At 37.6% G+C, this 71,520-nt stretch overlaps 6 protein-coding genes and 1 long non-coding RNA gene across 8 annotated transcripts; 2 read left to right on the forward strand and 5 right to left on the reverse strand.

Moving 5' to 3' along the window:
- Positions 1-7,972: 7,972 nt before the first annotated feature.
- On the forward strand, positions 7,973-15,367 carry LOC110927371 (3-ketoacyl-CoA thiolase 2, peroxisomal). Its single transcript, XM_022171049.2, has 14 exons — positions 7,973-8,269; positions 9,130-9,206; positions 9,318-9,402; positions 10,280-10,406; positions 10,482-10,580; positions 11,389-11,456; positions 11,547-11,654; positions 11,748-11,825; positions 12,338-12,470; positions 12,570-12,666; positions 13,522-13,645; positions 13,738-13,846; positions 14,935-15,018; positions 15,107-15,367. Exons 1-14 carry the CDS (start codon positions 8,186-8,188, stop codon positions 15,181-15,183), a joined length of 1,350 nt encoding a protein of 449 aa, XP_022026741.1. The 5' UTR covers positions 7,973-8,185; the 3' UTR covers positions 15,184-15,367.
- A 3,741-nt stretch (positions 15,368-19,108) lies between these two features.
- LOC110927370 (dihydroxy-acid dehydratase, chloroplastic) lies at positions 19,109-28,475 on the reverse strand. Its single transcript, XM_022171048.2, has 14 exons — positions 27,863-28,475; positions 26,563-26,634; positions 26,289-26,336; positions 25,314-25,468; positions 25,038-25,232; positions 23,909-24,020; positions 23,717-23,786; positions 23,046-23,104; positions 22,409-22,532; positions 21,948-22,018; positions 21,221-21,322; positions 20,137-20,217; positions 19,890-20,048; positions 19,109-19,395 (listed from the first exon to the last, which is right to left on the reverse strand). Exons 1-14 carry the CDS (start codon positions 28,388-28,390, stop codon positions 19,342-19,344), a joined length of 1,830 nt encoding a protein of 609 aa, XP_022026740.1. The 5' UTR covers positions 28,391-28,475; the 3' UTR covers positions 19,109-19,341.
- A 7,000-nt stretch (positions 28,476-35,475) lies between these two features.
- LOC110927368 lies at positions 35,476-38,491 on the forward strand. 2 transcript variants are annotated; one of them, XM_035986072.1, is made up of 3 exons: positions 35,476-35,924; positions 36,076-37,756; positions 37,854-38,491. In XM_035986072.1, exons 2-3 carry the CDS (start codon positions 36,089-36,091, stop codon positions 38,223-38,225), a joined length of 2,040 nt encoding a protein of 679 aa, XP_035841965.1. In that variant the 5' UTR covers positions 35,476-35,924; positions 36,076-36,088; the 3' UTR covers positions 38,226-38,491. The 2 variants fall into 2 exon arrangements, with proteins under 2 accessions (XP_035841965.1, XP_022026738.1); XM_022171046.2 differs by having other exon boundaries at positions 36,082-37,756.
- A 2-nt stretch (positions 38,492-38,493) lies between these two features.
- Positions 38,494-39,306, reverse strand: LOC110927369. The gene is made up of 2 exons (XM_022171047.2): positions 38,903-39,306; positions 38,494-38,786 (listed from the first exon to the last, which is right to left on the reverse strand). Exons 1-2 carry the CDS (start codon positions 39,241-39,243, stop codon positions 38,726-38,728), a joined length of 402 nt encoding a protein of 133 aa, XP_022026739.1. The 5' UTR covers positions 39,244-39,306; the 3' UTR covers positions 38,494-38,725.
- A 2,983-nt stretch (positions 39,307-42,289) lies between these two features.
- Positions 42,290-48,995, reverse strand: LOC110927367 (cellulose synthase-like protein D1). The gene is made up of 6 exons (XM_022171045.2): positions 48,709-48,995; positions 47,261-47,672; positions 45,929-46,309; positions 44,797-45,172; positions 44,271-44,694; positions 42,290-43,404 (listed from the first exon to the last, which is right to left on the reverse strand). The coding sequence occupies exons 1-6, from the start codon at positions 48,978-48,980 to the stop codon at positions 42,465-42,467; spliced, it is 2,805 nt and encodes a 934-aa protein (XP_022026737.1). The 5' UTR covers positions 48,981-48,995; the 3' UTR covers positions 42,290-42,464.
- A 5,561-nt stretch (positions 48,996-54,556) lies between these two features.
- Positions 54,557-56,055, reverse strand: LOC110908148. The gene is made up of 3 exons (XR_002574220.2): positions 55,633-56,055; positions 55,156-55,238; positions 54,557-55,037 (listed from the first exon to the last, which is right to left on the reverse strand). It is a non-coding gene; the product is annotated as an uncharacterized LOC110908148 (long non-coding RNA).
- A 1,093-nt stretch (positions 56,056-57,148) lies between these two features.
- On the reverse strand, positions 57,149-58,927 carry LOC110927366 (9-cis-epoxycarotenoid dioxygenase NCED6, chloroplastic). Its single transcript, XM_022171044.2, has one exon. It carries the CDS (start codon positions 58,925-58,927, stop codon positions 57,173-57,175), a length of 1,755 nt encoding a protein of 584 aa, XP_022026736.1. The 3' UTR covers positions 57,149-57,172.
- Positions 58,928-71,520: the final 12,593 nt, after the last annotated feature.

Here is a 71,520-nt window from a genome sequence, read left to right on the forward strand (position 1 = left end):
TTCAAAGGTAACATATCATTTTATAAAAGCGTACATACAAAAGGGTTTGACTTTGACTTTTGTCTTTAACATATCGTTTTACCCAGTTGTGACTAAAAATACAGTCTCAAATAGCTAGTTTTAATAAATGTTTTGTATTAGCATGTGAAAATCATGTGTAATCGTTACCACTCATATTTTTTGGGCCCGATGTCTAGCCACCTTGTTCCGCTTTTTCATCTAGAAGCGCTTGTTACACATTAACATCATTGTTGTTTTTAAATTAGTGTGTATATATATATCAATATAACCGACCAAACTTGAGTTTGGATGATAGTATTGAGTTTTTCATCATTTCAATGATAGGTTTACGTATTTTGGGTGCTCTTACTTAAATTGTATGCTTATATATTGGCCATTTCAATGATAAGTTTTGCAAGGCTATTTATTGTTGTTTTATGTCACATAAATCCAAATTGCATAAATACAATAATACAGTGATTTATAACAGAAAACATTATGCCACCCGTAGTGGGGCTTGATATCACGCCAAAAGCTAGCATCACGCCCCATACCGCCGCCAACACCATTACGGCGGGCGCTATGGGGAGGTTTTTCTTCTCCGGCGCTATATCCTTCGCGGCGTGATGTTCTCCAACACAAATCCCCCCACTCACACACATATATATACATACATATGTATGTATAATTGAAGGGCTTTATATACCCCCTTTACCACTACACCATATTTTGATATAACGCCCCATAAAGCCCCTCTCTTACGCATTTCTCCACGTGTCGTATAACGCTCCCAAATGGGTTTTATGACTACACATGATCTTAGTTAACAAATAATGGACATAGGCTTTTGCCTTATTACATAAATACAATACAATGGTTTTTGTATAGTTGTGAGATGTTAGCAACACCAGTGTTTTAAAAACTGGCCGGTAATATCGGTTGAACCGGTTACCATTTATTGTTCTGGTACGGTTGAGCTGGTATAAATAGGGTTCCGGTTCATACCAGCCTACCGGTTTAAGCCCATATTAAAATTTTGATTTTAATTGAGTGGCCCATCCAAATTACCGTGAAAGACCCAATTATATGTTATTTATCTTGCGTTATTTTAGTATTTTGTGATTATTAGTAATTAAAGCTTCTTATTTTATATGGTATGAAACAAAAATAGTTATGCTCTAGTTGATGAGGATGTCGATGATAGAATTTCATCTTTTAAGTGATTGTGAACTTGATGCATTCAACACTCTAAGTCCCTCCATAGTGGCAAGGGATATGGCGCCTAAGGGGGATATGGCGCCCCATGACGCCTTGCTACACCGAAACAGAGGGTGTTATGCCCCTTCCTCCCCCATTTCCAGCGAAAAGTGTAACGCTATGCCCCTTCCTCCCCCTAGTGGTGCACAAATCGGGTTTTTTTAAAAACCGGGTTGGGCCCGGTCCGGGTTTTCTACCAAAAATGTATACCCTATATACTCGGTTTCGGGTAGGGTTCGGGTCGGGTTTTATAAAACCCGGGTATTATAATACCCTATTTTCGGGTTCGGGTATTAATCGGGTAGGGTTCGGGTATGCATCGGGTTGGGAAAAAACCCGCACCGGGTATTAAAAAAACCCGACCGGAACTATGCTTATAAAATGTATCAAACATAACTCACACATAGACATCAAATCTATTGATAAACAGAGGCACAATTTATAAACAGAGGCACAATTTATAGTTTTTCATGTGGTTATTCTTGAACTTTATAAACAGAGGCACAATTTATTAAATACAAAAACTAATAATGATATTAAACAAACAAAGAAAATAGAAGGGCCAACATATATTGGCATATTTGTTTCCACTTGTAATGAAATATACTAAATAATTAAGTAGCGGTGGCAAATATCATTAGAAACCTAATAATTAAACAAGATTACATCAAAGTGCATACATAATTTTGTTAAATCATAAGAACTAGAAGTCTTAATGCATACATAATTAAACAAGATTACATCAAAATCGGGTTTTTTTAAAACCGGTTCCGGGTATTTATAAAACCCGGTTCCGGGTTCGGGTTCGGGTTCGGGTATTTATAAAACCGGGTTTCGGGTATAAACCGGGTATAAAAAAACCGGTTCCGGGTTCGGGTTTTAAATCAAATATGCATACCTGGTCCCTACCCTACGGGTAGGGTCGGGTTCGGGTTCGGGTATAAAAAACCCGGGTTTTATAATACCCGGTTCCGAGTTTTTTTTCGGGTCCGGGTCCGGATTCGCGTTTTTTGTGCACCACTACCTCCCCCACATATATTTACATACCACTTGTCACATAACCCCTCATATGGGGCCTTATGGGCTTGACCATTACTCATGGCCTAATGACACAAACCCATTACCCATTGTAGACTTCTATTTAAAAGTGTAATTTTGTTGGAAATTTGATTATTTTATGAAATTACGTTGTTTGGATTATTTTTTGAATTAAAGTTGTAGTTTTATGGAATTATAGGGTCAACTACTCAACTCGGTTAAACCGTCTAGTACAACAAGTTGAGCCGTTTTCGAGCCAAACGTGGTACGATTTAAAAGCTGGAAACGTGATACGATTTAAAAAAAAAAAAAAAAAAAAAAAAAAAAAAAAAAAAAAAAAACTGGTTTTTAAAACATTGACCAGCACTCAAAAAAAAAACAAAAAAAACTTCATATAAACTCTTTTAAGCAATCCATATAATTTCACAAAACGTCCTTACAACTTTATACCATCATCTATTTTATATATTTCCCATAACAATTTTTAATAACTAATTTGGTTTATATATACAGTTTATATTTTATTAAAGAAAGAATGAATAAATTGAATGGGGCCACTCTTTTCAGCAGTGGCGGAGGTTGATCAAAAGTAACGAGGGGCGGAAAATCATGGGACCCAATTTATATATTGTATAAATAATTAGGCAAAATAAGTGGGGGGACAATCCTATATAATTTTAAAATTTTCGGACGAAAAATAGAAAATTTTACACTTCTAACTGAAACATTGGAGGGTGGGCGGGTGGACCCCCCACTTCACACTAAACTACGCCTCTGCTTTTTAGATTTTTAGAAAGGTGCTACTAAATACACCTCATATTTACTATTACACCTGTCTCTCCTCACAAACTTGGGTGTGGGACTCATATTTTTCCTCTCACAAGGGTGTAACAAATAATTAGGAGAGTGTATTTAGACACACCCTTCTAAAATTCTTGATTCTTCTAAGCTATGCAGCCGGAGATCCTTAGATATTCTTGTTATTGACAGCCACAAAAACGTCCTTGTGTTCAAAGACTCTATCGGTGATGGTATAAAAATGTTTATACATTTGTATTATACATATATCATAAATACACTAATCATGTTTTTGTTAGACTTAAACCTACTACCTCTTAATTGTTGGGTCACCTATATATCGTTAGGTCATATTAAATGTGTTTTCATTATCACTAAAAATGAGTAATGCCATATATGTGCAATAAATAAATCAATTTTCGTCACATATTTTAATTACTTTCTTTTTTTTTCTTTTTTAATCATGTCATAAATCATAATATCATTTTCTAGACATGTTACAAGACACCTTTTTCATGTTTGAAAAATCGTTTTGCTTAAGAAATATAGCGTTGTATACAACTTCTCATATGTGTTACCCATTTCTTGCTTAGTAGCAATCATCTAGTCACGTATATGGGCTAAACAAATAAACTCCTAAATATTATTGAGAGAGAAGTGGTTCGCAGCTAAAAAACAAAAGTGTGTTAGGTTCCATAAAGCATTTCCTATACTACATTTACCATCTGAGGGAATAGTGCTAGGCAGCTGTCTGGCACTCCCCCATTGGACCAACCAGTTTACTATATTATATCCATTTTAAATTACGTTTTTTCTCATGTTTAAAATTATCGTTTTGCCCCCAGCTCAAAATAAAATTACGCCTTTATCCCCACCTCAAAATTACGATTTTGCCCTTAACTAAAAATTACGATACATTTACCAACTGGGGGAATAGTGTCAGGCGCCTGGCACTCCCCCATTGGACCAACCAGTTTACTATATTATATCCATTTTAAATTACGTTTTTGCTCATGTTTAAAATTATCGTTTTGCCCCCAGCTCAAAATAAAATTACGCCTTTATCCCCACCTCAAAATCACGATTTTGCCCTTAATTAAAAATTACGATTTTGCATGGCACTCTCCTATTGGACCAACCAGTTTATTATTTTATATCCATTTTAAAATTACGTTTTCCCCATATTTAAAATTACGGTTATGCCCCCAGCTCAAAATAAAATTACGCTTTTGTCCCAGCTCAAAATTACGCTTTTTCCCTCGATTCAAAATAAAATTGTGGTTTTGCCCTCAGCTCAGAATTACCTTTTCGCCCCCAGTTCAAAATAAAATTTTGTTTTTGCCCCTCAGCTAAAAATTACGATTTTGTCCTCTGTTAAAAAATGTGACTTTTCCCCATTTAAAAAATTATGATTTCGTACTCAGTTTAAAATTACGTTTTTTTGCAGTTCAAAATAAAATTATGCTTTTGCCCCCAACTCAAAATTACAATTTTGCCCTCGGTTCAAAATAAAATTGTGATTTTGCCTCCAGCTTAAAATTACGATTGTGTCCTTAGTTCAAATTTATATTAACCCCAAGTTCAAAATTACGAATTTGACCATGTGAAAATTTACAACTTTACCCCTGGTTCAAATTTACAATACTACCATCACTTTAGCTTTTGGCAAATTACGATTTTACCCCAGTAAAAAAATACAACTTTCCCTCAGTTAAAAATTACAATATTGTCATTGTTTTAGTTTTTTTAATCAAAACTATAAAAGTGTTTTGTTTTAATTGATTGACTCGATTTAATTGTTTTTCGTGTCAATGAGCTGCCTAACACTCGCTCATTGTTCGGTCATCGCCCCGCAACGCGGGCGGGGTATTAACTAGTTTAGTAACAAAAAGTAACCTTTTAAATAAAAGAAAGAACTATTACTATTACTGTTTCTTTTAAAGTATGAGATAGTTACAAGTTTAAACAGACTATATATTCTAGTTTAAGTTTATAAATCATTTTGCTTGGAAAAATAGAGTTAAATACTATTAATCGATCACATATGTTATATATTGTTAATGGTGTGATGGTCCACTGGCAAAGGCAAAACCTTTAAAACACCTAGGTTGGGAAGGGGAATGTCTTGGGTTCGAGTTTCACAGACGACATGGATTAAAGAAATTAACCGTTCAAAAAATAACATATGTTACCTATTTCTCGTTTAGACCATTCGGTGTGGGAGGGCATGAAGAGAGGGCGTTAAGCGCCATGTGGCTGCCACGTAAACAAGAGAGTGTGGTAAAAAAGCACGGGGTGGTGTTGGACGTGGAAAGGACCCCATCTAGTGTTTAAAAAAACTAACCAATCACATACCTCCTACCACAAACCACCAATCAACTCGCGCCACATTATCAACCAAATTGCCTCCCATGCCGGTGAAGAATCCCCTCCCCCCACAACGTTGTAGAAAACGCCAAGCACGGGGTGATTTTGTGGACGTGGACGGACTGGCCTCCACGTCAGATTTCTACACCCACACCGTATGTTCTTAGTAGCAAACATATATGAGTGTATGAAATACCAAACAAATTAATGAATTATTGGGTTTGGTTTTGTTGGGCAGTATAAAATATCTCTTACGAGATTAGCAATGGACAATGGTAGTATATCTTATAATACATTATGCATTCGATTCCTTTATGATATCCAAAGATCCAACATCATAGTATAAAAACTTTATTTAAAAACATCAAATTTTTTATAGCTAAAAAGTTGTTTACTACTTTTCAAAAGCTCGTGTAAACCAATCCAATTATAGTTTATTATATTAGATTTCTAATCAATAAATCACAAAAGAATACCGAGAGAGAGGTAGTTGATAACTAAAAAACAAAAGAATGTTAGGTCCCATGTAATCATTTTAGCTTTTCGAGGTAACATTATAAATAAAAAAAACGTTATCATTTTCTTATAAATTATTATGAGCATGTTACCAAATGGAAATGTGGTAAGTTATATATAGGAAGGTGGTTCGACTTTCCAACTACGTCCAAAACATTGTCTGGATTTCCTTATTTGCCAAATGAACTAAAAGTATTACTATTACTCTTGGTTATAGAAATGTATCAAGTGATAATTGTGGCTATCTTATGGTCCGTTCTCAAATCCCTCAACCTCGAAATAACTTGGTGTAAAGACCGATTGGCTTCACCCACACATTAATGAATTTTTTTTAAAACAAAATTTTCAAACAATACGGTTCCTAGTTGCATCTTTTCGAAACGTTAATCCAAGAGCTAACATCACCTAGTGGTAAAATGGCATACCCTCCCTAGTGTAAATGCATGTTCGATTCTCGCTTGGCCATTTTCGAGAGACATATGAGTAAAGGGATGAATCTGGGCTTTAATCCAGGGTTCGAACCTGACATGGGACGAGAATTTGCGGATTCTATCCGGTTCCCGCGCATCTGGGGGGCATGGTCTTATAGCGGTGGAGTAGTCGACTTTGAACATAACCCTATATAGGATAAATTTACACGTGAGATTATTTGCTCCTAAAAAAAGCTGAGATCACCTTATTTATCACCTTATTTATGTTATTTCCTTTACGAAAGATTTTCACAAAAGTGTTCATTATTCTCCTTGTCTTTTCCGCATCAAATTAGTATTATTCCATATATAAATAAGCAAACTTTTTGTGCATAACAACTTGTAACATGTGCTTTGTGAGTTTTTCAAAAAAAAACTTCCTTTTTTAATTTTAATCCAAATGTTTTTAACTTTTACAATTTTAACCCTACATAATTTGTTTTTTTAACTTTAACCCAAACTTTTCATTATTTTTAACCTAAAAGTTTTTACCTTTTGCAATTTTAACCCTACATAATTTGTTTTTTTAACTTTAACCCAAAACTTTTCATTATTTGCAATTTAACTTCACAACTTTTGTCACTTATACTTTTCATCTTTGGCAAATTTTCGTTTTACTTATAGGTCTTAATTTTTCGAGTTAATACGACGCAACGTACAAGTGTGGTTCAACTTTTTTATGTTTTGTTTCAAATTTTGCAAGTTAATACGACGCAACGTACATGTGTGGTTCAACGTTTTTACCTCTATTTTTCCATGTTTGACAGGTTCGTCGCAACACGCAAACCCTAGGTCGAGTCAGTGTTGGTGGTCGATAACGGTTGTGTGACATTAGTACTATTTGACACCGTTTTACACCCCGTCGCAACACGGCGTGTGCTTTGGGGGTTTTCCAAAGAAAAAATCGTTATGCATCTGGTTATCGTAACCTTGGCTTTGGGGGTTTCCAAAAAAAATTGATTTTTTTACTTTTCACCCAAAAGTATTTTATAAATTACTTTTAACCTGAAACTATTTGTTTTTTTTTACTTTTAACCCAAAACTTTTTATCCTTTGCAATCTATCCTCACAAATTTTTTTACTTTCAACTTTGGTCCTTTACAGTTTTCATTTCCACAAATTTTTCGCTTTATGCTTGGTTCTAAATTTTGTGCCTTAACACATCGCAACGTGCGTCTTTTGTTTAACTTTTTTACGTTTCGTTCTAAATTTTGCGAGTTAACATGACGCAACATGCGTGTGTGGGTGAATGTTTTTACATCGTCTATTTTTCCTGTTTGACAGGTTTAACATAACGTGCGAGTCCTAGATTGACTTAGTCATAGCTAAAGAAACCCCGTCGCATTGCGATGGGTCTCAATTCTAGTTTTCTAATGATACAGAAATAATTTAATCACCTTTTTTCATATAATAAGCATAAACTTAAAGAATATCTTCGTAGATGGTTTTATTTTAATATAAAAAATCTAGAAGGATAAATAAATAAAATTATATATTACTCACAAGATAGAAATAATGGTCAAAATGATTACAGATGGGGTATATGACGTGACGCCAAAGATGATAAGTATCACACATCCCTATGTCCAACCTTTCTTTACTCAATCTTTCTTTCTTTCTCCCTCCCTCTATATATACCAACAACATCTTTGATTACACACACTGTTAAACAAATTCACACGCAAAAGCAATCACAATCCCCCCCCCCCCCCCCCCTTGATTTTAGCCCAGAGGAAAAAATGGAAAGAGCAATCGAGAGGCAAAGAGTCCTGTTAGAGCACCTTCGTCCCTCTTCTACTTCTTCATCCTTGGAAAATCTCTCCGTAAGTTCAATTTCTATTCTAATCGATAAATACGTGACTTCACTTTAGGTTTTCTGACTCTTTCAACTTGATTTGATGTTTAATTAATTGGAGTTTTGATCTGTATTGATGGATTGATTGATCTAAGGACTTGTTGTTTCTTTTGCTCCGTAACGTATAGACCTAATACTACTTATATGAATCAAGTTAAGCAAATAAAATATATATATAGCTTTAGGCAGGCAGTGATAACATAGGGGCTTCTGGAAGTATGCTTTTCATCAGATTCGGTTGACCTCTTAACAACAATTCCATTGACTTTTACCTCCTTTTATTGATTTTTATATGTTCTTCATTTTTTGTAAGCATCAGATTCAAGGTTTGAAATCTAAATTGGTGCTTTCCTATGCGGTTAATGTCCGTGATATATCGGTTATATCGGTCAAGGACCGATATTTGAGATATAGGTTATCTCGGTGGGATATCGGTAATTTTAATATAATGCAGAATTTATATATATACCAATTTAACACCAATATTCAGTGATATATTAGTGATATATCGGTCCCCTGGTAAAATATCGGTACCGATATTATCGGCAATATTGACCGATATATCACTGATATATCATGAACTATTGGTGTTAAATTGCTATATATATAAATCCTGCTTTATATTAAAATTACCGATATCTCACCGAGATAACCTACATCTCAAATATCGGTTCTTGGCCGATATCCGATATTTTACCGTATTCACTGCATAGGTGCTTTCAACAACATGCTAGCTACTTCAATGGCATATCGGATTGAAATATTCAACTGAGTGTGTGTTCTTTGTCAATATAGTTGTTAATAATGTTTTCAACTTTGAATCTGCAGGCGTCGGTCTGTGCAGCTGGTGATAGTGCTGCTTACCAAAGGAACTCTGTTTTTGGGGATGATGTAGTCATTGTAGCGTAAGCCCTTATTTTTTAGCATTTTATTTTTGAAATTGTCTTACTGTAAGTTTTTTTTTTTTTTTTTTTTTTTTTTCCGATTGACTAAGTTTACGTATCGTTTTTATGCAGTGCCTACCGGTCTCCACTCTGCAAAGCAAAGAGAGGTGGGCTTAAGGATACATATCCTGATGATATCCTTGCACCCGTTTTGAAGGTATGCAATTCAAACATCTATTTTAGGCTTTTACCTAGTTTTTATTTAATTTTAACTCTTTATATAATCAATTAGGGCTGTAACAAACCTAATGTTCAGCGGGAAGTTGTTTATGTTCGTTCGTTTAATAAAATGAACGAACACAAACAAGATATCGCGTTTGTTAACTTAAATGAACGAGCATGAACAGAGGTTGCGATCGTTCTTTTATGTTCCGTAATGTGTTCATTTCCTTGTACGTACCCCGATATTCTAACCAATATTTTGCAGCGATATCTCATCAGAGGACCGATATATCGGTGATATATCGCAATATTAACTACATATATGAAAGGATTTTATATGTTGAATTACTATTTTCTTGTTTTTAGTTTTAAAAAAATTGAAACCCTAGTTATACAATAACCATCTCCATAGTTGTTAGTAGCGGCTATAGCGACCGCTATAGCGCGCTATGTAGCCATGCGACGTAGTGTCGCAATATGGGTCATAGCGATGATAGTGATTGTTTTTTTTTTTGGATGTAAATAGCAATTAGATATGGCTATAAAATAGCTGGATTTATAGGTTTTTGTTAAATATACATGTAAAAAAGCATATATACAAGGGTATTTTGATGTTAATATACATATAAAAATTTTCAAAATTCTTTTTCTAGTGTAATCGCTATTTATAAAATAGCTGTCGCTATTCGCTACGTAGCCTAGAGGTGCCTTGTCGCTATTTGTCGCTATTCGCTATCGACAACTATGTACATCTCCCACCATCCCTCATTTGACCATTTTAGCTTGACAAACTTCCAATTTTCGTGTTAATCATGTTTCTGATAATTATGTCAACTGTGTTCGGATAATCGAACTTTCTTGTACTTGATCAGGCATTAATAGAGAAAACAAATATTAATCCAGCTGAAGTTGGAGACATTGTTGTCGGGTCAGTTTTGGGAGCAGGCTCCCAAAGAGCAAGTGAGTGCAGGATGGCTGCTTTCTATGCTGGATTTCCTGGTATGTGTTTCTCAATAGCGCATTACGTATTTACTGTTAATCATTTATTAAATATATAATTTACCTGTTTCTCAGAAACGGTGCCAGTTAGGACCGTCAACAGACAGTGTTCCTCAGGTCTTCAGGCAGTTGCTGATGTAGCTGCAGCTATTAAAGCTGGATTTTATGATATTGGTATGCCATTTCCCCTTTTCTTTTAGCACAACTTGAGGCGCGTCTTTTTGGTGAAAATCCAACTCGGCGCCCGCCTTATGTACATACCATAATTTTGTGCAGCAGATTGTGGTACATCATGCTTTTTAGGTTGTACATGTGTGTATATTATAGTATATATTATATTATATATTATATATTATATATATACTACAATTACCAACTTTTGTGAACAGTGCATTTAAGTTTTTTGTGTATAAGTACCAACTTTTGTGAACAGTGTATTTGAGTTTTTTTTTGTCTCGTGTTCGACTTTCAACATTGACACAACCCCTTAACTTTCGAAAGACTTTGTAATCGAGTTTTACGTGTTTAGAATTATGTACGTGTGGGTATAAATTCAAGTTGATTTACGTTTCGACGTAAATTTTCCCCAGAAATGAGTCGGGTCAAATATAGATTCATGTACGTTTTCGGTTGGTCTGCATTTTGACGTAATTTCTTTTTGTTTTTTTTCCAGAAATGTGTCGGGTCAAATATGATACGTTTTCGTGCTTGTTTTTTTTGTACGTTTTCAATTGATTTACGGCGTAAATTCTTTTTGGAAAGCCGTGGCAACGCGCGGGGCAATTTATTTGTGTCTAAACATTGGGTAAATGATCCTAGAAACTTATAGAATATATAAAAAATTATATGATCGCCTTGTGTCTCGTGTACGAAAAACCCGTCGCTTTCTAGGTTTTAGACCTCATCGCTTTTGTGTGCTTCGAGCTTTTTAAAACCGAGATCTTTGCTTACTTTCTGAACGACTTCGATTGTTTATGAATAGGTATTGGTGCTGGGTTGGAATCTATGACCGCCAATCCTATGGCTTGGGAAGGATCAGTGAACCCCAAAGTACTCTCCCTCTCTCTCTCTCTATATATATATACACACACACATATATGCCTTATGTGATTATATCTAACTATCAATTGTTTGCTTCAGGTGAAAACTATGGCACAGGCTCAAGATTGTCTACTTCCGATGGGCATTACATCGGAAAATGTTGCGCAAAAGTTCAGCATAACAAGGCAGGAACAAGATCAGGCTGCAGTGAGTTGAACTTGAATTGAACTTGATTTACCGCGATTTTGTTTTCTTCAAATGTATGTTTTTGTTGTGTTTAATTGTGTTATTGTTGCATAGGTTGAGTCCCATAGGAAGGCTGCTGCTGCAACTGCTGCTGGTAGATTCAAGGATGAAATCATTCCAATCAAAACTAAGGTAAAAATGTCTTTTTTCATGATTTTTCATATTTTTTTATAGGGATAATGTATACAAAGTCCATCCAAGTATATATATTATATATATACATAGAGAGAGAGGCCGGTTAACGTACCAGACCACCTTATCGTGCGATGCGTACGCGAGCATCTCAACTGCACATCTGATCTAATCTAGGCCTTCAATTGAACGCGGTGGCACAATAGTAAATAACTTTGCATCATTACGCATGTTGTTTGCATAATTACGGATGGGTTGGGTTAAAGCCTATTACGTACGTATTTTTGCATAAGTGTGCACCTTATATTGGTGGTCGCGTACCGTCCCACGTTAAGAGCTTTTTGTATTTAACCTTTCACTATATATACACACATACATATACATATACATATATATGTATATTACGGTAGCTGGTATAAATGAAACCAAATCTATACGTTTGTGGCGTATGAGTCCCTTTGTAGTATTATATTATTATTCTTTTTTGACATTAAGTTTTCATGTTGAAAAAGATTGTTGACCCGAAAACTGGAGACGAAAAGCCTGTTACCATTTCTGTTGACGATGGGATCCGCCCAGGAACAAGTTTGGCAGATCTCGCAAAACTAAAACCCGTATTTAGGAAAGACGGGTCAACCACTGCTGGTACATAGCAATTTAGATTCTTATCATTAGCCAAAAAGTAGTCTTTTTAGTATCGTATCTTACGCTTTTCTTTTCTTCTTTTTGTTTCTTTCCGAACAGGAACTTCCAGCCAAGTGAGTGACGGTGCTGGAGCTGTTCTTTTGATGAAGAGAAGTATCGCTCTGCAGAAGGGATTACCGATTCTCGGTGTATTCAGGTATGCAGTTACTTCGTTGACTGACTTTCAGCTAGACATAATCAGTTGACCTTTTATGATTTATTACGCATTTTCCTTCATTTTGAGTTAATTCTTGCAACTTACCTCCAACCTTATTAATGAACTATGAAATTTACCTTTTGATGTGTAATGAATTTACAATTCATTATCATATGAGGTAAAAGGCGACTTGTTATCATTGTTAATTTTTTTAGTAAAGTACACCGATGGTTAACCAAAATTTTGGATTTGGTCCCTAGCTTTCCAGAAGTACACGGATGGTCCCTCTGGTTTGCACTTTGTAACACATTTAGTCCCCCGCCAACATATCTAAAGGTCTTAGCATGTCCAAGTTAGGGACTAAATGCGTTACAAAGTGCAAACCACAGGGACCATCCATGTATTTTTGAAAAAAGCTTGGGACCATCCGTGTACTTATTATAATTTGAGTTAAATGCCATTTTAGTCCCTGTGGTTTGGGCCATTTTGCCAGTTTAGTCCAAAGGTTTCATTTTTAACCTGTGGGTCCAAAAAGGTTTCACAGTTGCCATTTTAGTCCACTGGGTTAACTTCATCCATTTTTTCTGTTAACGAGAAGGCCAATTCGGTCATTTTATATGGCTGAATTGCCCTTTTAGTTAACAGAATTACATACAAAATGACCAAATTGGCCTTCTCGTTAACAGAAAAAATGGATGAAGTTAACCACGTGGACTAAAATGGCAACTGTGAAACCTTTTTGGACCCACAGGTTAAAAATGAAACCTTTGGACTAAACTGGCAAAATGGCCGAAACCACAGGGACTAAAATGGCATTTAATTCTTATAATTTTATTGCTTTTTATCGAATTGCAGGACTTTTGCTGCTGTTGGTGTACCGCCATCAATAATGGGTATCGGCCCTGCTGTTGCAATTCCAGCTGCAGTTAAGGCTGCTGGGCTTCAAATTGACGATATTGACCTTTTCGAGATCAATGAGGTGATAATTAGATGCAACATATATATCTGTTTTTTTTTTTTTTTTCTGTCAAAGTTGGAGAATAATTGGTTTTATTTTGTTTACTATGTCAGGCATTTGCATCACAGTTTGTATATTGCCAAAAAAAGCTAGAAATCGACCCACAAAAGATCAATGTCAACGGAGGTGCAATGGCTATTGGACACCCTTTGGGTGCAACAGGTAACTTTAAGAACTTTCAATAAATATATTTATCGTAAATTGACAAATGCACTGGTAATCGTATAGGCAACGGAATGGAATAGTTATTGCGTTTAGGATATCATGTTTGGTTATCATGAGGCAATGAAGAGAGTCGTTTGAAACAATGAAAAATATTCTTCTTCTTTAAAAAGTTAATGATTTTATATATTAGTTTATATTAAGTTATATATAAATATAGTTGGTATACATGAGTTATTATATGTATTTTTTGTCTAAGTGTATAATTCAATAAGAACTAAAACTACTTACATTTAGGGTTGCAAACTAACTGAACGTTCAGTGAACAGTTCGTGAACCATTCGGCGGGAAGTTTGTGTTTGTTTGTTTAATAAACGAGTGAACACGAACAAGAAATTTTGTTCACTTAGTCAAATGAACGAACATGAACAAAGGCCGAGTTCGTTCTTTCATGTTCGTTAACGTCCAGTAACGTGTTTGTTTATGTTCGTTTGTGTTCAATAGTTCATTAGTGTTTTTAGCGTTTGTATTCAAAATTCCGACAAATAAAATATTTAACAAGTATTAGTATATTACTATGCTCATGAATGCTTGTTTGTGTTCGTTTGTTTCCATTTGTGTTCATGAACATTAGTTTGTGTTCATGAATGTTCGTTGCCTAAAACTAACAAACACACACACACGAATATGTTCATTTATTTAACGAACGAACATGAACATAAAATCCCGGAACGAACACGAACATACAATCATGTTCGGTAAGTGTTTACGAACAGTTCGTAAACATTAGTTTGTGTTCATGATTGTTCGTTGCCTAAAACTAACAAACACACACGAATATGTTCATTTATTTAACGAACGAACACGAACATAAAATCCCGGAACGAACACGAACATAAAATCATGTTCAATAAGTGTTTATGAACAGTTCGTGAACACATATATTTCCTTAGCAAACGAACACGATGTTCGTTTGCAGCTCTACTTACATTACATTAAATTTTGAACAACTAATGGATCTTAATTAGTATTTTAGTTATTTTTCAAGTATTTATTTTTATTATAATATTGTACTTGATTTATGACAGGGGCGCGTTGTGTTGCTACTCTACTGCATGAGATGAAACGTCGTGGCAGAGACTGCCGATTTGGTGTTGTGTCAATGTGCATCGGTACGTCTCTTTTTAATCTCATCGTATCTCTATTCTGTGTGCACGTATCGTGTATTGGGCCGACTCGTGATCTTTTGTTGTAATGCAGGCACGGGTATGGGTGCGGCAGCTGTTTTTGAGAGGGGTGACGCGTGTGATGAGCTGTGCAATGCTAAAGCTAAATAGATGATGATCATCTTATCTTCCATCAGTTGTGTTTACAGGAGAAAGAACATTTTTATTATTAAAATGGGATTTTTACAAGAATAATATGTGGTTGTAGCAAGTTATGTGTTGGTATTGTTTCCATTTTGAATTCATCTTTGCTTTGCTGAAAGTGATCAATTTCTGTCGGGTCATGGTTTTATTATCGTTCTCGTCTGTTGGGGCTTTGTTGGTGGTCTGTTTACATGTTGATATAGCAATGAGTAGAAACAGTGTGGATCCAATAATGTCAGTGGGTGTTGAAAATGGGTAATCTTAAAACGGGTCAAGAGCAGACCAGTCGAAAAACTCGACATTAAAACGGTAGATAAGGATCAAAGACCTAATGTTATGACATGACTCGACTCGAAGTAAAGATACAATCAAACCACAATAATAAATATTTTTACTACACGAGAAACATCACTCGACCTGTAGGCAAAATGGACGATATTTGTTGATACGAGGTCGAAACAGTTTTATATATAGTAGTATTTGGTTTGTAATTATATGTTTATTATATAAGATAAAGAGATTATTTATATAAATAATATATAAATTACTACACTTGATTTAAGTAAAAGGCGTCCATGTGTGACACGCCAAGGGTATTATTATCTTGTACCCTTTTGATTCTACTCTTAAATTACACATTTATCCATTATAAAACTTGAACTTTCAACTTTACGGGTGAGACATCTTTCCTTCATAGTTTTACAGCTAGAATACAAGCATCGTACTTGATAATCATGAACGTTATATCGTTGATTGTAAAGCATCCGAATTTTGTTTACATGTTTCATAAACTTTGTTTGACTATGTTATAGATATGACTGAATCCTATGTTGATAATATATATTTGAATGTAACAATCTGGATTTGAGTGTGTGAATGAACAGGAGCTATGTGGAGAGATTGAAAAAGAAGAAACCATATTGAAAATGATCAAAATACTCACATGCATCATACATATCCAAATACCCATCACATGCATCATACATGATGAGCTTAACTGTTGCCATCACATGCATCACATGATCAAAATATACATCACATGACCTTAACGATGTACTCTTATTTATATTTATATTTATTTATATTTTCATTTTCAATTTTCAATTTCCATTTCCATTTCCATTTCCAATACATACAAAAAGTAATGGCTGGCGTGAATAGTTCATTCATTTGGTTGATCAAAAGTGGTGGCCAACCTTTTTTTTTTTCATAATATAGTTATTTATAACTCGTCAAATTACGATTTTATCCTTTGCTTCAAATTACAATCCTGCCCTCAGTTCGAAATTAATTTATGCTTTGCCCCCAGCCATGGTTGCAAAAGTCGTCAGGCACTCCCTAATCGGATTCGGGAATACTCGGGAAGTACATGGCCTAGGCGGAGATTACTCTGGGAGTAATGGGCCTAGGTGAACGGTACTTGGGCCTCGGCGGCCTACCTTGTAGCGAGTACTCGGGGAGTACTCAGAGCCTAGGCAGGACTTTTACAAGTTACAACCATGCCCCCAGCTTAAATTTACGATTTCGCACTCGGTTAAAAAATATGATTTTCCCCTAGTTGAAAAAAAAAAATTTGCCCCCTGCTACAGTCTTGCCAAATTACAATTTGGGGAGAACACCATTGTTCTAGAATTCGAACTCGTCACCAAGCGTTCAAAGAAAAAAAAAACAAATTCGCCCCCAGTTCAAAAAAAAATTTCCTTTTGCCCCCAGCTAAAAACTACGATTTTGCCCTCAGTAAAAATATTACGATTTTACCCCCATTTCAAAATAAAAAAATGGTTTTGCACTCAGTTCAAAATATTATTTTACCTTCAGTTTAAAATTACAATTTTACTCTAGCTAAAAAATTGGCAATCTTACCATTGTTTTTTTTTTTTTTTTTGCGCAAAACTATGGTAGTATTTTATTTTACTTGGTTGATTGAATTTAGTTTCTATTCGTGCCAAAAAGCTGCCTAGCACTCGCTAATTGGTCCTGACAAATTATTGTTTTGCTCCCAACTCTAATTTACAAGCTTCCCATCTCTTTAGTTATTTTTTTATCAAAACTATGATAGTGTTTTTCTTTATTTCGTTAACTCGATGTATCTTTTTTTTATATCGTGTTATAAGTAGCATGTATAACTAACCGAAATAAATGCGTACATATCATCAAACTAAGAAATTTGCGGTTTAGCGCCCCGCAACGCGGGCATCGCATAACTCTAGTTTATAATACAATTAGCAACTTTGAATAGTAAATAAATTTGATTGGTCAATTCTTAATTTTGAAATTTTGTGCATATTATTTATAATATTCAAAGTGTGAAACAAAGTTAATTATTTGTTTATATAAAATAGTTTGGTTTAAAAGTGTTTTATATATATTATTATAGTTTATGTTAATGATATAAAAACATATAAAATAACTTAGTTTAAAAGTGTTTTATATATTTTATTGTAGTTTAATTTAATGATTTAAAAACTTTTTTTTTAATTCTATGTTTTTTCCCTCATTTCTTTTTAGTATTTTTTTTTTTTGAACGGTAATTTCTTCAACACCTTAATTTCACATCTAAGGGGTAGGGGTAGGGGTGATTATCACTTGCAAAAATTCCATTACTCACAACATCCAATCAAGTTTCGTCATGTCATCAACCATTATTCAATCACTCACAACCTTTTTTTAGTGGAGATGGTCATCACTTGTACAAATTCCATCACTCACAACTTTTTTTTTAATTATAAATTAACAATAAAACACTAAAATTATAAATTATAAAATTCATTTAAATAAAACCTAAATTACATACTAAAATAACAAAAAAAAAAAAAACTAAACATTGGAAATTAAAAAATACCTAAAAAGCCCAACTTAAACGGATGGCATCTCCCACCCCCACCTTTCACAAATCTCGTGTTTTTGTTGAATTACGACCGAGTTAAACGGTTCTTCGAGATGGGTGTGCGGCTCACACAAGATTTTTAAATCATTTTGTCTTTCTACTGCTTTCAAGTGTCCCGTATACGCTTGCTCGCGTTGAAGTTTTTGAATTGAGTTGGAGAATTTTTTAATTTTTGGATTGAGTGGGAAGAATGTTTGGTGGATTTATATAAAAAAAAAAAAAAAACCTTCAAAAAATCATGCCCAAACGGTCAAAAATTCATGCCCAAACGGTAACTTTTCTCCTTGCTCAACGCGTGATAATATTAACGTGTCTCAAAAAGAACGTGTGATCTTTGCAGGTGGCGACAGCGTGCTAATTTTTTCCACGCGTGAGAAGGGGCCATAACGTACCCACCCCAATTCTTCATTTGAACCCACAATCTCACGCTTATAAAGAGGCACATCATATCACTAGACTAACATGTAATGAAATTTTAGTATTTTTATATCATAAGTCTATGGTTCTTTTTTCGATTGTTTAATTTCCTTTTCTATTTTCTCTTTTTTAAAATCTCAAACATTAATTTACTTACGCTTCCATATAAATTTTAATAGACTAATTTGTGGTTTTTTTTCCTTTTAGTTTCTATAGTGAGTATGAGTACCATAACAAACTGAAGAGATATTTATCGAATCTATAGCGAGTATGAGTACCATAACGAACTGAAGAGATATTTATCGAATTCCCGCAGCAACGCGTGTGTGATCTCACTAGTTCTTCACAAAATTTATCCATTTTTTGGAAACCAAGCCAACGCCTGTTCAATAACCAACCTGGTTGAGGTCTTCTATTCAATGGGTGTGATCAACGTGACTGGACCAACTAAGCGTTCTTTCTCCAGTTTATTGACCCTTACAATCAAGGGCGGACCCAAGCTTTAGCTTGGGTGGGCGAGCACCCCCCTTGGAAAAAAAAAGTTTAGTGTATTTTCGAGGTAAAAGTCCCGACTGCACCCCCTGAAAATTTGGTTGAACCCTTCGTTCGCACCCCCAGAAAATAATTCCTAGGTCCGCCACTGCTTACAATTCAAAATGGAATTACAATTATTGACCGTTACACAATGGAGGCACAATCATTGAAAATTTTGGTATCGAGTAACACAAATATAATCATTCTTCTAATAACCCCGGCGAAAAACTCAATCAATAGAGCAGAATTTCAATAATCCTCTATATCTTCCTTGATCCGTCTTGATTCTACAACTCGTCGGTTACACATCCTCTTGATGCCGATTGAACATTTTTGATGTACTGCAACCAACAATAATAAGAAACTTATTCCATGATTTAATTATGAGTAAATTACAAAAATCGTCCTTTATATATGTCACTTATTGCAAATTGTATCCTTTGTCTTCAATAATTACAAAAAACGTACTCGATGTTTGCAAACCCTTGCAAGTTATATCCTTTAGCCCTAACTCAGTTATTTTTTATGGTTAAATCTGACCAAATGGACCCCACATGAGGGTATTTTGGTCATTTTACTCTCATGTGGGGTTCATTTGGTCTGATTTAACCACAAAAATACCCTCATGTGGGGTCCATTTGGTCAGATTTAACCACAAAAATTAACTGAGTTAGGGCTAAAGGATATAACTTGCAAGAGTTTGCAAATATCGAGTACGTTTTCTGTAATTATTGAAGACAAAGGACACAGTTTGCAATAAGTGACATACATAAAGGACGATTTTTGTAATTTACTCTTAAATTATTTTAGAACACAGGGAATGTATGTAATGTACCTTGTAAAGAACACCTCTTTCAGCCTTGGACGGAGGTGGGGTCCACGCCTTTCGCCGCTCATCTAGCTCTTTGTCGGTTAGGTGCACATCCATTCGTTTCTTGGTGATGTCTATTGTGATTATATCCCCGTTTTGGACTAGACCGATCGGACCACCTTCCTGCATCCCAATTAACATATCATGTATGATAAACGTGCATTATAACCAATGTTCCGTAAAAGGAAAACTGCACGGAAAACGATGGAACCTGTGCTTCAGGGCAAATGTGTCCAACAACATATCCATGTGAACCGCCTGAAAATCTCCCGTCAGTTAACAACGCAACTTCCTGCAATATCAAACAAATTTGTAGCTTATCATTAAGAACACACTATGTTAGAAATAACTTTATATCTATATATTAAAGTACACGGATAGTCCCTGTGGTAGAGGTGTACAAATCGGTTTTTTTCAAAAACGGTTTCGGTTATTAACCGAACCGGTTTTTTTACCCAAAAAGAAAACCGGTTTTTTTTATAACCGGTTTCGGTTACTAACCGGTTTTTCAAGTCCAAAACAATAACTGGTGTAACCGGTTAGGACCGGTTTTTAACCGTTTTTTGCCACCCGGTTTTTCAGATCAAGATTAGTAACCGGTCACAAACCAGCGGTTCGATTATAAAACCGGTTCGGTTAAAAAAACCGGTTAAAAAAAAACCGGTTTCTGTTTTTTCCCGGTTTCGGTTCTAAAACCGGTTTTTTGTACACCTCTACCCTGTGGTTTTCCAAAATTTTGGATTTAGTCCCTAGCTTTCTAAAATTACATGGATGGTTCCCCTGGTTTTACAATTTGTAACGCATTTAGTCCCCAACTTTTTTCAAAAGTACATGGATGGTCCCTGTGGTTTGCACTTTGTAACGCATTTAGTCACTAACTTGGAACCGACAGAAAACTTTATATTTGTTGGCTGGGGACTACATGCGTTACAAAGTGCAAACCACAGGGACCATCCGTGTGCTTTTAAAAAGTTAGGGACCAAATCCAAAATTTAAAAGGAACCTTAGCTACAGTGAACTTTTTAACTATTACACATTGGCAACAAACTTTTCTATTTGCGACATGCTTATTTTTATCTATGTTTTAATAACGTGATTTCTTTAGTAAACGTTCATACGTGAAGTTTTTTCACGATGGCGTGTTTTAGCATAAATTTCAGTCCGACACGTGAAATTTTTTCACGGTTTCATTTTTTTAAGATCTACGTATTATCAATGCTCCTTGCCATAACGCCCGGATTTACGTCATAGTTTCATATTTTTAACGTAAGTTTCGAATATGGCTAACAAAGTACCTTGCCTAGACCAGCGCCCATTATCGCACTTGTCGGTGTGAGCATTTCAGGCATACCGGGGCCCCCTTTAGGACCTTCTCCTCTAATAACAACTACCTTCCCCTGAAATACGATTTCAAAAAAAAGTCAAACTTGAACGTTGTATTGTAACCGAGTACATAAAAAAAATAATACTCGCCGATTTTTCATCATACTATTATTGTTCTAATAACTTCGGAAAGAACATTAAAGTTTTTAGATATGAATTATTTTGAATAAAATGCCATTTTCGTCCCTGAGGTTTGGCCAGTTTTGAGATTTTCGTCAAAAGGTTTGTTTTTCCGCATCTGAATCCAAAAGGTTTGAAATCTTGTCATTTTCATCCGGCTCGTTAACTCCATCCATTTTTGTCTGTTAAGTCAGGGGTATTTCCGTCTTTTTGTGTTAACTTAAAGGGCAATTCGGTCTTTTTTCACTCTATGTACAAGCATTTAGCATACTGTACAAGTATTCAAAAGACCGAATTGCCCTTTAAGTTAACAAAAAAAGACAAAAATAGCCTCGACTTAATGAAGAAAAATCGATGAAGTTAACGACCCAGATGAAAATGGCAAGATTTCAAACCTTTTGTATCCAGATGTGGAAAGACAAACATTTGGACAAGAACGGCAAAACTGGCCAAACCTCAGGGACGAAAATGGAATTTTACTCAAGAAAACAAAAACCGCGTAAATACAGTCAAATGTACCTTAAAACTCATGGGGTCTTCGGAGATTGCTGCGATCATGGACTCCTCCCCCTCAAACACGAGTGCAGGACCTGAAAATCATTAAAAAAAATAGAAACTAAAATAGAAATCCTATTAAAACAAACCAAATTTTATGAAAAGAGTTAATTACTGTTTTCGTCCCTGTGGTTTGTCAAAAATCACTATTTCAGTCCATTAGTTTAAAAATTGCGATTTCAGTCCCTGTGGTTTCACTTTCGTATCCATTTCAGTCCACTTCGTAACCATTTCAGTCCCTGTACTTGCAGAATAAATAGATTGAAATGGTTACGAAAGTGAAACCACAGGGACTGAAATGGTTACGAAAGTGAAACCATAGGGACTGAAATCGCAATTTTTAAAGTAATGGACTGAAATAGTGATTTTTGACAAACCACAGGGACGAAAACAGTAATTAACTCTTATGAAAATGAGGGGATTACCGGAAAAATATAACCCTTCTTTTCCTGTGATCTTTGCAACAGAACCATCGGGAGCAAGATTGCCATATAATATTTGAATGTGACCCGTTTCCTTTATGGGGTTTGTCGGTGGTCTTATTATTTGCTGACAAGAAGAAACAAATTATTGATTATTAGATCAAGTTAACAAAAGAGTAAACTGCCATTTTGGTCCCTGTGGTTTGGTCACTTTTGCCACTTTAGTCCAAAACTCAAACTTTTTGCATCTGGGTCCCTGTGGTTTCAGTTTTATTGCCATTTTGGTCTAAAAATGAAATCAGGTCATATTTGTCTTATAAAATCCTGCTATTTTGTCCTTTTCCGCAGGGGCAAAATGATCATTTCTTTTTTATAAATAAATACCATACTTTATAAAGACAAATATGAACTGATTTGCACCTGAGAAAAATGACAAAGTTGCAGGATTTTATAAGACAAATATGACCTGATTTCATTTTTGGACCAAAATGGCAATAAAACTGAAACCACAGGGACCTAATTGCAAAAGGTTTGAGTTTTGGACTAAAGTGGCAAAAGTGACCAAACCTTAGGGACCAAAATGACAGTTTACTCTTAACAAAATTTGAAACGTAAAATGGGTCAAAAAACGATGAATCACCTGCCCCTCTGATAATGAAGGGAAAAGCTTTGCGTTTTCTGCCAATGTCTTCCCTGTGACTGAAAATGCATACATCTTAAATTTGTTATTATTTGAATATTTTGATTATTATTGTAATAATATTTCAAGGTTAACTATAGTAATAATACATTTTCTTATCATAACTAAAGCATTTATTTTTATAAAAAAAAATTCAGACGAAAAGGTGTTAAGTGGTCAACCCAACTTGACCGATCTTATCCAACGAATGTTGTCTGGAGGTGTACAAAAAAACCGGTTTTAGAACTGAAACCGGGAAAAAAACCGAAACCGGTTTTTTTATAACCGGACCGGTTTTATAACCGAACCGCCGGTTTGTGACCGGTTACTAATCTTGATCTGAAAAACCGGTTAATAACCGAAACCGGTTTTTAAAAAAACGGTTTTTTTGGGAAAACCGGTTAAAAACCGGTCCTAACCGGTTATTAAAAAACCGGTTTTCGTTTTGGGTGAAAAAAACCGGTTCGGTTAATAACCGTAAACCGATTTTTACACCTCTAATGTTGTCACCTCTACTTACAATAGTCTTTTGTATGAGCATTACAAAGATGATGGTTATTTTGCGACACAAAAGTCGAGCATAATTGCATAAATGTGAAAAAAAAGTGATCTTTTTTTTTCATTATGCATACCTGTAATACAATCTCCATCTAAATATCCGAGCTCCAAAAGATAACGAAGAACCGCAGGTGTTCCTCCAATCTAGCCGACAACCATAAAAATGAAAACATAAACGGTGAATTAACTATATAAAACAAAAAAATTATGGAAGTTGACCTCCATAGAGCTTTGAGAAAAAAAAAAAAAAAAACTATGATCCATACCTTGTGTACATCTTCCATGACGTACTTTCCACTAGGCTTAAGATCGGCAAGAAACGGTACTTCGTCACTAACCTTTTGGAAATCATCTAGAGTCAAGTTCAAACCAACTGACCTGCAAAGTTTCTAGCTTTGTGTTAGAGTAAAGTACACGGATGGTCCCTGTGGTTGACTAAAATTTTGGATTAGGTCCCTAGCATTTCAAAAGTACACGGATGGCCCATGTGGTTTGCACTTTGTAACGCATTTAGTCTCTAACTTCTGCCGAAAGTACGTGGATGGTCCCTGTGGTTGACTAAAATTTGGATTTGGTCCCTAGCATTTCAAAAGTACACGGATGGTCCATGTGGTTTGCACTTTGTAACGCGTTTAGTCTCTAACTTCTGCCGAAAGTACGTGGATGGTCCCTGTGATTTGTACTTTGTAACACATTTAGTCCCTAACTTGGACCTGCTGAAACCTTTAGATTTGTTAGTTGGGGACTAAATGCGTTACAAAGTGCAAACCACAGGAACCAGACCATCTGTGTACTTTTGAAAAGCTAGGGACCAAATCCAAAATTTTGGTTAACCACAGGGACCATCTGTGTACTTTACTCGTGTTACCATATAAAGCGCATCATTGTTTTTCTCTAATTCGGGTTAAGTTTGCATTATAAGACTAGAGGGTATGGAGAGCCCCATCCTCAAGAGGATGGGCCGCCACGTCAGCGCCACGTAGGAGTGGCTTGGAGGGGATGGACCTAGGGGGGTGGGGGATGAACCCCTTTATGTATATATATGTATGTATGTATAGGTATGTGTGAGAGGCAAGAGGAGAAAGGAGGACCGGCTACCCCGGCTGTGGGGTGCCGGTTGTGCCGAGCCGAGCCCAGGGGGGCGGTGTGGGGGACCGGCGCCGGTCCTAACCGGGCCTCAGCCGGCCCCCATACCCTTTAGTCTAAGGGATATTTGGACCCAACACGCAACATGTGTGAGCACATTTTTGTTGCCTTTTAATAAGCCAATGGATTAAATGACGTAAAATAATGTGCATGACTTAACATTTGCATGTTTTTACATCAAACACCGCAACAAAAACATTATACTAAAGACGGACCACATAAGAAAATTCAAACCCATGTGCTTCTTACCTTGCTATGGCGATCAAGTGTAAAACAGCATTGGTGGACCCACCTAGAGCCATAACAGTAACCATTGCATTACGCAAAGATTTAGGGGTAATTATGTCTTTTGGTTTCAAGTCCATTTTTAATAAATCAAGAATGTATTTTCCAGCTAATCGGCACTCGTCCAACTTCAACGGATCTTCAGCCGGTGTCGATGAGCTTTTGGAAACGCAAAACAAAAATCAGTCAACAAACGGAATTATAAGCGTGATACAAAACTAACCGTCGAAAAATTCCCACCTGTACGGAAGAGACATTCCCATTGCTTCAATGGCGGAAGCCATCGTATTTGCGGTATACATTCCGCCACAAGCGCCTGCTCCCGGGCATGAATTCTTTAGTACATTCGTTCTTTGTTCATCGTTTATGGAACCACTTACATATTCTCCATAAACCTATAAAAATTGTAGCAATAAATATTATTAAGCCCCGTAATTGAAAAATAATACGGAAAAGATATTTGTACACTTAAATCCTCTGCTCAAAATTATTGTTCCCGAAAGGGTAAAATGAGATATTTAGTAAATTACAACTATCCATTTTTTGGAAGTGGACGACCGTTATCTTGGGACTAGGACTGCAAACGAACCGAACGTTCAGCGAATAGTTCGTGACTCGTTTGGCGGGACGTTCGTTTGTGTTCATTCATTTAATGAATAAACACAAACAAGAAATTTTGTTCGTTTAGTTAAATGAACGAACATGAACAGAGGCCGCATTCGTTCATTTATGTTCGTGAACGTTCGGTAACGTGTTCGTTTGTGTTCGATAGTTCGTTAGTGTTTTTAGTTTTTATATTTTATTTAAATATTTTAAAACTCCGACAAATAAAGTTTTTAATAAGTATCAGTGTATTGTATATTTTGTTCATGAACACTTGTTTGTGTTCGTTTGTTTACATTTGTGTTCATGAACATTAGTTTGTGTTCATGAACGTTCGTTTACGTTAGTTGCCTATAACAAACGAACACGAACATAAAATCTCGTTTGGTAAGTGTTCATGAATAGTTCGTGAACACATATATCTCCTTAACAAACGAAGTTCGTGTTCATCTGCATCCCTACTTGGGACAAATTAAAAATAATGCATTAACGCAAACGATTATTTTGGGACGGAAGAGTTCGATTTTACATAATAAACATTAGGAATATTTTTTAAAGATTCTCCATCATGAATATCTTGAGAATTAGTAATTAATCGGATTGCAACAATACCTGGAATGCAGATACTATGTCAAACGTGTGGCCTTGAAAATGACCGGGCTGCAATACAAGCGAAAAAATTAATACAAAATTACAATTTAACAAATAATAAAACAAGAATCTTTCACTCAATTGTTCATGTTCATCAAAAATGTATCATTGAATTTCTATTATGCCACTACTTGTCTTAATCCCGGTTTAATATTCAAAATACCTATTAATCAAATATCCTATGATGAAAGCAAACCGATATTGAAAACTTGTAGAAATCAAAATGGATACTAACCTTAATAGTCCCACCATAGATCATTATACTCGGGCGGTTCAATCGCCCCATTGCCATAATGGTACCTGGCATCTGAAAAAGAAAATGTTTGCAACATTTGATCATTATACACGAATAACATCTAAATGGTTGTACATCACGGAGCCCTACCAAGGGTGAGACATTGGGCCCCGCAAAATGCCCATCATCATAGATAACTGTTGCTATGGGCACCATAAGATGAGTCAAGCAAAACCTTTTTGCAAAACTATGGAAATATGCTAAGAAGTCAATAGCGGTGGGATAGCGGTTACCGGGCTCTTCCAAGACAGTGGTGTCAAATAGCGTTCCAGAAGAGTGGAACCGCTATTATCGGCGCTATTGGCCGTTACTTCGGATATCTTGGTTGACGTGGACTTGGAGGAAGATTTCATGGCTTACGAGTAGATCATGTTTCAAATATTGGCACTTTTGAGTTTTGATATTACTATTAATATTAATATTATATATGTTTTACGTTTTGTATATATATAAATTTTGCATGATATAAAAATGGAAAAATTACAAGTTTTGTCCTTTATCTTAATACCACTCACCAGGCGGGGTCCTTTCTAACGAATTTTGACAAGTTTTGTCCTTTACAAGGAATTTTGTTGCACGTTTTGTCCTTTAAGCTTAACCCAGTTAGATTTTCTTGTTAAATCTTGTCACCCAAGGGTATTTTAGTCTTTTACCCATTTATTTCAAGAGTCAACCCTAAAATTTTTTGTTTTATTCTTTTAAATAATATTAAATAAATGGGTAAAAAGACTAAAATACCCTTGGGTGACAAGATTTAACACGAAAATCTAACTGGGTTAAGCCTAAAGGACAAAACGTGCAACAAAATTCCTTGTAAAGGGCAAAACTTGTCAAAATTCGTTAAAAAGGACACCGCCTGATAAGTGGTATTAAGATAAAGGACAAAACCTGTAAGTTTTCCTATAAAAATTACTAATATCCCACCGCAATAACCTATATCGGCACTTGACAGCTATTTGATTTTGGACCGCTATAACCGCATAGCGAATATGTTATGGCCAGGTCTTGTGTAACAAAACATCTTACCATGGTGGCATGGTCTCAATATCATAACTAACTTCAAAAAGATCAAAAGTGGTTGCATTTAACATAAAAAAAAAAAAAAAAAAAAAAAAACCCCCAACAAAGTATTCAACATGACTTATAACAAACACCCTTTAAAGATTGCATCTTTAACAATATTCAAAGAAATATTCCACAAAAAAAAAAAAAAAAAAAAAAAAAAAAAAAAAACACTTACATTCTTGTCACAACCAGGGATAGAAATATTGGCATCATACCACTGAGCAGACATAACAGTTTCAATACTATCAGCAATCAAATCTCTAGACTGAAGACTATAACACATCCCTCTAGTCCCCATAGAAATCGCATCACTAACCCCAATAGTATTAAACCTGAACCCAATCATCCCAGCTTCTTCAACCCCTTGTTTCACAGCCTCAGCAAGACTCAACAAATGCATGTTACACGTGTTCCCTTCATACCAAACAGACGAAATACCGATTTGGGGCTTCTTAAGATCCTCATCTGACAGCCCCACGCCGTACAGAACAGCCTGTGACGCACCCTGTGACTTGGGTTCAGTGATTCTTGAACTGTACTTGTTGAGTTTTGTTGTAGATTGTACAACTGGTGGTGGTGGGGCTGGTTCGGTTGTGGATGAGGAGGCTCGGACTGAGAGTGTGTAGGGTTTTCGGGTGGTGGTGGGTCCGACAATGGTGGTCGGGAGAATGGTGGTGGTTGAGGAGAATAAGGATGTTTGCATTGTCGATGGTTTGGCGGCGGCGTGTGGTGGGTTGAGTTGAGTTGGGGGTGTGTGTGTTTAAAGTTAAAACAGGTTAAAAGTGATAAAGTCGCAACAAGACAACATATAAATTAAGTGCACTCTATTGAGTCCAAAGTGGTGGGTATAATAATGATATAGGCATATAGTTTTATAAGTTTATGTGTGTTGAATGAAATAATAATATAAACACTTATTTGTCCTACATAAGGCAAGTTTAGATTATAGTAAGTTATATTTTGTTTCTTGTGTTTGGACTAAAGTGTGTATCGTATTTGGATTGAAATTTTACGTATTCTTTAGGTAGTTTTTGGTATGCAGGAATGAGAGACGGAATGAAATAGATCTTTACCAGGAGAGGGGGATGAAGAAAATGGTGTTTGTTTGATTAATAGAATTGAATCATTCATACTATAAGGCATTTGTTCCCTCAAAATCATTTCATCTGCCCCTATATTTTTTTTCATTTCATCTCCTTTTGCATCCATTATTAATGACACCACAACCCACGACCTTCGCCACCATCCACCACTGACGCCCATCATCGCCGCATCGTTGCCACCCACCACATTCGCCTCCCTCGCCGCCGCCACCAACAACCACTGACGGCCACCGTTGCCGCCGCGGCCCACCCGTCACCGCCACCCATCGTCGTCGCCACAATCGCCCCCACTGCCGCCTATCACCACCCATGGTTATTGGTTTTTACACTCGAGCTAGAAAAATTATTGGTCAAAAATAACAAATTTGATCATAAAACTTTTGGCCTAAAAAAGTTGTTCTTCGACGATTAATACAACTGAGGGTGATACTTTTGGCATGTAACACCGTAAAATTTGTAAATATAGTATGAATTAAATAAAAAAATTGGCATTTGGACTTATAAGCTCATGTTGAAGGGAAACCAGGGGAAAACCTATGGAGGGTAAATTAGCGATTCATGTGACGCACACATAAAAGGGGAGGAAACCCTAATAGTCTCATTAATTGCAACGAAGTTCCCATTTTAGAGGGAGAAAATGTGTGTGAGAGAGAAATCGAGTTTTGGTTAGGTACAACCAAGTTTCATGCACAAGTTTGAAGTAGAGCTAGCACTGGGTCGTCATCATTCATCAACATCATTTGGTGACCAAGGTATGAGAAAAAGCGTCGATTCTCAACTGGTTCGAAGGGTTTAGTCTCAAGTTCGAGTTCTTCAAGTAAACAAGGCGAGTTCTCTTGTTAAAGCTCACGTTTTTACACCTGGTTATGCATGGGGACTTCATAAGCCTCCACATGTGGACCGTTGGGAATCATAAAGTCGAAATCTTGAAGTGTTGATATTAATCATCACATACGCAAAAACAACAAATCTAGGTTTTCTACATAAAAGACATATATAGTATTCACATTTCTTGAATTTGTGAATACTCGTAGTATACGCAAATATAGTATTCAATTATAGATATAGTTTTTGCATATGAAATATACGCAACAAGCTTAGTATTCAAATAGTTGCAGTGTTCGCAAATGGTGCATTTGCGAATGGTCATGGTAGATTTGTGAACATGCATTACAGTTTGTGAATAGTAGCTTGGCATGGTAAAGTATTTGTGTATGCTATGAATACTTGCAGATTGGATAGTATTCGTGAAGATAGTATCGTTGAAGCGAAAAACTGACCACTTCACATGTGAACCTTTGCTCGGATTTAACTTAATTGTTCGTTTAACATCCGTCAACTACCCGTTTTTGTAACGCGATCCGTTTTCATACTCCATGTAATTTTATTTAATGTTAAAGCAATAAAAAATTGTGGATTCTATGTTTTGATCATACATGTTATCATATCTAGTGGTTTATAGTCTTATACATGTTTTATACAAATTTCTAAATTCATTTCCATGTATCTTGAAGCAACCATCTATCTCTCAAGGTCTAAGACTTAAGTTTTTTCCTTAAGTTGATCAAAAACTTGGCAGACTTTGTGAACACACCTAACACTCATATCATGACCTTCTTATCATTCAAACTTCATTATATACATGCTTTAAGATATGACATTGTGTTTTGGAGGGTTTAGATCTTAATGATAGCAAGTAAGAAGCTCTATATGTTGCATTCTTAGTTTTGGCATAAGATGACTTTCAGATAACTTTCTTGCCAATTTTTCTCCATATTTTGGGCTATCATTTCGAACCATTCAAATCCCCAAGATATACTTGGTATACTAAGGAGCAAGTAGGTCTAAATGGTGCATAAAATTGAGCTCAAGCGTAGCGAGAATCACAAACACAAGTTTGAGAACGTAACCCTCGACCCGCATCAAGATCCGAGGTTTAAACCCAATTCTCTACTCCATGAATGTTATATTACTTTCTTCCATAAGATAGTAATATGAAAATAGTGAACGTAGGCAAAAACCGCGTGCGAAACGGAGTTGTAACGAAGCGGGAATCGCGAAAAAAGTTTGGTGTTTGTTGTTGATTTGCAAACTCGTCCCACATCGCCCAATAAATACAATTTTGTGCTCCCTTTCTCACCTACTAATATCCTTACTTGTTTCTTTATAGCTTGCAACACCTAGTTTTTTTTTGAAAAGTAGGCAACACCTAGTTTGAGTACAAACAAGTGGAATAACAAAATTTGGTGGTTCCACAAGTGCAGTACCCCTTTGGGTGTTGTGCGTAATATTTTTTTTCGCTCTCGACGAGGAGGAGCTGCACATCAAACTGTTCTCATTCTATTGGGCGTAGTCAGAAACAAACTCCATGGTTTTCCAATCTAAAATGAAAAACCATAATATTTCGGGGGTTTCTCGATTTGGCTTGAAAGGCGTTAGCGATAGGGGTGGGGTTGTGGATGAAACGAGGTAGTCACTAAAGAAGAAGATGAAGCAGGGGAGAATTGGCTGAGACGTCGCCAGAGAGTGGCCGAAGACAATTTTGGATAGCTGGCCGGGTACTGCTATAGGAAGACAAGGGGAAGGGTAGAGTAAAATGACCATTATGCCCTCGCGTGAGTGACACATGATCATAGTTAATGTTAAATATTAACAGAGCTAGAACAAAAATATGTATGAAAACTATAACGTGAAAGATAGCAACTGTAATTTCTTTAGTTAAAGGACACCGTCTGTAATTTGACTCAAAGTTACTCACGTAAATGAAATTTAAGGGATTGGTGTTTGCCCACTCACATAGTCGACGAGAAAAATAAGGGATCTATGCAACTAAAAACAGTCTCTTAACGTTGGCCATTGAGAATGCAATCACCGATTGGTCTTTGGCCTTTACCTTTGCTGATACTGTCAAAATAGGATTTTGTTATTTAGTTGGGTTTGAAATTTGAAGTGTTCAACTGGGTTACAATGGATTAGTTGGGTTTGAAATTTGAAGTGTTCAACTGGGTTACAATGGATTAGTTGGGTTATACACCACAAGAATGCATTTAAAAACCATATTGAGTATAATTGAGTTTAAAATTTTACTGGCTTTTGATTTTTAAACAAACTTATATATGAAATATATAATTTTTATTAACTTCTTAGCCCCGGGAAAGGGCGTCATGGGAGGTTGCTCACCTTACTCTTGGCTGGCCACGTCCCCACAAAAATCAATGTTATTTATTTGTAAAAGAGACTGAAATCACAATTTTTAAACTAATGGACTGAAATAGTGATTTTTGACAAACCAAAGGGACGAAAAAAGTAATTAACTCTACAAAAGATTATGTTTTATTTAGGCCATGCATTATGAGTTAACTAAAAAGTGTGTCACGTCATGACAGCGAGGCTTTAAATAACCCACTATTCACAAGGTTGTTATCGTCTAATTAACTAAAAAATAAAACAAAAGAAAAAATATACAGAAAATTAGTGATGGGTTGATCAAATATACGCTCCATCTCGTCTCGATCATGTCCGCCATGGACTTAGTGGAGGCGCCCACGACACGTCGACACCCTTTGAACACCGGTGTCTCAATGTATGGCGTCGTAAGTGGCTCCATAAGGCACAACCTTAAGTGTAAGAGAATGTTGGGTATTAAAAAGGTAGACGATAATGAAAGTTTGTATTATACACATGTATTTGTGTAATAAATCATCCCTACTTTATGATAATAAATTGAACCGTCGGTCGGATCGGTTCAAGTGAGACGATACCTATCTGGGTCTGCCACCTGTAGCCACCCAATAATACTCAACTCATTAAATAGAATAGAATAATAATTAATTAATAATTTTATGTTAGAATATGAAAATTCTGACCAATCAACACATCATATTAAGAAAGCAAAGTTTCATCTTTCCCTTCTCACATGCACCCCTTTCCTTTGCCGTGTTTCCACCTCCTCATATATTCCTCACAATTTTCACCTTCTTCACTAAACTTTCATCTTTTATACTTTTGACACAATTTCTGGATTATAAGCACCAAGTATGGTATCAAATCAATGGCTTTTTTTTTTTTTTTTTTAAACTCAATTGAATGAATTTCACATGCTCAACACAAGCTATACTTTACTTGTACTTTTTTTGCTAGCAAGCTATTGACATGATACCGTAAATTCATCGGTACATTTCTAACAACTACAAAACAACACACTTCATGAATTATGAATGTTTACGGTCTTGAAAAATGTATGATGTATGAAGTATGATAGTCTTTCTCTAACATGATTGTTAGATAAATAACAAAGTAGTTATGTTGATAGATCTAAAGAATGAACATTTCATTACTTTTGTTATAGTAGGTGTTAGAACAATGGTTAACTTATTATGACTTTGAATCCTTTTTGTATCTTTTGTATCAAAATGAAAGTATGTACATTCAAACCATTAATAGATATCTACACATTTACCAACCAATAAGATAAAAATCCTCTACACAAAATAGAACACCATATTGAAACACAAGAGTCATAAGACCCCTTTTGCAATTAGAGTATAAACATCCCATAATGCTACATTGGTTGAAAACACAATTATGCCGCCTTTTGTTTTTATAAAAACAGAAAGAAAGGGGTTTTCAAATGATAAAAGTTAAAATCTTTAACCAAACAAACATTTCCTTTGGTGATACTTTTTAACAACAAATGTTACTTTCAAACAAGGGTGATAAGAAGTCGAGCTAGTCGTGAGCTTCTTAAGCTCGGCTTGAATAAAAAGCTCGAACGAGCCGAGCCAAGCTTATACGAGCTTAAGCCCAAGCCTAAAAACAATCTTGTTTAGTAAATTATATATGAAAAAATAGTAATTATAATTAATATAAATTAATTAAAAAATAATAAACTATTCGAGCTCGAACTTGAAAACTACATACGAGCCGATCTTGAGCTTTAGAAACAAAGCTCAAATCGAGCTCGAGCTTTCATAGGTTAAATGAGCTCAAGCTCGAGCCTAGTCGAGCTCGGGCTCGGTTTGGCTCGTTCGCACCCCAATTTTCGACTAAATTACACCCTTTGCCAAGGTTTAAAACCGAGACCTCTTCTACAAAAGACATGTGCCTCTATGAAGTAGGTTAATCTAGGGTTGGAATCAGTAAAGTAATCGTACCGGAAATATCGGTACCGAATACAACCATAAATATCATAATACGAAATAAAACATAATATAAAAAAACTTTTAAAGTTCTATATAAAATTCGGTACTGGTACTCTTTTTTACCCGAACCGATACCAAAAATGCCAAATACCGAGATATTAAAATAGAGTACCGATACATGTACCAAATACCAAAATTGGTATATAGATGCAAGTACTGATACAGGTATGATACGGATACGAATACAGGTATTTGTAATTTGTATTTGTAACATATACAAAATGGTGGTTGAGGAATAGCAGTACAAAATGGTGGTTGAGGAATAGTGCCACGCAGCTGCGTGGCACGCCCTCATTGGACCAACAGTTTTTTTCTTTTATATTCGTTTTAAAATTACGGTTTCGTCCTTAATTTAAAATAAAATTACGTTTTTGCCCCCACTTCAAAATAAAATTATGTTTTTGTCCCTCGCTCAAAATTACGATTTTGCCCTCGGTTCAAAATTATGCTTTTATCCCCATATTACAATTACAATTACAATTTTGGCCCCAGTTCAAAATAAATTTTTGCTTTTGCCCAAACTAAAATCGTTTTAAAATTACGGTTTCGTCCTTACTTTAAAATAAAATTACGTTTTCGCCCCCACTTCAAAATAAAATTATGTTTTTGTCCCTCGCTCAAAATTACGATTTTGCCCTCGGTTCAAAATTATGCTTTTATCCCCATATTACAATTACAATTACAATTACAATTTTGGCCCCAGTTCAAAATAAATTTTTGCTTTTGCCCCAAACTATAAATGAGGATTTTGCATTTTCGCCCCGTTTCAAAAATTATGATTTCGTCTTCAGTTTAAAATTATGTTTTTGCCCGGTTCAAAATAAAAGTATGCTTTTGCCTCCCAATTCAAAATTACGATTTTGCCCCAGTTCAAATTAAAAATATAGTTTTGTCACCAGCTTAAAATTACGATTTTGTCCTTAGTGCAAAGTTATATTACGATTTTGTCTCTGGTTCAAATTTATAGTATTGCCATCAATTTAACTTTTATAGTATTACGATTTTACCCAACTCAACAAATACAATTTTGCCCTCAGTTCAAATTACAATATTGCTATCGTTTTAGTTTTTTTAGCAAAACTATAAGAGTGTTTTTTTTAATTGGTTGACTGGATTTAATTTTTTTTCCATGTGAAGGAGCTGCCTAACACTCGCTCATTAATCCCTGACAAACTACAGTTTTGCCTTGAGCTCAGAACTAAGGTCTTGTCATCGTTTTAGTTTTTTTCTTTCCTAACAAAACTATAATAGTGTTTTTTAATTGATTGAGAGTTATTCGGCCATCGCCCCGCAACGCGGGCGGAGCATCAACTAGTTTATAACAAAAACACATTTCCACATTGGCTTTTGGTATGGTTAGCTTTTGTTAGGATTAGAGGTTGAATTGTGTAAAGAATGAAAGTTGAGTGTCAATATTTATAAGCTTGTCAATTTATGACATGAATAGGGTTCTCTCTCTCTCTCCAAACAAGACTCATTCCGTGTTCTTATTACTCCATAAATAAACCAGAAAAAAAAATAGAAAAAAACTAAAAAAAAAAATAAAAACGAGACCTTTGCCCCTTCCCCCAACTTAAATGTTACCCTTATCATCGTCCTCTTCTTGTTCTTCCCACCTGTAAAAAATAACAATCTCCATTAAAGCTTCAATCTTTATGCTTTCTTTCACTTCAATGGCATAAAGATTTAAGCTTTGTAGCATCTGACTCCAAGATTCCCAAAACCCTCGTAAGATCTCCTCTAATTTTCACAAATTATTTAATATTTTCTCAAAATATTAAATATTTCTCAAACCCCACCTCCCCACATGTATGTTTTGCTGGTTGTCTGATTTGGATTGGATCGCAAGGGCCTTGTAAGTATAATATTTCGGTTATTCTGGTGAGGGCTCAACACTCGACACTCAACACTCTTGATAATTATAACTTATAAGGTCAGATTTCTGCATTTTTCGAACCCTTTTGTTTGTTATTTTGCTGTTTAATTTAGTTGTTTAGGTGTAATTTCATGGATTGAAATGATTAATTTGAGATTTGGGATCCAATTTTGTAACGGCTGATTAGGGTTTGTATTTGTTGTTACGACTTTAGGTTAGCGATGGCGGCAATTGACGTTACAAAATACTCACACAGTCCTACACATAAAGCTGTAGTAACGAGAGATTACACCGCCCTGCGAAAAATAATCGCGGGTCTGCCTCGCCTCTGCGACCCGTCGGAGATTCACAACGAGTCGGTTTCGCTAGCTGAGGAAGCGAAAGCGGAAGCGATTTCCGCGGTGATTGACCGGCGTGATGTTGTTAACCGTGACACCCCGCTTCACCTAGCGGTTAAGCTTGGTGATGTTACGGCTACGGAAATGCTCATGCTTGCTGGTGCGGATTGGAGTTTGCAGAATGAGCAGGGGTGGAGTGCGTTGCAAGAAGCGATTTGTAACCGTGAAGAGACGATTGCGAGGATTATTGTTAGACATTATCAACCGATCGCGTGGGGGAAATGGTGTAGGAGGTTGCCTCGGTTGTTAGGAACGATGAGACGAATGCGTGATTTTTACATGGAGATTACTTTTCAGTTCGAAAGCTCGGTTATTCCGTTCATTTCCCGTATCGCCCCTTCGGATACTTACAAGATATGGAAACGTGGTGCGAATTTGCGGGCGGATATGACGTTAGCTGGATTTGACGGGTTTAGAATCCAACGGGCCGATCAAACAGTTTTGTTTCTCGGTGATGGTTCTGAAGATGGTAAGGTTCCAAGCGGGTCCCTGTGTATGATTTCGCATAAAAACAAAGAAGTGATGAATGCTTTAGATGGCGCTGGTGCACCGGCTTCCGATGAGGAGGTGCAGCAGGAAGTCCAAGCGATGTCATCGACGAATATTTTCCGGCCCGGGATTGACGTCACGCAAGCGGTTCTTTTACCGCAAATTACATGGAGACGACAAGAGAAAACCGAAACCGTCGGTGCGTGGAAATGTAAAGTGTACGATATGCATAATGTGGTTGTGAGTATAAAATCTAGGCGGGTCCCGGGTGCCATGTCGGATGATGAGTTTTTTTCATCGTGTAACGAAAACGAAACAGAAAGTGAAGAGCTTAACGATATTTTAACAGATGAAGAGCGGAAACAACTTGAAGCTGCGTTAAAGTTAGATTCTGCGGATCTTGGCCATGAAAATAACGGGATAATCGGGCATCGACATAGTTGTTACGAACAAAGAGATATCCCGATCCCGATCGAGGAAACACCTAGCTACAAAAACGGTGAGAGTAAGCATGAAAAAGACAAAAAAGGGTGGTTTGATGGATGGAGAAAACGCGATAATAATAACAATAATAACAAACATGAAAAGGGTCGAAAGGGTGCGGGTGCACCGGTCCCACCTCGTGGTTCGTTATGTTTAGATGAGAAGGTTAGCGATCTCCTCGGGGACTCTCCATCCACAAGTCAAAGTCAAAGTCAAAGTCATATTCATCCGGGAAGGCATTCACTCGAGATTACTCTTAAAGAAAATGAAAACCGGAAAGCAAAAGATTTGAAACCGTCTTCTTCTACACTTTCGACCGCCAGTAAACGAAAAGACGCGGCCCGTGAAAACGAGTATAAAAAAGGGTTGAGGCCTGTTCTTTGGCTTGCACCGAATTTTCCGTTGAGGACCGAAGAACTATTGCCTTTGCTTGATATTTTAGCGAATAAAGTCAAGGCGATAAGACGGTTACGCGATCTGCTTACCACAAAACTTCCGATGGGCACGTTCCCTGTTAAGGTACTTCTTTAATTCGTTTACCGCTATTTTGTTACATACGTTTGAAAAAACTCTTCATAACTTATTGATTAATTTTCGGGCAATAATATGGTTTCAGGTTGCGATTCCGGTGATACCCACCATACGGGTGTTGGTTACTTTCACAAAGTTCGAAGAACTACAACCGTTGGATGAATTCACAACCCCCCCTTCAAGTCCGACAAGCGGTGATCATGATAGCCTGTCAATGACGAATCAGTCCGCACCATCTTCATCTTGGTTTCAGTGGATCAAAACTCCGTATCACCGTGCCAACTCAGCATCCAACGCGTCAAGCAGCAGGATCGAAACTATTCCCGACCCGTTTGCAATTCCTGCCGACTACACATGGATCAGTGCTGAAGCGAAGAAGAAGAAGATGCAGGAGAAGAACAAATCAAAGAAAGGAAGAAGTCAAAGTCAAAGTCAAAGTCAAAGTCAAAATCAGTAGTCAAAGAATGAATTGGAAGGTGCTTGACAGGTATACCAAGCCGGTAAGATTATTTTTATTGAAATCTTCACTAATTTGCGCTAGTTTAAGAACGAAATTTGGAGCCGCTTTGCTCTCAAGTAAGTTGTTAGGTTGAGACTCCGGTAAATCATTGTGGGGGGTATAAAAAGTTGAAATTGTGATTCTTGAATTGCTTCGTAACCGTTGTTGAGTTTGATTGTTTGACTTTGTGGTCAATGCTTATTGAATTTCTTTACTTGACGTTTTACTGATTGCACGAGAAGTCAACGGAGTATAGTAGTATACACAACTGTTGACTTGCAAAAGGTCAAAAACTGTTGTGGAGTTATTTTGTTTGACTTTGTGGTCAATGCTTATGCTTCCACAACTTTGTTGACTTGCAAAAGGTCAAGAACATATATTGTCAATGGAGCATACACAATTGGAGTTTACTGTTTAGAAATCTGCTTTGACTTGAAAAAAGTCAACAAACACCCTAGTTAAAGTATAGTACATACACATGAATTGCGTACGCCCCCTAGCTCGCCGTCATCAGACACACTATCAATTAAACAAAGATCAAAACTTTAGTTTGAATCTTGAATCTTGATGAATTCCAAAAACTGAAAAATGAAAAGATAAAAAAAAGTATTTTTTTTTTTTTTTTTCGGGTTTACCTGGGCTCGAATTCTTGAACATGAGCGATACTTTTGCCATACGCATCAGACCATGTAACTTTTCTTATTCCCGAACTAATTCGATTAGCATCTTCTTGTGCTAAAGTTTTTTTGAAATTAGTCTTGATCGGTATTCCTATTCCTTTGTGATCGGTTCCATACATCTTGCTTCTGCTCTCGCTGCTAACACCGTTGATCTTCCCTCGATGAACATGTTCATCGTCCTTGATGATCACATGTTGATGTTTTTTGTTGTATGATCTGTTGCGGCTTTTGTCTCCTGGAGTTCCTTTGTTCGAGCTTGATGGTGCGTAACAGGAGCACAGTCTAGAGACGTGCATCGATTATGTGCCGACGCAGCCAAGATACGAACGATTAAGCGTAGAGAAGTTTTAAGTATTTGGAGAAATTTGAAACAAGAAAAGTGTGTTTTAGTGTTGAATGATGAGTCCAAATTTGGTTATAGAGAGTGGCATTAGATTTTTGGTAGGGAACAATGCAATCATATTTCTCCCACTAAGTTGTGCTTTTTTAAATCTTATCATTACTTATAGTATAAAGTAGATAATTAGGTAATTTTATTTTCTTTGAGGTGATATTTGATATATCAAAACGTGCCGAGGTGAAACTTCGTACACAGTTCAAGACTCCAAGCTACGTTTTAGCTGATCCCATTGGTTAAAAGGTCGTTTTCACTGATCCCACTGGTTAACAGGTCGTTTTAGATGATTCCACTGGTTACCAAAATCTTATCCACAATCATTTGCCGTGCATGACCACTCGAAGCCATACAACTTTTTATATCATAAAATGGGTGCTAGAATGTCGTTTCAATTGTAGGGGTGTGTTAGCGCTAATGTATAGCAGATAACCAGCTGGACCGAGAACAAGTTTTAGATATGTCAACACGTCGTTGTTCATGGGATATCCATCGTGTTTGCCGTCACCGTTTGCGATCCCAACCTTGCAACATCTAAGATTCTAAGGCATCTGTTTATTTTGTAAAGAAACAATCGAAAGAATTTGATATTTTGATACATTGTGAAATATGAGTGAATTCATGAACTTTTTCACTATAAAGATAATACATAATGTGACATATTAATTAAATAAAATATAGATTTGATTTTGTAAAGAATAAAAAGTAAAATGCGCATGTGGTAGTAAATGTGAAGTACACATGCTTCAATTATGATTTATGATAGCAGCACAATCACATCAACATGCGTCCGGGTGTCCTCTATAATCTCTTTCACATTTTATACACTTATTATAAGATAACACATATATTTTGTAATATTATTTACACTCCTAGATCTAAAGCAGGTTGTTCCAACAATGGATTTATAAATACATATTCCTAATTAAATAACAATTAACTGATTATTGTGACTTAACTATTTGTAGCTGGGTTCAAATATCGGCATGACTGAGGTGCTGTTTGTTTTTTGGTCAGAAGCACTTCTGGCCACTTATGTCTGCGTCGCGCAGACCTTTGGGTCCTGCAGTTTGTTTGTTTTCTCGCAGACTTTTCATTAAAAAAGGTCTGCGAGACCTCTTCCCCATGCAGACATCAACCCATGTCTTCTAACCTCTTCTCACATCTTCCAACATCTTCCAAACACTCCTCTTCACATCACAGCCCTTCTCTTCTCCTCACCTCACCTGCTGCCACCATCACACCCTCCCACCTGCTGCCACCATCCCATCCATCTCAAATAAATCACAGTCGACTGTTGCTTATTCATTTTATTGCTGTTATCCCTTCGTTTTCACTCCTTCCCACCCACATACAACAAACACACACCAACAAACAAGCACAACTCTCACCAAAATCCCCCCGGTTCCATCTTTCTCTCACAGCAATCTTCAACCAAACCTCCATGAATCCCGCACGCATTTCAAACCGCCGGTTATCTCTACTCTCACCCACCCGCTGCCTGCTGCTCGTCACCATCTTCAGCCGCTCGTCGCCACCGTTCGCCGTCGATCACAGCCGTCGCCGCTGTCATACACCCGCCTCTCTTTCTCTCTTTCTGTCTCTCTCCCTCTCCGCCTCTCTGTCTAGTCGCTGCGCCACCACCAGACGGTGGTGGTGGTAGCCGGCCGTCCCATCAATTGAAGGCAACAACTGTGGTTTCAGGGAGTTTAGGGCGTGTGGTTTCAGGGAGTTTAGGCCGTCCCATCAATTGAAGGCACCAACTGTGAGTGTGGTTTGTGTAGATGAAGGGTTTTTAGGGCGTGTTTGGTTTGTGATTTCAAATTGAGAGTTTAGGGCGGTGGTGGTGAGAGATTGTAGAGAGAGAGAGTGTTCAAGGCAGAGAGAGAGAGAGAGAGAGTAGTGGTGTGTGTGAGAAGAGAAGGGTTTTTGTAAAAAAAAACAAACCCTCTTCTCCTTGCAGACTGCAGACATTTGGTCCACCTCTTCTCCTGCAGATGCCTGCAGATGTGGTCCGCAGACTGCAGACCTTTTCCTACAGAAAAAACAAACAACACCTGAGTGCGAGATGTTTTGTGAGACATCCTGAGAAGAGCTGGGATTTCGGCTAAGAAAGAGGCTCCTGTGAATTTCCTTACGGACGCTATGGAGGGGAGATCTACTCTGCGACCAGCGGATCTGCTCGTCTTTGGTTGGGCTAGGGGGAAACATGCTTGTGTTGACCTCACGGGGGTTTCCCCTCTGGTTGGTTTAAGGGAAAACGGGTTTGTAGCTGGACAAGGAGCAAGAAAGGCAGAATCGAAGAAAGTTGATAAGCACGCTAAAACTTGTGCAGAGAACCAACATGTTTTTGTCCCTTTTGCCTTTGACACATTTGACTCCCCAGCGCCAGAAGCTATCAAATTCCTGACCAGGGTCCAATGGGTCATTCACAACAATTGCTCAGCATCAGGGGGACGAGGTTTTGTCTTTGGCATATTAGGGTTTGCAATTCAGAAAGCGGTGGCGGCGCAGCTTGTTGCCCGTCTACCTTTTGTTTTGTTGTAACTTGGCAAGTATGAATGAAATTCCGTTTACTTTATTATTATTAAAAAAAACTATTCAAAATAAAAAAAAAGAGTAAACTGCCATTTTGGTCCCTGTGGTTTGGGCACTTTTGCCATTTTAGTCCAAAGGTTTCGTTTTTAACATGTGTGTCCAAAAAGGTTTCACAGTTGCCATTTTAGTCCACGGGGTTAATTTCATCCATTTTTTCTGTTAACGAGAAGGCCAATTCGGTCATTTTATATGGCTGAATTGCCCTTTTAGTTAACAGAATTACATACAAAATAACCAAATTGGCCTTCTCGTTAACAGATAAAATGGATGAAGTTAACCCAGTGGACTAAAATGGCAACTGTGAAACCTTTTTGGACCCACATGTTAAAAATGAAACCTTTGAACTAAACTGGCAAAATAACACAAACCACAGGGACTAAAATCACATTTAACTCTAAAAAAACAAAAATGAATTTATAACTATATTCCTAATTGTGCTTTTCAGGAAAGTTCATATCATATTGCCCACGATCTAATAAGGTTAAAAATGACATCTGTACTAGTACAAAAAGTCAAAAACTAACTTTAGATTTTAGCAGTAGTGTCATCCGGTGGACTGATAGAAATCCAAAGCAAAGAAACAGTAATCGACAGAATCCCGGCCCAAACATAAATAATCGTCGTCACTTTCCCTTTCCGACCCATGAGCCCTTTCATGAACGGATACATATGAGCCAAAACCCAAAAGCTAAAAAACGCTCCACCGACAAGCTTATTCCACTGCGGAATCACACTAAAAAGAGTCCTCGCAGTTCCCATAATTAGCGCCACGATATTCGTGATGCAAATAGTCAGCGGCATCACGAAAAGACTCGACCATTTCACCACGTACAGATCAGCGTAAATGTCATCTTCATCCTCCGCTGCCGACTTGGATGTCAAAGTGAACGAGATCTCGATTCCAGCTGTCACCTTTAACAGCCCTTGGATCACTGCTGCAAGATGCGCACTCGACCCACCAATCGCCCAAAACTGCTCGTTTCTCCACCATTCCTCGAGCGCTATTCCCGACCACTTCACTTCAAGTAATGATATCAGACAAAGTGTGATTGTCATAACCAGTAAATACGTCAGGAACGTTGCGTCGATATTTGGAACAATAAACTGCCCTGTGAACATGCAGAGTGCCGGGAGGAATAAATACGCGACTAGGAATATAGACGTGAACGGGTAGATACCCACGTTTAAGTATGCTATGCGTTGTAGGAACTTTAGACGCGAGCTTGCTAAAAACGCGTTGTTTTTCGAGAAAAATATTTCCACTGAACCTGTGGCCCAACGAAGCACTTGGTGCAACCGGTCTGTCAGATTGATGGGCGCGGTTCCACGAAATGCGTCGCGTTTTGTTATGCAGTAGATTGATCTCCAACCGCGGTTGTGCATTCTGTAACCGGTCACCACGTCTTCCGTCACTGATCCGTAGATCCACCCTATCCTTTCTCCCCATTCGGTATTTTCTTCGTACCTGTTTGCGAAATGTATATGTTTCAAAGATTTTGGTATAACCGCAGACACAGGTGTCAAATTTTGTTCTGTTTCAGGTAGGGGTGCAAACGAGCCGAGCGGCTCGAGAATAAGCTTGAAACGAGCCTAAATGAGTCTATTATTTATATTATTTTTATTTAATATATTAATTAATAGATAATAAATGAGCCGAGCCCGAGCTTGAAAAACTTCCAACGAGCCGAGCTTGAGCTCTTATAAGTTAATCAAGCTCGAGCTCGGGCTCGGCTTGTTTTCACCCCTAGTTTCAGGTAGGGGTGCTAACGAGCTGAGCGGCTCGCGAGCTACTCGAGATCGGCTCGAGAAAAAGCTCGAAACGAGCCGTGCCTTATCGAGCCTGAGCCCGAGCCGAGCTTGAGCCTCAAAACAAAGCTCGTTTGTTTATCGAGCCCGAGCCTCACATGTGAAGCTCGTTAGGCTCGTCGAGCCTTAGTGTAAACGAGCCGAGTCGAGCCGAGCTTATTTAAACTTGTTTACAAGCCGACCTCGAACCTAAAAATAAGCTTATTTGGTAAACGAGCCCGAGCCCGAGCTTTACTTATCGAGCTCGCAAGCCTAAAAAGTCTATTATTTATATTATTTTTATTTAATATACTAATTCATAGGTAATAAACGAGCCGAGCCCGAGCCGAGCTCGAGCTTGATAAAATACAAACGAGCCGAACTCGAGCCCGAGCTCGTATAAGTTAATTGAGCTCGAGCTCGAGCCTGGCCGAGCTCGGGCTCGGCTCGTTTGCACCCCTAGTTTCAGGTAACCAACTTGTTTCAGGGTAAAACAAGTTGGTTACCTTAAACTGAAATTTGACTATTTCGCGAAAGAAGAGTTACCAACAAGAAATAACTCCAATAGCCTCGGCTACGGTGGGTGCATCAAGTGGAGGGCGTGGAGCAAGGAGTGCGCCAGCAGGGCGGCCATTCTTGACAGACACGTGGTCAGCAAGTGGCCGCCCTTGAAACTCAGCGACAGCTATAGAGTCAACAAACATGGTCGAATTCCCGAATTTTTTCGGGAGGTTTAAATCAGGATGGTCCTCGTTCGGGGACGCACTTTCAAGGTCATCGTTCTGATTACGCACAGCCTGCAATGAGACACTTGGCGATAGTGTGGCGGCAGGTTTCTTTCTCTGCCCCACAATCCCACTGTACTCAGTGGCTCGTGGTGGACTAAAACCGTAGAGTGCATACCGTCTGAACATCGTCCCAGTTCCTACATACACCGGACCTTGTAGACCATCTAGCGCTCTCATATTCCCTGTGTTTATGAATAAAAACATGCTTTATATATTCGCTCGTCACATTAAAAAAAAAAAAAAAAAAAAAAAAAAAAAAACTAGAAGGAAAAAACATAACACACCATCAAAAAAGACAGTGTTGTGGTTAGCGTATCTATCAGAAGGATCGATGCCTTCGAATCTTTGTGGAAACTGTATGAAACAAATACGATCACCACCACGATCCATCATGAAGCACATACCTTCCCTTATAGCCATGGAATTATATATATAATGATCACAATCCAAGTTAAGAATAAAAGGTCCGTTTGAGAGTATAGCCGATGCTCTAACCAACGAGTTCATGGCTCCAGCCTTCTTCTCATGGTCGTAACCAGGACGTTTCTCACGTGAGACGTATACGAACATAGGAAGTCGAACGTCCACGTCTGTGAAATCTAGCTTTCCTTCATCTTCTGTGCCCATTACAGGTTCAGTTTCTGGTACCTTGCTCATTAACTGTATTCATACTATTTAAACATTTAAAAGGTGGAAATTTCGACTCATTTGTAACGTTCTATCTCAAATCAGTCGTACAAAATAGCTTAAAAGGAAATGAGTCAAATGAGCCATTCGGGTTGAACTAGGCCAAAGAGTATATTCAATGTATAAAACGTCTTAAATCGTGTTATTTATGAAATTAGAAAAATCATTGGAATAATATATGTTTTTTTTTAAATCATACTATTACCTGACACGGGTAGGGATAGTGTACATTAATGCAGAAGTGTGAGAAGTGTATTATAACATATATATATAACACTATATAACACCATATAAACACCGTATAACACAATGTAACACCATATAACACTATGTAGCACTATATAACACTATATAACAATATATAACACTATACATCTATCATAAACATGCTATCAGACAAAATATAGTATTATATTTGTTATATAGTGTTACATAGTGTTATATGGTGTTACATATTGTTATACGGTGTTTATATGGTGTTATATAGTGTTATATATAGTGTTATATATAGTGTTATAATACACTTCTCACACTTCTGGATTAATGTACAGGATCCTCTACCTACCTGACACACTTGCTTATTTGTTAAGAAAATAATTTTCTCGTCAGTAGTGTTTTGGGTTAACTCAACTCGACCCAACTAATGGGTTGATTCAGGTGATGTATTATTTTAAACGGGCCAAATAAAAAAAATATAGTTTAAAGGGAAATGAGTCAAACGCAGTTTACCTGTATGATCCCGGCATGATCACCCTTTTTGTGATCAGCTACAGGGTTCAACCATGTACCGGGCCAATGTGTACCGTCTGCCATCCATGTTGCCTTTGAATTCTGAACGGTCTCAGCCGAAGCTGAGCTATCACTCTTTTGTCTGGATAGGTTTTTGTCCTTTGTGTTTTCCTTGCGATCATGCTTTTCGCAACGTTTCTTTATGACATCTGGAAGAGCGTTGATCCTGACCTTGAATTCATCATACTCTCTCTTGATCCAACGATGATCCTTCACGAAATCAGGCCGTTTCTTGTTCTTGGTTGGGTCTGTTTTCTGTGTGAAATAACTGTCCGGGTTTCTCGGTTCAATGTTGTGTTTCCGGCAAAAGGGTACCCATAGCTGCATTTTCAGTACTGGTTACACAGTCTTGTCAGTTTATATTGTTAAACAGGGGTGGCTAAACGTACCCCCCCCCCCTAAAGCGTCAAATCAAGAGGATTCATTTTTGGTGTAAAAATAGAAAAATATTAGTGATTTGACAGCTTAAAAGAGTACACAAATAAAAACCGAGGAGGTGGTGTACATTTAACACAACCCACTAAATAATTAGAGTAGTCAACCTTTACCTATTAAAGAATAGAGTAAACTGCCATTTTGATCCCTGTGGTTTGGTCACTTTTGCCACTTTAGTCCAAAACTCAAACTTTTTGCATCTGGGTCCCTATGGTTTCAGTTTTATTGCCATTTTGGTTCAAAAATGAAATCAGGTAATATTATCTTATAAAATACTGATATTTTGTCATTTTCCGCACGGGCAAAATGATCATTTATTTTTTATAAATAAATACCATATTTTATAAGACAAATATGACCTGATTTGCCCCTAAGGAAAATGACAAAATTGCAGGATTATATAAGAAAAATATGACCTGATTTTATTTTTTGGACCAAAATGGCAATAAAACTGAAACCACGGGGACCCAGATGCAAAAGGTTTGAGTTTTGGACTAAAGTGACAAAAGTGACCAAACCTCAGGGACCAAAATGGCAGTTTACTCTAAAGAATATTAAGTTTTAGACTTTTGGTGTTTTATCTAGAAAACTAGTTTATTTAGTTGAACGGGTCGAACGCTGCCAAAGTGTATTTTTAATACTTGGAACCGACTAATTAACGCAATGTCTTTTGTAAAGTTAGAAAGAGCGACAAATAGTGTTTCCGGTCAAGTACCCATTATCTAACCCTCCCACGGTCCCACTAGCATGTTACCCGTATTAAGACGGGTAAGTTGGATAATGGGTCAAAGCGGGTTAAATTATTGGTGGTAAGGGTAATGATAGTATTTGACATACATTACCAAAACTGACGGCCTCGGCCATTGCCTCGAACGTCAAAATGGCACCACCGTCATCAGAGATGTAGATGGAGATCTTTTCGATAGGATATTCAACGGCAAGGATAGACAAAATGGTGTTGGCGGTAACTAAGGGCGGCTCCTTATCAGGGTCCGCGGTGGAGATGAATATATCCACTCCAGGGAGATCAGAGCGACCGGTACTCTCGAACTTATCCTTGAGGGCAACCAAATCTGTTGCTCGGTTTATTGGGTTTAGCTTCGGCAGTTGATCTAGCAACCATGAGATGGCGAACCAAATCTCGCAGGAGATTGAAACTCCCCATAACCACATTGCATCCAAATTAGGGTTTTGTAATCTCCATGATAGAAAGAAGAATTGTGTTACTAGTCTGATTGCCACCAGTACCCTGTTCATCCAGGTTCATTATAAGTATGCATGCATGCATGGAGATATATTAACAGTCCAAAATTCAAACTTTTTAAATCTGGGTCCCTGTGGTTTAACTTTTATCGCCATTTTGGTGCAAAAATGAAATCAACTGATATTTGGCTAATAAAATCCTATTATTTTATCCTTTTCCTCAGGGGCAAAACGGCCAACTATTAGCTGATTTCATTAATTTAAATAACAATGTGTTATAATAAAATTTTATTAACAGTTTTGCCCCTGAGGAAAATGACAAAATAACAGTATTTTATTAGTCAAATATCAGCTGATTTTATTTTTGGACCAAAATGGCAATAAAAGTGAAACGACAGGGACCCAGATTTAAAAAGTTTGAGTTTTGAACTAAAGTGGCAAAAGTGATCAAACCTCAGGGACCAAAATGGCAGTTTACTCATCTTATTTATTATTTACATAGTAAATTTGCAACTTTTCTATGTACAGTGTACCTTATGGTAAAAAAGGTGTTGCCCTTCAAAAAAAAAATAGTAAAAAAGGTGTTTTTCAAAACAAAATTGACTATTTACTTTTAACCCAAAAATTTTCATTCTTTTGTAATTTAACCTCCCAATTTTTGTTTTTTTTTTTTTACTTTTAACCCAAAATTTTCATCTTTTGTAATTTAACCTCACAACTTTTTTACTTTCAATTTTTTTCGCAAATTTTCGTTTTACGTTTCGTTTTAAATTTTGCGAGTTAACACAACGCAGGGTGCGTATGTGGTTCAACGTTCGTACGCCCATTTTTTCCCGTTTGAGAGGTTTGTCGCAACGCGCAAGTCCGAGATCTTAGTTATTCTTTTCTATGTTTTACGTTTCGGTCTGATATATTCGCATTAAAACGTCGCAACTTTAGTCTTGGTGGTCGCAAGCGATGGTGTTATTTGGCACAACTTTATGCCCCGCCAGGAAGGGGGCTTAATTCTAGTTTTTATTATACATATATAATGAAACCCATTTGGGTCCTAAGGTCAGGTAGGTAAAGAGAGTGCACCTAACCTATATGGGCTAAGCACGCTGGCTGGAACCGAAGTCTTGCGGGTTAGAGGCTTCCACGGTTTGTCCATAAACTCAGCAAAGCTTTTCGGGTCCTTATTATCGTCATCCTGCCAACATGCGTTTCCGATACCATACTTACCCTTGCTTTCGAACAACCAACGTTGCTGATCGAAATCTGTTTTACTGTTTGATGTCAACAATGACACCTGCCGATCTGACTCGTTGGAGTTTCGCCGGGTCGCTTTTTTAACCCCCTTTGGCGAGGAGGCCATTATCGATTCATTTCTAGATTAACAAGCATTGTTTTTGTTTACAGCCATTTAGTGTCCTTGTTTTCATCCTTAACTTTCGTGTTGCCCATGATGATTTAAGAAACATGAAATGTTACCGACTTACCCCTTTTGTTTGTACATTTTTAAGTTTTAACTAGGGATTTTTAAGAAAATCATACCAAAATGGAAAAGTCATACCGGTAAACAATTTTCTATTTAATAATCAAAGTATTCCATTTTTAGGTTCTCTTTTTGGGCTGATGAATTCTCTCTCTCTTTGGGCTTTAATGATCAACTAGTTTTTTTCAACTTCGTGTGTTGCGACGAAATCGATCAAATGATAATTTAAACAAACGTGATTTGAAAATAAAGTTATAACAATGTAACTTTTTTTTATATAAAATGGAATGAACTCACCAGTATTTGTTGCTGTTAAAATATTTTCAAAACGCGTTTCAGGTAACTTGATGTAAAGCTATTAGAAACAAGCTATGGAGCACTGAAGGTTTAAATAAAGTAGCTATAGTTTAGTTAACTGAATAAAAGAAGAAAATTATGTTTTTCATCAATTAGGGTTTATCCCTACAAATACATTTGAAATGGAATATGGGTTTTAGCCCATTTGTTTAATATAAAAAGTTGGTGTATTTACAACTTTGAAATTATTTTCTAACTACGATCCTGATAATTTATTTTGCTACAAATTAAATAAAACATGATACCACCAATCAAGCTCGAACCGCTCCCAGGATGGGGTCAGGGGCTGCGATAGTTTCTGCCATGTTCGATTTCCCCTTTCATACCGACATGAACACCGGCTTCGATGCTTCGTTTCGTTTCGAGTCACAAGTTGGCAACAGATTTATTTCCATAGTTTGCTCAAATTCCAAGTTTCCATCTAGGCTATTACGTTCAATTAACTCTTCATGTTCTATGTTCATCTACGCTTGTTCTTAATTGATTGCTGCTTCCACTAGTTTAGATTGAGTTGACTGAAGAAGAGGTTTCACTTTTAATACATCGATTTGAAGGAAGCTTTGGAAAGCAGAATCATCGACATTGTCTTGGACAGATGATTGTGATTTTTTATAGATTGAATCATGAGACATGTGACGTGCAATTTTTATTTTGTGAGATGCGAATTGTAGTTTTGAAACTTGTAGAATGACGGATGGAACAAAAACAATTGACTTTCTATGAAAATTTATGAAGTTAGAAACTTCATTTTTTTCCTCATGACCAGACAATTTTTATCAAAAATTGAATTTTAGCTCAAAATAGAATATTTTAACATTTATACCCACATGGTCTCTATAACTAACTATTTTAGCCCCTAAGTCTAACTCAACCTATTACCTTGGTTTGATCCTAAACCTCTTGTATCTTTTTCCCTTCACTATTACAATAAAACCCTGTTTAAGGATAATATGTTTTGTTGGTAGGGAATATAATATTTTTTATGTATACATATTGATAGTTATGTTTTATGAGTTTTATTTATAAGCGTTATGTTTTAAATAATTTACGTCTTTTAATCTATTTAATGATCATTTAATTTATTTTTTTCTCTAATAACTTATGTTTATTACCTTTCTTAAAAAAGGGTGAATACGCATATGTCTTTAATTTTGTTTTTCAACGCTTCGTCATAAGGTTTGTTGAAAACAAAGTTGTATAAAAAGAACTATATTTTTGGTATCGTGAGCTATAGTGAATGGGAGTAGCATACTGACATCAGTACCAGTATTGAGTATTATAGTTTTACCGGTATTTGTTTATATGGTTTCGATTAATGTAAAACACTTGTTGGTATCTGTTTGGGCGTATCACAACTTTAAATTTTGGTTTCTATAACAGGTGTTGGTAACATAACGCATCAAATCAACACCGATCCAAACCTGGTTCCCGTCGCATTGCGCGGGAAAAGCCCACTAGTATTAATAATTGATCAAATATAACCTAATATTTTAATTTAAAATGGCGTTTCCTATAAACTATAACCACTACAATAAAACTTAAAATAAATTTAATCGGAGTCTTATTTTGTCGGTTGCAAAAGTAGGAATGGGATCAAATACAAACACTTATGTTTGTAAGAACCGTAAGAATCAATACATAATTGACAAGTGTCCCTCAATAAAAAATTTGTTTAGGGGTAATATAGACATTTTCACCATATTTATTTATAACTAATTAAAAATAATTATTAAAACATCCCTAAATCCATGCAAGTTTAATTCAAATCAAAGTTTGAATTTTTAACATATTAATGATCTAGTAACTCTTGATGATCGAACCAACCTGTAGGAACCACCACAAAAAATATAATCAGCACAACACTATATAATTAGCATAACATCCTTAATCGTTCTCCATTATCAGCACGTCGTCCTCAATCGTTCTCCATTATCAACATAAACGACATTAGCACAATATCCTCAATCATTCTCCATTATCAGAACATCAGATGTGCTAATTATATCTACTTTTGGTGTTTGTTTGTATTATATTGTAATTAACACATAATCAACACATATCCGCACAATTATAAAACAAGTTTTGGTAACTTTTTAAAAGTTACTTTTATAAATAAAAAAAATATAGGAATATGGTACTCATATTAAAGATAAAAAAAAAATACCTGATTTTATGGTATATTTAAAAAAAATAAAAATGAAGTATATAAAAGTTATTTTAGTTTAAAAAACATTGGTGGAATTTGTATTTAATTGAAAATGGTCGAATGACTAGCAATTTTATGAAATTACCCATAACTTGTTAGTACTAATTTTTAATTATAAGGGTTTTATTTATACTCAACTCCAACTCTTATTTAAAACTATCAATGATTCAGATCTGTTCTTACGGTTCTTACAGTTAGCACTGTTTGTACAGGATCTCAACCCTGCAAAAGTAAACAACTTTATTTAAAAAATTAATAAATAAACAAAAAGTTAATTGAATGATGATGATAAACTTTACCATGACTTCAGTAAGCATGAGATGGTTAAGTGACGCATATATGCTTTCGCCGTCGACCATCGCAAACGCCGGAGATACACTGCTTCCGCCGTACGGTTGCCGGTTATTCTGAGCGTACATTTTGTAAGTTCGCCGGAGATTGAAGGTCATCTTTTGCCGGGTATGAACATCGGAAAAGAATATTATTTAATAGAACTTGCGAGAAAGAGGGAGACATACATCCGTTTGCTTTCTTTGACATAAATATTAAAGGGTAAATTACTTTTTGAGTTTCTGTGTTTTAGTGGTTTTAACTTTTAAGTTTTAACTAGTTGAGTCCAGAAGCAAAAAGTTTAACGACCTGAGTTCCTATAAGCATTTTCATTAACCATTTGAGTCATTTTGAGTCCAAATTTTAACCTTTTGAGTCCAATTTTTTTTGGACTCAAATCATTATAAAATGAACAAAATTGGACTCAAAACGTTATAAAATAAATGGTTAGGAACTCAGGATGTTAAACTTTTTGATTTGGACTCAAGTGGTTAAAATCACTAAAACAGGGACTCAAAAAGTAATTTACTCAATATTAAATAACCAAGAGAGAGAGAGAGAGAGAGAGAGTCATATGAGATGGTGCAACTTAATGAAATGAAGGACATATCATACGGTGACAAGGCTGAAAGGGATAAGGATGGGTCGAGCTGGAGATCAGGGATTCCTGCAAGTTCTGTTATAATGGGTTGGATCATGGCATGGTGATGATTGGTTTGTAAACACACATCCTTTTGCTTTCTTTGAATACTAATTTGTAATATTCTATTCTTTAATTTATTTTCCTTGTCTTTTATTTTGCTTAGTGCTTACCCTTGTTCGGGTTTCAGTGTTTCACTTTTCATATGGAGTTGGAACGGGTTAAACATAGAGTCAATTGCATTTAAAAAAATACATTACTTTACCTATTTATGTAGCATACTTATACAATTCTACCAATCAAGTTTGAGAAGATTACGTTACTAATCAATAAAAAACATGGATATTAGGCTATCAATGAAACATCATCATCATCATCATCATCATCATCAAACTCAGTAAATCCCACCAATAGCAAAGCAAAGGTAGGGTCTGAGGAGGGTAAGATGTAGACAGCCTTACCTCTACCCCGTAGGAATAGAGAGGCTGCTTCCAGTGAGACCCCCGGCTCGATAGTAGTTTTGCATCAAGCCTTGGACATAAGGCACATAACACTCAACAATTGAGACACCTACCGATTAGTGCATGTACCCCTTGTCTTTCAGCTATCAACGCCACCACATGATGCATGATTAACCATCCCCCTCTTTTAACGTTATTTTCACGAAATTAGTAAAATAACGTTAAAATTAGTGCACTTTCACTTTTGCCCCCCGAGCGCCCGCACATATATATATACATTATATGCGCATACCGCAAGCGGGGCGTCTATCAATGAAACATAAAAAGCCCTATTCATAACAGCCCCTAAGGGTTTATTGATAAGGGGATATAATATATGCATTTCTTCATTAATCAAAAGCCCAAAATGTCTACCCTACTTGTAAGGCCATCCGTAGTCATAAAGCCCTTTGTGGGGCGTTATGCGACACGTGTCGTGCCACGTCACACAGGGGCTTTATGGGGCGTTATATCACTAGAGTCCGTAGTCATAAAGCCCCTACCCATCAATACCTAATTATTAATTTTCAATTTTATTAATTAATTATAAAAGACCTTGCATAAATTTGATTGGTTAAAGTTTGAAAACCTCCCCCCATACTAGCGCTATATATATCACACCCCACTAATTTTTTTGTTTCATAAAGCCCTTTGTAATGGTGTTTGGGGCTTTATAAGGGCTTTATGTGGGTGCATAACGCCCCACTACACATTGTCTAACTAACTGAAACTATGAACCAAACCGCTAGACCAAAATGAACAGAAAATATGCAAAGAGTCAAAATCGATACATACCAGGAACCTTTTGACGAACCTATACCCAAACCATTTTCTTAGGAACAATATCTGAATTCGTAAAATCGTATGGATACTGCATATTAACTTCTTCGGCCAGTGTGGCCTATCATGAGATTACTATACATCTCAACTGTAAATCTTGCATTTTGCAGTGATAATCCACACCCAAATAAAGTTGGTGAAGAGAAGACATGGAGCTACAATAAGGTCAGCTTCCTTAAATTGATTTTATTTGCTTTTAACATATTTGTCTAATGGCATGTGTACTATTGAGTTTGATTTATTGGGTAGATCGGGGGGACCAGATCTATTTCTAAATTAGTACAAAAAATTAATAATATTCAAGGTCTTTTCTAAACGAGGAAAAAAATACGCACATCCAATTTTTTTTTGAAGGAGGACTTTCTTGTATTAAGCTATCACACTCCCTAAATTGGAGAGCTCCATTGCCCAACTCCTGCTAGACTATGTTGTTTTAAGTGCCGTTCCTATGTTTTCGGAGACCCTAAGCGAACTACAAAGTGGAGGCCCTTGAGACCAACAATTTTTTTAACGACCAAAAAACGTATATTTAGTTAAATCAACGGACAAACAGTGTGCTAGCCCTCGTCACAATTACAAGAAGTTTGTCCAAAATGAACCACATTAACTACATTTACTCGAAACATTAAATTTACACCATTCATCCCATGTGATTTCCTTTAGCACCGAGTGACTTTTAATCCATAAATACGCTAGATGCTTTATTTCGTCGATCATCAGAGCGAAGCATGCTTGTTTAGTGTTAAAGACGAGTTCATTCCTGCTCCTCCACACCACCCATATGGCAACTTGCATCACTGTCTACACTAATTTTCTCCGCTTTGTGATACCTCGAATTAGCTTGTGCCATCCCAAAATATCCTTGACAAAGAATGCAAATATACTAGATATGATTCTACACAATTTTGAAATATAATCCCACACCAAGTGGGCCACTTGACAGTTGACAAACAAGTAGTCCACATTCTTATCCTTTCGGCTCTCAAATTTTGCACCTAATTGAACCCGTTTGGACATTTCTGCGGGCTAAAGCAATAACCGTCGACATTCTTCCCAAGGAAATTCTGTAAGATAGAAAATTCACTTTGGTCTGGTCCCAGTTTTTCCACACAAAATCATTCCCCAAATCTGGAAATTTAGCATTTTGTAATCTATTTTTAAAAGTTTTAACACTAAACGTACCCGAGTCGTTTAAATCCCACACCCATCAGTCCACTCCCGTACCACTGCAGCAGCGAGTAGAGCCTCGGTGAGATCTTGCAGTTCTGCAATTTCGTTTAGTGACGACACTTATAAACTAAAAAGTTATCCTTTTCAATATATTTAGAAGTTCTCGCTTTTGTGATTCGATTAAAGCACTTTGTTTACATTGTTTTTTTTTGCCTTTTTGAATAACCAGATTCAAAAGTATGGATTCGATTTGACATTGCTGAAATATAAATCTATTTAAGAGATTAACAATGAGCCGTAAACAACAAATTACAATAAGCAAACAAGCCCTAAAGGCCTAAACAACAAACTGAAATCAACAAATGTGCCATAATTCCCTAAACAACAACTTGGAATCACCAAATAATGAAATAAGCATAAGCTCTAAACCACAAATTCAAATATGCAAATACATCCTAAACAGCAAATGTGAATAATCGGATATTTAACCTGAGTGCCACTGTCTTCCAAGTTCAAAGCCAACCACAAGACGAAATCGCAAAACTAAGTGAAACAAGTGTCTGTCTTCCAAGTTCCAAATAATCAAATCGACAAATCGCAAACTTATTTTAGTTTCTTTTTGAGGGTTTGAGCAATACATATTAATTTCGCCCATATAGCCGTTGATACAATGTTACCTGTGTTATTCAATTGATATTGCCATGCGATGATTAGCCCCAAATCTGAAAGCCCTAAAGTCGCCCACCACCCTAATTGTGATGATTACACATCGGTTTACTCAATCGTTGCCCTGATTTCACGTTTCTTCATTGCCTCGATTCATTCGCAAGTCTGATTCTTCGAAGAACGTCGCCGCGCTTTGAGTTTCTTTAGGTAGCGTTTGGTATGCAGGAATAAGAGGTGGAATGGAATGGATGATTACGAGGGAATGAGGTAAAGGGTGTTTGGTTGGTCAATGGAATGGAATCACTCATTCCAAAATGCATTCCATTCCCTCAAAATCATTCCTTCCACCCCCCATGTTTTTTTTCCATTCCATCCCCTCTTGCACCATTCATCAACAACACCACAACCCACCACCTTCGCCACAACCCACCACCACCACCCGCCATCGCCGCCAGCCGCCACCACCTCACCCCGACAGCCGCCGCCGCCGCCACCCACTTGCCACCGTTATCACCCACAGCTGCGACCAACCGCTAATGACACTCGTTGTCGCCGCCCAACACCATCGTCGACGCCACCACCACCAACCGCCGCCGCCGCCACCAACCGCCACCTCAGCTGCTACCCACCACCAACGACCACCTTGCCACCACCACCACTCGTCGCCGCCGCCGCACCGCCACTCGCCGCCACCACCACCATCCATCGCCGCCGCCGACACCCACCACCGCCACCTATAACCACCGACAATCACCACCATCGACCACCATCGACCACCACCACCATCACTCACCGCTAATTAAATTACTCCGTTTTTCTTGCCTACCGAACAATACACAATAATAACTCATTCCATTCACATGGTAACCAAACAAGATGTGGAATGGTAATGATCCATTGCATTCCCTCGTTCATTCCATTACCCCGTCCATTCCATTCTTTCCCCTATTCCATTACCCCATAACAAACAGACCCTTATGGATTGAGTTTAACGGACTGCAATATATGGACACTTGGGCCTATGTTCTTGAGTGTAATAGAGTTAAAATGGGCCTAGTATAAAAAAAACCTAATAGAAATTTGGTGGCCCTTTAATCATGGTGGCCCTAGGCTTGTGCCTAGGGTCATAAGCCCATTGGGCCGGCCAGTCGTATGATTTGGAAAAAATAGTGAGTATTAGTGAGAGTTCTTAGATCCGTCACTGACACCGAGGCTTCGACATCGATGCTCTTTTAACGAGTTGTTAGTGATTTTTACTGGGTGATGTCACTCGACTTTGTTTAAAATTTAATTTGATTACCTTAACATGTTAAGATTTTATACTAGTTTGATGGAGGTAAGGTGGTATAAACTATAAACATGTTTAGTATTGATTATCCAAATCTTTGGTACCAATAAACGTACCATGAAAACCATATGGTACCCTACCGGGTAACTTCACTCTACTTATTTGCTTCATATTTGAAGCTTCAACTACTACTAATTCCGATTTCTCGCTATCTTCGTCTCTGACATAACTCATTAGGTAACCGTCGTCTTCTCTCTCACCGTTTTCTACGGGAACAAAAAACGGTTCACCACCGAACCGTCTGTTCCCATAGAAAAACTTTGTAATTTTTTTATCCTCCAAATCAACCTTGGCCATACCACTGCATTTTGGCCAGGGTTCAACTATTGCTAAATACACATACCGAGTTTTACGTCCAAGTTTTTTTCTATTAATCGTACCCGCATCCAAATTCAAACCCGACCCGATAACATGTTGGGTCGACCCTCCTGTTGTCTTGTTTAACCGAATCACGGTTAGTTCGCTACAAAGCGGGCTGTTTTCGCTTTCGTTGAATATGGCATCCGGAGGGGTCATGCATGACCCGATTACTACAATGATTTTGTCACCATTTGTGTCATCTTCCTCCCATGCATTCCATATATGGAAACAAAAGCAATCGGGTACGTCGATCCATTGGATACTTGATTCGTTTTCGGCTGTTTTCGGTAGGATACCGTATCTAGACACCTTATTCGGGTCAAACACCACGGGGGACTTGCCCCGAACCATTTGGGACAACTTGAATACAACTTGGTGATCCGGGATGATCACGTGATGTTTCGTGATTGCAAAGTCATGTATCATTGTCGGTTGGTGAAGCGAAATGGAAACCTCACGTGACTTACGACCGTTGGGTTCGAATCCGAAGAATTTAAGGTAAGGTTTGTTTACAACATCGTAACTCAACGAGAAAAGTTCACCTGTTTCAGGGTCCACCTTAGGGTGCGCAATCAACGGGCAGTTAACCTGTCCGTTGTAATCAAACCGTCCACTTGTTTCAAGATCTCCATCTCGGGTAACCCGTATAACATACGGTAAATCATCCTCCGACATCGCGAGCAAACGCCCATTAAAATAAACCAAGCCCGCATTCGCTGCGCCCATCCCATGACCCGTATCCAGCAAACCGGCCAAACCTCGGGCGTAAAACAACGCGAGCCGGGCCAACCCAAGGTGGCCATGCAGCTCACCAATCGGCTTCGGGAAACAAGCCCGACCGAGCGATAATTCTTGTTGCAACCGGCTCGTTCGAGTGAACCGGCAGCAGTAGCTAGCTTTATTATTAGGTCCCAACGTGACGGCGTGGATCATCCCATCACCGTCGAAAAGATGGTGCCCGCATGTTGGCTTAAACACAGGGTTTGCCCCGTTCCTGAGGTAAACCCCGTGTAGCTCAACAGGGATTGCACCGGTTACTTCAAGCCCGTGATGGACCGGGCACTCAGGAACCGGTGCAAAGTTTCCCTTAAGCTGAACCACGGGGTCTATCGGGCGGGGTAGTTTATGGTCTTTATTAAGGCTCATAAGTGAGCTTTCCACCAAGTCTAGTGCGGAGGTTGCTAGTTTTTGAAAAGGGTTAAGTATTGGAGGAGAGAGGGTGGTTGATTCTAGTAACGGTTTAGAAACCGGTTTAATATCGGGTGATATGATTTTTCGAAGTGGTGTTTTTGTGAAGGTGTGACGGTTTATTTCAATTGTGCATGTGATAGAAGTTGATGGTGGGGATTTAGTTTTTGCATGTGTTAATGGTCTTGTGGGACAATTTGAGAGGTTAAGAGAGGCCTCCATAGTTAGGTGGTGGGTTGGGGGTGAGTGGAAAAGTAGATGAAATATATATACACATGAAATATATACATAAGATTAAGAATTGCACCCACGTGACAGGTTTTAAGGTTGTCCACCTAGCAATACTAGGGACACGTGGGATATTCTTTTCATAGTACTAGGATCTAGCCGACGGATTCAAGATAGATACCCAAGTTGTGTTGGATCTGGTGCTTTTGGTCAAAGGCTATAATTCGAATAAGCTTTTTTTCTTAGCCCATCCGTAGTCATAAAGCCCTTTGTGGGGCGTTATGCGACACGTGTCGTGCCACGTCACACAGAGGCTTTATGGGGCGTTATATCACTAGAGCCCGTAGTCATAAAGCCCCTACCCATCATAATTTTCGTTTTTATTAATTAATTATAAAAACCCATGTTTTTTTTTTTTGTGATTGGTCCAATTTTGAAAAGCATCTCCAAAACGCCGTGATAATAATGGCGCCTCCCCCAAATTTCTGAAACATGACACCCCTCGTTTTGGTATTCGGGGCGCTATGGGGGCTTTATGAAGGAAAAGGGCGGTATATGGAGCCCCATTACATATGCTCTTAGGAAATTATAATCTTTGTTTTGAGTTGTAAGATTTCAAGATAGATACCCAAGTTGTGTTAGCTTAGTAAAGTCTCTTGCCTTGCCTGTAAATGAAAGATTTTGGGTTCAATTCGAAACAAAGTAATTTGATGTAACTTAAGAGTGTTAAATTCCAAGAGCAATACACTAGGAAATCACAAATAAGAGTGTTACCTCATGTAACAAAATATAACTTCGTAACATACCAAAAAAAAATATTTGCAGTGTTATAAGAAAAGAGCGCTGAACTTTTATTTTGTTCGCTCGTTGGAAATTATAAAAATTAGTGCTGAATTTTTCATTCCTTTTGCTCGTTGAAAGTAGTTGGTACTATGTGGTGTGCTCACCATCACCCTCCACAGCAGCGTCATCAGTGGCGTGTATATATATATGTATATATATATATATATATATATATATATATATATATATATTTCTTTTGTACGGTGGACACAATATAGATCGGTTAAAAAAGTTTCGTCACTTGGTTGGCACAATCCTTTTAACCAATATTTCAAACAAACTAGCTAATTCATTATTCTACGGGTATAAACGAGGCAAGCCGAACATGAGCTTCCCGAAGCTCAATGTCTGCTCCTTTAGCTTAAGAGAGAGATCGAGTGTGACTCGCAAGTTAGATAATAATAATAATAATAATAATAATAATAATAATAATAATAATAATAATAATAATAATAATAATAATAATAATAATAAAAAAAAAATCCAACTTGAAGAAAAGAATGCACTCTCTTTGTGTTAGGGCTTTCCGAAGATCAAGTAAGATATCATCGTCAAAGTAAGTAACAATCTTTCTTGTTGTTGTTATCCATGTTATTGTGAAGTACACATATATACAAGAGTATAAGACGGGTACATGCACGTGTGAACCATTTTCATTGAAATTATAATTGAATTGAATTATATCTAACACCAAAAGGCAATCATAAGATTTACCAACAAAAATCACATGAGAGAGAGTTAAAGATTATTACGATACAACGTACAAACGAAGGAATTAATTAGATATTTGCTGTAACATATTAATATTCACTTTGATAGTATTCTTGGTTATCGAAACTATTTCGATGTGTTAATTAGAATATGAAACAATAGGATCCTTGATCCTCTCCTTTGAAAAGGTTTCCATTATATAGAAAATACAATCCCGTAACTTTAGGGATATTTACAAAGATAATTTTGTACAGAATGATAACCATAAATACATAATCTATTACACCCCCGCAATCGAAGCGGGAGGAGGCCGTAAGCTGAGACTGGACCGAAAATCTTCAAAGAGAACCCGTGGTAAGCCTTTGGTGAAAATGTCCGCAATCTGATATCGAGAAGGAACATGATGAACGCGAATCTCACCCCGTTGAACCTTTTCACGCACGAAGTGAATGTCTAGCTCGATATGTTTAGTGCGTTGATGCTGGACGGGATTGCCCGAAAGATAAATGGCGCTAACGTTGTCACAATAAACAAGAGTGGCACGTGACAAAGGGCGTTGTAATTCCAAAAGGAGGTTGCGAAGCCAGCAAACCTCTGCAATTACGTTAGCAACTCCCCGATACTCAGCTTCCGCACTTGAACGAGAAATTGTAGGTTGCCGTTTGGAAGACCAAGATATAAGGTTGTCACCATAATACACACAATGTCCACTAGTGGACCGGCGAGTGTCAGGGCACCCGGCCCAGTCCGCGTTAGTATAGGCGGTCAGTTGAGGCGTAGGGGACGGGCCGAGGGTGAGACCAAACGATGTTGTACCTTGAATGTAACGTATAATGCGCTTCAGTGCATTCCAATGATCCGATTTTGGAGCATGCATATGGATACAGATTTGTTGCACGACATAGCTTATGTCGGGTCTTGTGAAGGTGAGATACTGAAGTGCACCGGCCAGGCTACGGTATAAAGTAGGGTCATGAAAATCATCCCCAGCACTGGCGCTAAGTTTAGCATGTGTGCAACTGGGGTGTGCACAGGATTGCAAGAGGACATACCAGCTCGTTCAATAATCTCCTGAGCATAGGCCTGTTGAGAGAGAAACATAATGTCCTTGTGACGCTTGGCGGAGATACCAAAGAAGAAACTTAGAGGACCGAGGTCCTTCATGACGAATTCCTTTGCCAGATGGGACATGATAGTTGCACGAAGATTGGTAGAAGAAGTGACCAGCAAGATGTCATCGACATATAGAAGAAGATAAGCAACCTGTGAACCCTGATGAAAGGTGAATAAAGAAGCGTCACATTTACTTTGTGTGAACCCTAAGGTGAGCACAAAGTCAGTAAAGCGTTGATACCACGCCCTAGGAGCCTGTTTCAATCCGTATAATGATTTCTTGAGGCGACAGACGTGATCGGGAAAGTTGGTGTCCCGAAACCCCATTGGTTGGTACATGTAAACTGTTTCTTGTAAATTTCCATGGAGAAATGAATTGGTGACGTCTAGCTGGTGTACCTGCCATGACTGAGAAAGAGCAATAGATAGAACTGTACGGATAGTGCCCGGCTTGACAACCGGACTGAAAGTATCACCACAATCAACCCCAACTTGCTGAAGACGACCATCACAAACTAGCCGTGCCTTATACCTCTCCAATGACCCGTCGGATTTGAACTTATGTTTAAATAACCACATGCTCCGAATAATGTGCATGTCCGGCAACCTCGGTGTTAATTCCTACGTCCCATTCTTGATAAGAGCATGGTATTCGTCGGTCATGGCTTTGTGCCAAACCGGATTGGACAAGGCAGCGATTGGGCTTTTGGGTAGCGGAACGATGGTGGAAACATTTAAGTTAAGGAGATTGGTTGGTTTGACAATACCGTCCATGGCGCGTGTGCGCATGGTGCGGGCGGTGGAGGCTGGGGAGTAGCAAGAACGGGAGAGGGAAGCGATGAGGGGGCTGATGCGGGTGGTGAAGTTGGCGGGTTAGAAGGAGAAGGTGGGCTGGTTGGGCCAATTGGCTGGGCTGGGGAGGGTGGAGGTTGAGGGCTGTATTGGGCCTGAGGAGAAGTGTGAAGAGGGGTGGTGTGGGATCGGGCCAGAGGTGAAGTGGGAGGAGGGGAATTGTGAGATTGGGCTGGGCTGGAATGGGGTGTGAGGTCCGGTTGAGAAGGGTTGGGCTGAGAGGTGAGGTTGGGCAGTTGGGTTTGGGTAGAAGTCGACTGTACATGTGGCCAAAGGTGTGATGGAAATGTGGTGAGGAAATCGTAGGTCGGGGGTGGTTTAATGGTGTTAGCGAACGGAAAGGTAGTTTCGTCAAAGGCCACATGACGGGATAGAATAATTTGTTTAGTTTTAAGGTTGAAGCATTTGTAACCGCGGTGGTTTAGTGGGTACCCCAAGAAGACGCAAGGGGTGGATCGTGGGTCAAGTTTGTGAATTGTGGTGTTTGGGAACAAAGGGTAACAAAGGCATCCGAAAACACATAAGTGTTCGTAGGAGGGTACACGTTGGTATAATGCTTCGGTTGGGGTTCTGTCATTGAGAAGTTTGACAGGTAAGATATTTAGTAGGTATGTTGCGGTGGCTAGGGCGTGATGCCAAAAAGTGTTAGGTAAGGAGGCGTGGGTAAGGATGGTGCGAATCATATTACTAATGGTACAGATCATACGTCCGGCCTTGCCGTTTTAGGAGGAAGTGTGAGGACACGAGTGGCGGAAAATAATGCCATGAGTGGCAAAAGATGTTTTGAACGAGGAATTTACATACTCCGTACCGTTATCACATTGAAAGGTTTTTATAGGTCGCTCAAACTGGTTGGTAATTAATTTGTGAAATTGACAGAAAATATTATATACCTGAGATTTGTTTGTTAAGGGGTAGGTCCATAGAAAATTAGTGACATCGTCAATAAATAAAATATAATATCTATGACCATCAGAACTTAAAACAGGGATGTCCATAAATCGCTATGAATAAGATCAAAAGGATAAAAAATACGAGTGTATTAACTGGCGAAAGGTAATCTTGTACTTTTGCCAAGCACACAAGAATGACAAATGTTATTGTTTAAATTGGAAAAATCAACAGAACAAGACGACTTTAAAGACTGTAAAGGTGCACGTCCTGGGTGGCCAAGACTTTGGTGCCATAGAGTAGAGGTAACAACAGCGAAGGTGGCTGGAAAAGAGGTGGTTCCAGGTCCTAGCACGAGTGGGTAGAGATCACCGCTGCTGTTGCACCGGAGGATAGGGATCCGGCTCCTGTAATCCTTCACAAGAAAACCAAAAGGGTCAAATTCGACAGATACAGAGTTGTCGGTAGTGAACCGACGAACTGAGATTAAATTTTTAAGTAGTTTGGGTGCATAAAGGACGTTTTTAAGGGCAAGGGGAGGGAATGGTGCAGGTAAGGTTTTGGTGCCATGTCCAAGTACCGGGATGGTGGAGCCATCACCGACGAGAATTTGTTGTCCCATGCTATTATTAGAAAAAGAGTGAAAATCAGCAGAGGTGTTAGACATATTACATGTCGCCCCGGTGTCCATAAAGTAGGTCGGCTCCTGCTGGTTCAGGGACATTGCATTGAGTGCCTGATCAATGTCAGTTGGTACATAAGCCGTGTTGTGAGCATGTGACGGTTTGGAGCCCAAGATGCCTGATCCATTATTAGTGTTGGGTCGCGAGCTAGTGGTAGGATAGGGGCAAGGGGGCGAGGCCCATTGGGGAGTGAACTGTTGGGCCGGCCCATTTGCAGGCCAACCATATGGGGTGGGCGGCCAGTAGGTGTATGGCGGATATGGGCTGGGCCAAAAATTGTATGACGAGCGTCCCCTGCCAAACCCATTCCTGCCGCTTCTGCGACCATGGGATCTACCACGACCGCGTCCACGCTCAGAAGAGGAGGAGTCGGCTGGTCCGTTCGGAACGGATCGAGTGGAGGTGGTGAGGGCCGTGCCGGCGGTTTTGGCAGCGTGTAGAGCTTGCTCCTGCTTGTGTGACTCGATGATGCACAACTTAGACCAAGCCGTAGAGACCGATGGCAGTGGGTCCTGACCTTGAAGAACCGTGCCAATTCCTTTGTATTGATCAGTGAGGCCAGCAATAAGTTGTAAGACAAGAGCATCATTGTCGACGGGGTGGCCGACACCCGCAAGTTGATCGGACAGAACTTTTAGCTCCTGGCAATAGGCAGAGACATTGGCAAAATTTTCAAGACGAGTAGTGGTGAAGCGATGACGAAGATGAAGAGCACGGGCACTCTTGTTGTCTTGAAACAGGTTTTCGAGGGTAGTCCATGCTTGATGAGCGGTGGTACCAGGCTTGATAATTGTGTGAACGAGGTCTTGGGAGATTGTTCCATAAATCCATTGGAGGACTATGGAATCAAGACGTTCCCAGAGTTCTTTGGCAGACGATGAGTCGCCGGTGGTTTTGTCTTTATCGGTTGACGGCTTGGGTGTGTCATCAGCAAGAGGAAGGAGGTGATCATATACTTGAAAGGCTTTGCAGTGCAGATTGAAAAGTTCCGACCACGTAGACCAGTGGCTGGTTTCCATCTCTAGGGTAACAGGTATGGCGGTTTTAATGTTTGAGACCGTGGCGGCTGGATGTAGCTTGGTGTCCATGAGGGAGAGGGTGTGAAAAGTAATGCAGCAGTGGAAGAGCAGAGGAGATCGAAGGGAGGAGGGGGCTGCCGAACAAGAAAAGAAGGAAGGTGATCGGCGGCCGAAAGAGAGGGACTAGGGTTTCTGGTCTCATGATACCATGAACAATAGGATCCTTGATCCTCTCCCTTGAAAGGGTTTCCATTATATAGAAAATACAATCCCGTAACTTTAGGGATATTTACAAAGATAATTTTGTACAGAATGATAACCATAAATACATAATCTATTACAATGAGCTAATTATTAGATTAGATTATATTTAAACACTAACTAAAATGATGACTTGACCAATGGCAATAAAAAACGTAATACAATAAGCCAAATACCTATACTTTTAACTACCTTAGACTATGGGGTGTGGGGGGCTTGGGTTGGGGGAATTATTCGACACGTAACATTTGTGGGCTTCACCTGTCCACACCGAAAAAAGTGGGGTGTGCAAAGGGGCGTGGGGGTGCCATGCGGACCGAATTTTCTTTTTTTTTTTCCGTGGAGGTCGCATGCTTGCGAGTTATATATCCACCCCGTACTCTCTTCGCGAATGACACAAATGATCATTGTAGCTAGCTATCGAACAAAACATCTAATGGCTTTAGTTGTTTTCACATGTCTTGTCATTTTGAGCCATGGTCTCCGTATATATTTCTTCACAATGGAACAAAAGACATTGGATAGGCCGGACACGTGATATAACATATGGGCTAAGTTGGCCAAGAACCAATGTCGTTGGAGCTCAAAGGGTGTGACCCACTTCACCCCACATGCACCATGTTGGCTGCCTTCTTTTTTTCTTTTGTTTTCTGGTGAAGGTGTACATCATGACGTGTCACTTTGACCCATGTATTCAATTCAATCTTAAAACACCGTTACTGTTTGTTTGTAACTTTGTATGTATCATAGTACGTATACAGTAACACTTTTTTTGTCACCTGATTGTCGTTGTCGTTTTGTTTTGTGCCCTCATCAAGGGACAGATTCATACACCTCAAGGCTAAAGCAAATTCTAATATTAGGATCAAAGCGCGCTTATGATCCCATATATTATAATACCAACCGTCTATCAGGACCATTATAGTTCACTGGCTATATCAAGTAACCATCTTCAACAACCATGATTTGTAAGCTTCTCAAAAAAAATTGAAATATGGTGGCGATGAAAGCATGGTGGTAGCGCTGGTGGCGGTTCTAGTTAACGTAGGGTATATGTACCATTAGGTTCTAAGTTTGATTCCCAAAAGGGGTTTTTTCACAAATTTATTGGTTTCCTCCTAAATTGGTGTATAGACATTATTTCTTAGTGTAGATGGATATAATCGGATAGTTCTACTGATAGCAGAATAATACTCTAATGATCCGTTAGTAATTCAAATTTACATTTAAAAAAACATAGGGTATATGGAATATTCATGCTGGAAAGATTCGATACATCGAACTACTCGAGGAAGATACCAACAAATTTAAACATGTAGGGACGTTGGAAATGGATGAAAGACGCCATCATCCACGTGTCTCTATAATATACTCACTAAAACAAGATATATTATACTATACGGTGTGGGAGGGCATGCATGCAGAATAGGCGTGAAATACTATATGGCAACTAAGTCAGCATCGTGACGTAGAGAAAAAAAGCATGGGGTGGGATATGGCGTGGAAGAGGAAAAAGTTAAATAATAATAATAATAATAAACATCAACCAATTAAAACAAACCTAAACTACATCCACCAATCAAGATCCTCCACCTCACCTACACAATTGCCCCCACACCGGTGGAATTCCTCCCGCGCGCCCCTTCTCTCACGCCAGCCACAACGCCGTCTACGGGGTGGTGTTCTGGCGTGGTTGTGACTTCCACGCCCACACCGTATGGTGTTATTGTGTAGATTCCTTATACTTATCTAGTAAAATTAAATTGGATCCAGAAAATCTTGTCATTACCTCTAGAATCCAAAAACACTACACAAGATCCTCTTTTGCCATCACCTAGTAATTATAATCAATGTTTTCAGAATTGGATCGGACATTGAACTAGTCTTTTTATCGGTTTAATGGTTCTAGTGGTCCGATCGATTGGACTAGACGTAAGAATCGAAAGGTTTTGTAAATATTATTAAATTAAATAAGGTTAAATCTGAAAAAATATATAAAAAAAACGGTCTAACCCTTTTAAAAATCGATTCGATTCCAGAGGTCCTCCTGTTCAACCTCCGGTTCAATGTAGTTCCGATCCGATACCATGACCCAGAACGGCTCATCCTCTGGTTTCCGGTCCAATCGGCCGGTTCAGTCCGGGTATGAAAACACTGAATCCAATGCTACTTATGGTGCCTCGTCCCACACAAAAAAAATAATATGGATTCAAAGCCTCGCAAGTATAAGATTTGATGGTATTTTTTATTTTGAACCACTCACACTCGCGAACACAGAAGGCGTTGGTGACCCGGTCCGTCACCATTTCAGTTTAAACCTACTGCTCAAAGACTTACTATGGTAAAACCCCTGACTCACCTCAAAATATTTATTTAGGTGTAAAAGTAATTACTATTAAAAAGAATTATGTTCAAATCCAAACGTTAAACAATAATAATGGTAAGAACTAAAAGCTTCACATTTTTAATTTTTGAATAATAATGGTAAGAACTAAAAGCTTCACATTTTTAATGTTTGATTTGTCAATCAAAAGATATCCCGAGTACAAAGTAAAAAATAAAAAAAATAATAATAAAAAACATGCAGATCTATATCTTTGATCTCCATCCTACTTTCAACTATATTAAAAAGTCATCTGAAATCATGCGATTAATAATAAAAAACATGCAGATCTATATGTAGAGGTGTCAGACTCTATCCTGAAACCACCCGGGTTTTCGTCCCACCGTGTGTTACGCCAGAGGCAGGGGCGGACCTAGTATAGAACAAGGGGCAACCCCCGTTGCCCCTTGACGCTCCGGCGGTAGTGTAAATTTTGGAAAAATTTAACGTTTTTTTCGATTTTGCTGCCCTTTAGGTCTTTTCTAGATCCGCCACTGGTCAGAGGGTTCTGCTTTTGTGATGACACAACGACTGTCAAGTGGTAGCTGACGGTATGATTTCCCGAGGGTACCCAAACCAAACTCTGAAGCTAACGTGTACTAACGAATACAAAGCATGTGGAGGGTGGGCCTTTGCCCACCGTCCACTGACCCAACACCCAAAAGCTATTATGTAATTCTTGTTTTCTAACTAATATCTCTAGCTGTTGGCCCAAGTGCCCAATTTAATTATCCGCCTAAATCCAACTGATGAACAACCATACATGATAATGATAATTGTTACATCCATATTATTTTTGAATGAGCATACGTCCAAGTTAGCGATTATTTTATGAACGAGACTTTTGAAACTCGTGGTCGACAGTATTAATAAAACATTACTGACGACTTGGTACTTAATTCTCTCTTCTGAGGTTTCATCTCATCTAATCCTATTACAGGTTGTCGATCAATCTTAAGGTTCTTCATCAAAATTATTTTGCTTTAATTTTAATGATTCCCATATAACTTGTATATGTTAATGAACTATATTACTTTATCAACATTTTTTTCTGACTCATTTTTAGCCGACTTGTATTGTGCCCACCCTACAAAAAAATTCTGTATTCGTCACTGCCAGCCAGCGTGAATCCTGTTAAAGTGATACGAGGTTCTTACTAAGGTTTTTCATTTTTTTTCTAATACGAATGAGTTCCTGAGAACCTACAAAAGTGGCCTAGATCCGCCCTTGGGTTGCGGGAACACTTGAGAAGTAGAAGTATATTGATATAATAAGCATGGGGACAAATCTGGTGGTAGGGGACTTTTGTATATTGGGCTGATACACTTGGGTTGGGCCCAATAATGGGTTTCCTTTACACATAACGCATCCTTTTCTAAATCGGATTTATTGAGAGAAAATGGCACGAATCTTCCTATACTAATAAATAAAAATCTTTTTGTACATGTGTCACTCTCTGGTACCTCCTCCCTTTTAATAATAGTATTACATACTAATTTTATACACAAAATATAATATAATATTAATTAATATAGTTAGGGATAAACGTCTAAATTCAAATTTAATTAATAATTATCTATAACAAATATAATTGTATTAAATAATATAATAAGTATAATATTATTTAACATAGTTAGAGATCAAAAGTATAATTTCAAATTTAATTTTTTTTTGAACGGCTAACTGCTTTCCACGTGTAAACCCACCCTTTCGGAGCTATGTCCAAAGGCCAACTACTCGACCACCGCTAGAAAGCGTAGCACACCCCTGATGCGCAGAAACCCCGTGGAATAGGTAAAACTGCGCCCCCCCTCAGACTCGAACCCGGGTAAAACCCCGGACCAAGCCTTCACCGAGATGGGAACAACCACTGCGCTGCAGTGGAAGACCCTCAAATTTAATTAATAGTAAATAACTTGAATCCAAAATCAACAAGTTTAACACCTTGAGTCTCTAACCGCTCATTCACACCGTCTGTAAAAAATTCAAAAAACCTTCTGTAAGGTTGAATTCTCTAAGTTCTCACAACTCGTAGAAGTTTTTATTTTACCCTAACCATATATATTTGTTAAGATAAAATATATTATTTGGATATAAACAATAATTACTAATAAAGTATCAAATCACATGTACAAGTAACGAATATATAACTGTTCTTTTGTTTTACTAATTTATCTAAATAAGTCATTTCATTAATAAGGATGTTATACAAGTTTATAATTTACATTTTTCTTCATTCAACCCGTGTAATACACGGGGTTGTAAGCTAGTAATATCCTAAAACAGAGAAATTTGTGGGTATACTAGATAAATAAAAATTGGTTAGACGATTATAAGACCATTCACAGTAAAGAGATCTAAAAACATTTAAAAACATGCCTAGTCATATGTCATACCTTAAGAACATTTTTTCTTAAAAACACTCAAAATTCACTCTAAAAACACGATAATATGTTGATGCGCACCACCTTTTTATTTTTCATCACTCATTTATCTCTCTATACATGTATTTAATAATTAAAAAGTACTATAGTCCCACCCTCAAGTTTTTATTGCTTTTGGCCAATAACTTCAACCAAAAAACAAGTGTTAAAAATGAGTCTCACAATAGCTAAACGCATGATGATGTGTTTTTGAAGGCTAAAAACAAGAAAAAAGAAAATCCTATGGCGATTACTAAAGTAACTAAAATGTATAATTCTTTACACCTCAGCATGAGTCTCACAATAGCTAAACGCATGATGTGGTGTTTTTGAAGGCTGAAAACAAGAAAAAAGAAAATCCTATGGTGATTACTAAAGTAACTAAAATGTATAATTCTTTACACCTCAGCTCCTATGTATCCTAATTCCTATATATATAGCTCTATTGAAAAAATGCATTGTTAATTTAAAAACATTTTTTCATGCGTTGGGGCAATGTTGGTTCATTGCATAAACTAACCATCCAACTAAAATGTTTAGTTATCCATAATCCGTTCTATGATTTCTTTCCCTCGTATTTTATCTTTCTTATTTATTCATGATGGTCCATTTTTTAACATGTCCATAAATGTCCATCTTATAGTAGTGACGGTTAAAAATTTTATGAGTAAGAAGATGGCCCATATACTAAAAGGTTTTAAGAATGCGTGCAAGTTTTTAAAAGTTATATGGAATTGATTCTAGTATAACATGAACCATTTAAAGATTTTGAGTGTAAGTTTTTAAAAGTTAACTAGTGGGTTTCCTCCACGCTACGTCACTGGAACTTAGTTGGCATCGGTTCAGTTTATTCCGTTACCTGTACTCGCTATAGCAACCAAAAGAGGAAACAAACATAATAAAGTCCTGATATACGCAAAAGGATATCAACCCGTGTTTTATATCAATCGAAAACCATAAAACACAGCTCTGATACTACCAATATTGGTACCGATGTTCGGTTGAAATCATTTCGGTTCGTCACATATAGATACTCGTGTAGTTTACGAATCTACGATAACGGCACGATATTCATTTTCAATAAAAATCAAAATAAATATAATATTAAAACTTTAGATTTCTATTAATCGAGACTTTCTTTTAATATATATGGATGTATAAATGAAATAAATTTTCATTTTTAAAAATTAAGCTATCTCAATTTAATATCTAGTCTCTAATAATAAAATACATATATAGCTAAGTATCCCTATTCTAAGTCAAAGTTAATAGGCCATAAAAAGACAAGAACACAGAGAAAAGAAAAAAAAAAGTTTCTTGTTTCACTAGCTAAGAAGTTGTAAAATTATATAGAGTTAAATTAAATGTCAGTATATTCTTTGTGGTTTAAGCTATTTTGTCAGTTTAG

This window comes from Helianthus annuus, chromosome 2 (assembly GCF_002127325.2).
Source record: "Helianthus annuus cultivar XRQ/B chromosome 2, HanXRQr2.0-SUNRISE, whole genome shotgun sequence".
Lineage (NCBI taxonomy): Eukaryota > Viridiplantae > Streptophyta > Magnoliopsida > Asterales > Asteraceae > Helianthus > Helianthus annuus.

What these genes read in the sequence shown, in the direction of transcription:
- LOC110927371 (XM_022171049.2), top strand. Translation starts at nt 8,186, where the DNA reads ATGGAAAGAGCAATCGAGAGGCAAAGAGTCCTGTTAGAGCACCTTCGT. An exon ending in AAGGATCAGTGAACCCCAAA is followed by an intron (nt 11,457 to 11,546) that starts GTACTCTCCCTC and finishes TGTTTGCTTCAG; the next exon opens with GTGAAAACTATGGCACAGGC. An exon ending in ACACCCTTTGGGTGCAACAG is followed by an intron (nt 13,847 to 14,934) that starts GTAACTTTAAGA and finishes GATTTATGACAG; the next exon opens with GGGCGCGTTGTGTTGCTACT.
- LOC110927370 (XM_022171048.2), bottom strand. Translation starts at nt 28,390, where the DNA reads ATGCAAACATCCTTATTCTCCTCAACCACCACCATTCTCCCGACCACC. An exon ending in TCCCTGGTTGTGACAAGAAT is followed by an intron (nt 26,635 to 27,862) that starts GTAAGTGTTTTT and finishes TTTCTTTTTCAG; the next exon opens with ATGCCAGGTACCATTATGGC. An exon ending in CACTTGATCGCCATAGCAAG is followed by an intron (nt 24,021 to 25,037) that starts GTAAGAAGCACA and finishes GAAACTTTGCAG; the next exon opens with GTCAGTTGGTTTGAACTTGA.
- LOC110927368 (XM_035986072.1), top strand. Translation starts at nt 36,089, where the DNA reads ATGGCGGCAATTGACGTTACAAAATACTCACACAGTCCTACACATAAA. An exon ending in TGGGCACGTTCCCTGTTAAG is followed by an intron (nt 37,757 to 37,853) that starts GTACTTCTTTAA and finishes ATATGGTTTCAG; the next exon opens with GTTGCGATTCCGGTGATACC.
- LOC110927369 (XM_022171047.2), bottom strand. Translation starts at nt 39,243, where the DNA reads ATGCACGTCTCTAGACTGTGCTCCTGTTACGCACCATCAAGCTCGAAC. An exon ending in GTTCAAGAATTCGAGCCCAG is followed by an intron (nt 38,787 to 38,902) that starts GTAAACCCGAAA and finishes TTTAATTGATAG; the next exon opens with TGTGTCTGATGACGGCGAGC.
- LOC110927367 (XM_022171045.2), bottom strand. Translation starts at nt 48,980, where the DNA reads ATGGCCTCCTCGCCAAAGGGGGTTAAAAAAGCGACCCGGCGAAACTCC. An exon ending in AGGCCGTCAGTTTTGGTAAT is followed by an intron (nt 46,310 to 47,260) that starts GTATGTCAAATA and finishes CTGAAAATGCAG; the next exon opens with CTATGGGTACCCTTTTGCCG. An exon ending in ATCATGCCGGGATCATACAG is followed by an intron (nt 45,173 to 45,928) that starts GTAAACTGCGTT and finishes GTATGAATACAG; the next exon opens with TTAATGAGCAAGGTACCAGA.
- LOC110927366 (XM_022171044.2), bottom strand. Translation starts at nt 58,927, where the DNA reads ATGGAGGCCTCTCTTAACCTCTCAAATTGTCCCACAAGACCATTAACA.